Genomic DNA, 72,089 nt, shown 5'->3' on the forward strand with positions numbered 1-72,089 from the left:
CTTTGACACCGTGAAAGACGTAAAACTGACCTCACCAAAGAAGATGAACTTACCTGGTTCTTCTTCTTAGATTATGAGAACTGACAAGGTAATAGCTAAGATGCTCCTCACTTTTCATATTGGGGGCTGGGTGTGTGAAAAAAGTGCCCTTTTTGCGTGATCAGCCATATTTTTCCTACTCTGATGCTCCTGGTGTTTTTACTCTGTGCACTGGGACCCCCTAAATTCTGATAAAATTAACTAACTCCTAATTGGCATACTTAACTTTCCTATAAGGCCAAAAATAGTATATGGGATGGAAAGTTAATTTGACATATTAATAAATCACCCCTAGATAGGCCTTGTAGCTCACAAGGTAGGTATATCCTATTTAAAAGTGGGACATGTAGACATTTAATTTAAACATGTCACTGCTATAACAAGCCTACAAAAATGTTTTCACTGTGGAAGGCTCTGGCCCTTCGGTCAGAAAACTAGAGTACATATTAAAATATTAATTCTGATATCTCGAGTTTGGGACCAGCATGAAAAATATTTTAACCACTATTTTTAACGTTTATCAAAAATCAAATCTAATGATGACATAGGGGGGTTAATAAATATTTAGGAAAAGTAACTTTCAGAAAGTTACCTTTTCCCTGCCTAACGTTCCTGGGGCTAATTAGCATTAGTCTAACAGCTGCTGCTTTTGAAGTGCTTGATCTTAATATTTGTTGAAAACTGTTCCCAGAGCAGAAACTATGGCTTAAGCCTTGTGAAGGGCACAAACGGGGGGTACAAGGCATCCACCCACTATTTTCACAGGGTGGACGCCTTCCACCCTGCATGGAGTGGACCCCACTGAAATATGCTTAACTTGTCCTGCTGTCATTTTCAGACATTCCCCTGCACCTTGTCTGCTTTCGTTTTGAGCAGCAAAAACATGCAGGCGGCAAGGGGGCTTTCATATTTCAGACTCCAGCTTGGCCCATAACAAAGCTGAATTAAAGGGGCTATAAGGCCTCCTTTTGTTCCACTAGCCTGATGGGGAGCTGTCTAAGCCTCACAACTAGATGCAAATCCAAGGACGTGGAAACAAAGGCCCACAGCTTGTTGTCATCACTTCACAAATACATAAGAGATGCTTGCTTTTACACCTTGTTAAACACCACTATTTTGTTTTATTTCTGTTATTTTGCTACTCATCCTAATGCATGTTGTCAGAGTGCTTTACATCACACATACATATGATGCATTGACAATAAATCTAATAAATGTGTAAATCAATGTGCAAGATGTGTTACATAAGACAGTGGGGGTTACAAGGTGTAGGAGTCACATGTCCTTCATAACTTGCTGTGCTATATTACAAGTTTTTCAACTTACGAATTGAGAGCAACAAAAGGATCTCGGTGTTAAAAGCTGTAACCTACTTACCTTTCGACACAAAATAAAAAGATGTCATCTACATGTTAGATGATGTGCAACTCTGATTCAAAACTGGGATGAGAGAAAACACAGGTCTCTCCAGGAAAAGCGTTACCCTCAAAAATTATCTTACCATTATTATTGTTCCTGAGATGTATTGAGCGCACAGAGATCTATGCAGCAGGTGCCTTAACCCCATAAGATATTTTAAAATGCAGACTTTGCAACCAATGAAGCAGATTAGATTTATGTCTACATTTCTCCTTGTTCACAACTTTTTGTGGCAGAGTTTTAAAAACAATTATAATAAATTATGGCTCACATTTTGCGACAGGGTTGCTTCACATTTTTGGCACAACCCAGATGCAAAATCTCACTTGTTAAATCTCATATTGCGCTCAAATGTGCTCATGCTAGACTTACAAAACATGTGTGTGAAGTGTTAAGATCTGATATCACTTCTTGTGATGTCACTTCCTTTGATCTCTGATATCACTTTTTGTGATGTCACTTCCTGTGAGGTCATGGTTTGTGATTTCACTTCCTGCGATGCCGTGATGTTGCACTGTGATGTCACGCACGATGATGTCACTTACATACTGCCTAACTTGGTTAGTCTCCACAGTACTTTTTTTTTTAGGAATTGTGCCCTGGCCTTGTGGCAGAGTGTAGGAATAGAGAGTGTGAGACGGATCAGTCCAGGAAGAGCAGCTCTGGAGATTTTAGGGACTTCATTAACTTGAACGGGAAAGAGATGAAGCCTGCTCTTTCACAGTGTTTTGTAAGAGGAGACCAAAGAAAGGGGAAGCCTTTGTTCTTTAGGCCCAAAGTAGCCAGTTGGGCACCAGCCCAGTGGAAGGGGAAGCTGGTCTCAGGTACAGTTTGGTGTAGTTTAGGAGAATGAATCTGCTAATTTTCCTAAACATATCCCTAACTGGCACACAAGCTCCCTCCAAGAGCAGAAGGGCTGTGCCTTCTTGGATTTCCCTTAGTGCACTCTGGGATATTTGGCAGTAAGACAAACAAGATGTGCTGTAAAAGTGTGTAGGGTTGGCTCTGGGAACGTTTTCACCATTGGTTAGGGAGTGTCCAGGAGTCAACCCCACCCACCAGCTAGTGATATATCCAAAGCTGGCACCTTACCCACAGTTCCTCCAAACACTTTCTGGACCTATGGAATAACAGAGGAGCGCACCTGCTGTTTTAGAACTGTGTGCAACAAGCTGCTATAGGCATTTTCCCTTAAGTTCCCACCTGACCAGTTAAATTTGACCTGTACTGGGGCCTGCTGGTGGCCTACGTTGGACTAAGTTCTGACACATCAGTGATGTCTGCGATGTCCTGGGACCTTTGGCTGTGTCTAGCTGGACTCCTCCAACAATCTCTGAAAAGGTAGGACTTAGAAAAATGTTGGACTTCAAGGCTTCCGGAGGACCAGTGCCTGCCCAAAGCACAACTTCTCTGGGCAAGAAAATTAAATTGGTCCTTCTCTGAGCTTTTTGCTTCTCAAAAAACCTGATCATGGAAACCTCACAGAAAGCCTATCTGACTTCAGCTAGACCCTCCAGGATACAGTCTGCAGCCTTGCTCCGCTGGAGGATTCTGAGGTACAAAAGTGAGACTGTCCGAATGAAGACATTTTGATCGGGAGATGGTGCAAAAGTATTCAGCACTCTCTGGGTGCAAAATTTGAACTTTTCCCAATCAGAAATATTATTTCCAAAATCAGTGGCTTAAGCGGGTCCTTGTGCCACAGTTATGTGGCTTCAAGAGGTCTTCTCGTATACAGTCTGCGGCCTTGCCCTGCTGAAAGAAATGTACTTCCATTACAGAGTCTAAGGGCCTGATATAGAGTTTGGCGGATGAGTTACTCTGTGACAAACGTTATGGATATCCTTTCCACCTTATTACAAGTGCTTTATATTCTATGGCACTTGTAATAAGGCAGACAGGATATCCGTCATATTTGTGATGGAGTGAACTGTCTGCAAATTCTCAATCAGGCCCTAAGTCCGAAGGTAAACTCTTTTACCGGGAAAGACTTGCTTGGCCATGGGCGTCTGCAGAACTTTTTTTAGGGGGAGTATAATTTCAAAACAAAATTCATGATTGCGCAGCCGGTATTATACCGGCAGCGTGATCTTGACATTGTTTTAAAGGGCAAGTGAAAAATCTACGATCCGTGGGTTGGGCAAAAAAAAACCCTTGTCCCCCATGCAAAAGCCTATGTGCTTGGCATATCTGACCCACGCTCCATCATTGATGGCCTGAATGCATGCCAATGTCCCAGGCACCAGCAATCAGTGATTAGTGATTGGTGCTGTGCTTTTTCTTGGGACTTTATTTCTTAAATCTATAAAAACGTCATATTTTTGACTTCCATTATTGGATTTTTGTTGTTTTGGTGTCATTTTCATTATTAATTTCTATGCTATATTTTATAAATTGAAGTGGGATTTTTATTGTATGATGCCCTGACTTTTTTTACTGCTTTTGGTACTACAGAGACTAAGGGCCTGATTTAGAGTTTGAAGGACGAGTTACTCTGTGACAAACATGACAGATATCCTTTCCGCCTTATTACAAGTGCATTATATTCTATGGCACTTGTAATAAGGCAGACAGGATATTCGTCACGTTTGTCATGGAGTGACCCACCTGCCAATTCTCAATCAGGCCCTAAGTCCGAAGGTAAACTCTTTCTCCGGGAAAACCTTGCTTGGCCATGGTCGTCCTCAGATTTTTATTTCGGGGGGGTATAATTAAAATAAAAATGTCAAGATCGCGCAGCTAATACTATACCAGCAGCATGATGTTGACATTTTTTTAAAGGGCAAGTGAAAAATCTGCGATCATGGGTGGGGGGGCAACCAACTACCCCTTGTTCCCCCTTGCGGACGCCTATGTGCTTGGCATATCTGACCAACGCTCCATCGTTATTGGCCTGAATGCATGCCAATGTCCCAGGCACCAGCAATCAGTGATTAGTAATTGGTGCTGTGCTTTTTCTTGGGACTGGGGGCACATGCATCAAGCTATTTTGCGATTGCAAACGTAGCGAATCGCTAAAAAAGGCCGTTTGCGATCCTTAAATAACTTACTCCAATGCATGAAGCCCATTTGCAGAACATCACACAAATTTGCAAAAAATTGTGATTACCTAAATACCGAATATGTAATTGTGAATCAGTATTAAGTAATGCTAATAAGAATTCGCTAATCCTATGCATCAAAGAAATCGTAACAACCGAATCTTAAATAAGAACAAATCCTATTAGGTGATAACCATTTCAAATTGAACAAATCAGGTGCAAATCATCAGTAAACTACTTAAACAGTCCCAGAAGGCCTCAGAATGCTTCACAATGGCAGCGCTCTACGTCATAGCGCGGAGGATGAGGCTAAGAGTAGGAGCACAGAGAAGAAGGAGGATACAGGGGCGCTTTTTCAGAGTGCGCGTTACTTTGCTAGGGCAGAAAGAGGAAGAGATTTATGATAAATATAGGCTGAATGCAGACACAATCTTTGAGCTCATAGCTGAATTGGATCCAATATTGCAGCGTCAGACTCACAGGACACATGTCATCCCCACTCACGTACAGGTCCTATGTTCACTCCACCTCCTAGCTTCAGGGAGCTTCCAGGGAGTAATTGCTGCAGCTGGAGGAATCTCTCAAAGTGCCCTATCGCGATTTTGTAACTCATTCCTTGATGCCATATTGCAGAGGATACACCACCACATCTGGTTCACCACAACACCACAGAAATTGCCTAAAACTAAATTTGATTTTTATCATGTTGCCCATTTCCCACGTCATTGGTTGCATTGATGGGATGCATGTAGCCATTTGCCCCCCTCAGTGAATGAGTATATTTACCGTAACCGAAAATCTTACCATTCATTGAACATTCAAGTAATCTGCAATTCTGAAAACATAATCATAGACATAGTGGCTAGTTACCCTGGCAGTGCACATGACTCCTATATCTTCCGACATAGTGGCATACACAGACGTCAACTTGCGGGGAAATTTGGAGAAGGATATTTGCTTGGTAAATATATGTGATACTCTCTTGCACACCTGTCCGCCATGGAGACACATAGCAGTGACTAATGTATTTTCTTATTACATCCTGTAGGTGATAGTGCATACGCTGTACGTTCTTTCATCATGACTCCATATTTAAATCCTACTACACAAAGTGAGCAGCGATATAATGAGGCACACATCTCCATGCGCAACGTGATTGAGAGGACATTTGGTTTACTAAAATTTAGATTCTGCTACCTCCACAAAACTGGGGCTGCATTACAGTATAGGCCGGAGACTTGCTGCAAAATAGTCGCCACATGTGCCATGTTGCACAACATAGCCACTAATAGAGGCATTCCCCTGGAAGACTCTGACAACGTGCCTGAGGTAGACATCCAGCCAAGACAACCATCACAAGCAGCATGCTGTTCAAATACAGCAGAGGAGAGACGGAGACGTGCAGAAATCACTGATAATTACTTTTAAGATGGACAATCACGAAACAACACAGTATGTGCTCAAAGGTTTAATGTGACAGTATAGTGGTAGTGTTAATGCACACATACCAGGTGCAGAAAAGTATAGTGTGAATACAATTATTTGACATTGCATTGGCACTTAAACATCAGTGGTAACTATGTACATGCTGCTGGTTACCTCACCAGAATTGTCCGTGTCCAGTATTTACTTTTTCCGGCCACGCACTCCCGTAGCCCTCTCAGTATGCTCAGCCACATCCCTTATTGAGCCTCCTGTGCCAGTGTTGCTCCTGGTACTGCGCCTCCTGGGATTTGTGACAGGTACCAGAGGGCTGCTGAGGCTGGAGGCCTCCTCACTACCTCACTATCCCCCCTGCAAGCATGTTGTTGCCCCCAGCTGCAGTAGTCTGGAGTTGTTCCATTGTATTAGTGACCTGGATGAGGCCCCTGGCCATATCCCCGAAGCAGTGGCTCATCTCCACTTGCATGTTGACAGCACAACGGGAAAGCTGAGCTGTTGTCGTGCTCAGCCTATTGATGGCCCTGGTGTAACCTTCCAGGCGCCCCATCAAATTGTGATGCCTCCTACCATGGGAGGCATGGTCACCCTGGAGGACCCTGCACAAGTCCTGCATAGCTGTTACAACACTAGCAAAGTTTTCTGTGTTTGCCCTTTGCCCTTCTACAACAGCAGTGGTGAGCTCTCTGAGGCAGTCACGGATGTCCCCCATGTGTGTTGCCATTGTCCCCAGTTGGCCCTGCATAATCCTCATGTTTCTGCCTTGCAGGCGCTGGACACTGAGCATCTTGCCCTCCGGCCCACTCCAGGCAGCAGCCCCATTGTCCTCAGCAGCTGTCAGGATTACCCTGGGCCTTTGCCGACAGAAATGGACGGACCTGCGCCGCATTGGTACCTCTGTTGGTGGTGGTGGTGTGTGGACAGCCTGCTGTGTGGGAGTTCCTGTTTGCCTCTCTTCATCACTCTCCGATTCAGGCAGTGGTGCGACTAATGTCTTGCGTCGAGTGGGAGCAGGTATGGGTGTGGATGCTGGGACGTCTAGTTCCTCCTCAGGCTGTGCATATGGTTCCTGTGACTCGTGGACATCATCCACGTCACTCTCCTGCGCAGCTGCATCTGTATTTATAAACAGTGCAAGTTCAGTTATTTTACTTTTTGCACATGTCAGTGATATAGCTCATGCCAATGTTAAAAAAACAAAATTTATGGACAAAGTCTCCTTTAGTCACTTCCTTGCTGTACTCTGCTGCGCTAAAGCTGTTTTGGTCCCTCTTTGCATTGCCCTTACATTTGTCTGTATACTAGTCTCATAATGCATTAGGGTGTTGCAAGTAAAATGTGGGCTGGGCTCAGGTGTGCCACACTATGCAGGACCTTCATTAGGGGCTATTTTAGGTACATTTAACATTGGAAGATATTTAGCAGTGGTCTTATCTTGTGAGGTACCAGCCTGTTCAGAGGTGTCAATCTGTGTTATTCCGACAACTGCCTCAGGCTGCAGTGTGGATTCCACCATGTCCTCCAGGGGTGTTTTTGCACGTCCCGCAGATGGTTCCCCTCCTGTGTTTTTGGCATCTGCCAGCTTTGCAGGCACTCTCTCTTTGGCTCAGCTGCACAGGCCGTACCAGCACTTGCGCAGGTCCACGATTGAGCGCTGTGTGACCCCCACAGCATTTACCTTGGCTTGGATGGCCAGCCATATTTTTCTCTTCACAGACTCTGCAACCTGCAGGGACAGTTTTCCAAACAGCTTATCGTAGCTCAACACTACTTCCTCAATGAGGATTTCCAGTTCCTTCTTGCTGAATTTCAGCTTCCTTTTCCTTCCTTCACCTTTGTTGTCCCCTTTTTCTGTGGCCATGCTGTTGTTTCCAAACAGATTCTGCAGCAAAATCAGCTTGTTCCTGCTCAGCTCCACCAGTCTGCCTCCTCCTCTGACTCTCACTGTGAACAGGTGTGTGCATTCCCTGATTCACTTCCTGGTTGTTATGTCATCCCAATGAAGCAATATGGGGAAATCGCTCTTAGCGATTCTGTAATAGCAGATTCGCTATTACCTATTCGGTAAAAGCGGGATCGCAATTTAAATTAGCGAAATTTACCGAATCGCTAAAATATAGCGATTTTTTTGATGCATATGGTTTTGCGAAACCTTGATAGCGATTCCTTAATATTCACTATTAAGGAATCGCAAAACATATTTTTGATGCATCTGCCCCTTTATTTCTTAAATCTATAAAACTTCGTATTTTTGTCTTCCCTTATTGGATTTTTATTGTTTTGGTCTCATTTTTTTAATTAAATTCTACGCTATATTTTATAACTTGTAATGGGATTTTTATTGTATGTGGCCCTGACTTTTCTACTGCTTTTGGTACTACAGAGTCTAAGGACCTGATTAAGAGTTTGAAGGACGAGTTACTCTATGACAAACGTGACTGATATCCTTTCCACATTATTACAAGTGCATTATATTCTATGGCACTTGTAATAAGACAGACATGATACCTGTCACATTTGTGATGGAGTGACCCGTCTGCCAATTCTCAATCAGGCCCTAAGTCCGAAGGTAAACTCTTTTCCAGGAAAAACTTGCTTGGCCATAGGCGTCTGCAGAATTTTTTTTCAGGGGGTGGGGGGTATAATTTTTAAAATATTCAGATCGTGCAGCCGGTATTATACCGGCAGCATGATGTTGACTTTTTTTAAAAGGCAAGTGAAATATCTACGATCTGGGAGGAGGCAACCAGCTCCCCTTGTTCCCCATTGTAGACGCCCATGTGCTTGGAGCATCTGATCCACGCCTCAATTTATGCCAATGTCCCACACACAAGCTGGCAGTGATTAGTGATTGGTGCTGTACTTTTCTTAGGACTTTATTTCTTAATTTTATAAAACTTCATATTAAATTGTACGCTATATTTTATAAATTTAAGTGAGATTTTTATTGTATGTGGCCCTGATGTTTTTACTGCTTTTGGTACTTCAAAATGTTTTTCTCTAAGTTAAACCTGTCTGCTCTGTGCTGTAGCTGCCAGGGATTGAGCTCAGGTGTAAATTATTGAACCTTTTGCCTGTACCTAACAGGTTAGGGAATTTATTACTTGTGGTGGACTACCATCAGCCCAAAATATTAATTGACTTTCATACAACACATTTGTCACTCAAGATCAGTTTGTCGCATCAAAGAAAAGAGGCTCAGGATATGATGCCAAGAATCATTATAGACTAAGGACTGTCGCTATTGGCTGCAGTATTTTGTTCATGATTACTTCCCTACTCATGTAGGCTGCTTGTTAAAGATGGGTTTTTGTGTTCTTTGCTGATGCTGGGTAGTAACGAAAATGGTAGGGGTAATATACTCACTGCTCTGCATTTAATAGTATCCAGATTTTCCGGGGGGGGCGGCGGCCAAGCAGGCTACGTGTCCTTCTGAGGCTCCGCGATCGGGCCAGCACATTGCCCTTTTTCCTGCGTCGTAACGGAGCGCTGAGCCTGCATCCAGGTGTAGGAACGTCCACAACACCCTGTGCTGCCTCATTCCTCCAACAACTGAGCATATTCCCGACGGAACACCAAAATATCGGGACCCCGAGCCTCGGAGGCAAGATGGCGCCCGCCCGCTCCTGATGGCAGACCGGAGGAGATCGAACCGGAGCCACACACTGGAGACGGGTGCCGCAAACCAACCAGCCCAGGACAAAGGTGGCAGCGAGGGTACAGCCCGGCATCGTGGATTCTCGACACTCGCCCCGAGTATGCACACAGAGACGAGCACAGGTGGCGGCGACTAGAGACAGCCCGACATTTTGGACACGACAGCCCTGCTCAGACAGGTCTCCCGAACCAGCACCGCAACCGAGCAGGATTGGAAGGTACCAGCCCACGAGCCCCTGATTCCAGCGACTCGGAGGAGGGGAACTGATTGCCACCTCCCTGCAATTTACGGGATGATCCTCAGCCGGTGTCGCCTGACTTCAAAATGGCGCCCAGAGACCTTGGCAGGCAGCGGGACTAGTGTCGAGCAACTGAGCCATCAGAGCACAAAGCGCCAACAAGACAGAGGTGAGAGGTGACTCCACCTGAATCGGCAGGCAATGTTAAGGCGACCCCCCTCCCATTACTGCAGGAACTGAGCGCACCTGGAATGGATGATGCCTGACCTCAACATGGCGGCTCAATGATCCAGTGATACACGTCGCGCCTGCAACGGCCTACAGGCTCAGCTCAGGGTGGGGCGCGCCCGCGACCCCCGCTAAGACCCCTGCAAAGAACCTTCTCATGCACAACGCACACTATTCTCACCCCTCCTGGCAGTATCCGCCCTCTACCAAAACCGCAAGGGAGCAGGTCTGTTCAGGGAAGGACTGGCACGCAAGTATCTTCCCGCCTAGATCCTTACAGACCTGCTATAACCATCACGCATCACCTGGTAAGCGCAAGTTACCCGTGGGACTATCAAGCCAGGCACCGAGCCATACCAACAGCGCGCTGCATACTCCGTAGCTACTGGCGACGCTCGCTGTGGGTGGGACCCCCCCAATCACCGCAATGGGGAAGCCGAGAGCATCACAACATACCATAGTACCCGAGACTGCACCGGAGAACATGTCAAACACCCGGACATGGGCCAAAACTACAGCGTCTCAAGTTGACTCGTCAATTTTGGACAAACTGGATCAGGTATTGGCAGCCATCGAACTCTCCAGGGTGTCTATGGAGGAACAACTTGGCCCCCTGATGACGGATATCAGTCTCATCCGGGATGACCATCGAAAATTGGCCGACAAAGTGAAGGACGGGGAGAAGACACTAGCCGACCTACAACCCACCGTCAAGGCGCACCAAACGACGCTCCAAGATGTCCTGCACCGTCTGACCACCATGGAGGAGCGGGCGGACGATTTAGAAGGGCGTTCAAGGCGCTGTAACATCTGCGTGCTGGCTCTCCCAGAGGGAATTGAAGGTTCAAACCCACTGGAGTACCTAGAAACATGGGTGAAATCCTTCACTCCCGCAGCTGACCGGACAGCATTCTTCTCCATAGAACATGCCCACAGGGTCCCAGCCCGCAAACCTCCACCAGGATCTGCCCCCAGACCGATGCTGGCGAAATTCTTACACTTCCGAGACCGGGATGCAGTACTTCGAGCCGCCAGACAAGCAGGCCCCTTGCATGTCGACAACAAACAGATAATGATATTCCCCGATTATGCACGAGCAGTGCGGCAACAAAGATCTTCGTTCCTGGAAGTCAAATGTCGCTTGCGGGCGAACACTATACAATATTTCCTGCTCTTTCCTGCCCGCCTCAAAATTATCCATAATGGCGCTACCATCTTTTTCACAAACACCGAAGAGGCGCACGACTGGGCAGACCAACATTGTACTCAACAATCCAGGGCAGAGTTCACACGTGGCCCAAGCTTCAAACCACCACGCACCAGGAGGCGCAACCCGAAACAGCAACACAGCGGAACAAGTAAGACAACTGGGACGCACACCCAAGACTCTCCGGACCTGGAGCAAATCATGAAGGAACGGCGGGAGGTCCTGCGAGCAGTGACTGAGTTACAGAACTCCCCCCTTGTGGAGGTCACGGATCGAGCCCCACACATCTTCTCGTCGGAGGGAGAGGACGACAGCGATGGGACACTGTCTTGAACAGACTCAATTACGCCTCCCTTAGTCACCCCCCAAACAGCGGATGCCTTGCTGGATGGGCAAACGAACACCCTATCGGCATGAGATAATCCAGCAGATGATTGCATAGATTTACATAACCAAGACTCACTCATTGAGCGCACGCAGTGCGGACAAGACTAAGCGCACTCCAGACGACGCCCAATGATCCTACAAATGCCCGATTGACGAATCGCCTCGCACGCGCGCACTGCCACCCCCACAACATATTGTTATACTCTCAGGACTTATGAGAGCCGGTTTGGACGTATCGCAGCCAGCAATAGGTCCTTGGTATTGGGACTGTTTCCTGACCCCAGTTTACAGTTTACAACCCCCGTTCAGAAAATTCCCATCCCCTCATGGAACTTCACACAAAAGGGTATCTGCAGAGCGTGAATGGGCAACATCGCGCATCACATGTGTTCTTCACGCTACGGGGGATCCGCGGGGCGCTAGGCTCCGGCTGACACAGCCCATCCTGGCACATACCAACAGCAGCACATGGCCATGACTGCACAGAACACTGACATCAGCATTCTAACACTCAACACTAGAAGCCTCCACACACCAAGCAAACGGTACGCTGTATACTCATATTCGAAGCAGAAGAACGCTAGGATCGTGTTTTTAAAGGAGACACATCTCACCACTACCGAGATAGGCAAACTACAGTCAAAATGGCGCGGAACCATATGTGCCACGTCATACTCCGCATATGCACGCGGAGCGCCGATTTGGGTACGACCAGGGACCCCATTTCGTGAACTCCGACGGATGGTGGACAAGGAAGGTAGATACGCCTTACTAGAGGGACTCCTAGATGGGCATTCAGTACTCTTGGGCATTATCTACGCCCCGAACATAGAGCAAGACAGGTGCTCGGATCGCCTCACAGGGGTTTTGGCCCAAATTGCTTCCATACCATGGATATTAAGGGGCGACTATAACTGCACACTAAACCTCACCTTAGATCGCTCTTATCCTCCGCCTACACACTCCTCAGCCCATAAACAAACAGAACGGTTCAATGCCTGGGTTACACAATGGGCGCTCACAGACGCATGGAGGATGCGTCATCCTCAGACTCAACTGTACTCGTTTCACTCCATACCACATAACCTACGAGTCCGACTAGACAGATTTTTATCCTCAACAGCAATATTACCCAAAATTCAACACACAGACTACCTGGGTAGGATCATCTCTGACCACGAAGCCCATATTCTGCGATTAAACTGGAGCCCCCACACCCCCTGGTTCCCACCTGGCGACTACCACGGGACTGCCTGACGGACCAAGTATTCAAACACGAACAGGGACAAAGCATACAGGATTACTTCACTAATAACGCAGGGACAACATCCTCAACATTAGTGGAGTGAGACACTTTCAAACTAGTGGCATGGGGAGAATGTATCAAGCAAATAATAGGGGTAAAACAGACGTTAGAACAGGCACTCACAAAAGCCGAAACACAGCTAGCCACCGCTACCAAACGAAATGACTTCACTGGCGAAGTGGCGGCACAGGTGGCCGATGTAGGAAGGTGGATATCTGACTATGGTTACCCCCAACTTTTTGCCTAGTGTCTAGCTGGTTTTTCGACTTAGTTGGCCTGAGATCCTGCCATTCAGGGTCTCAGGCTGTCTGCTCTCTCTTTAAAATGGACTCCATGTACCCTAGGTACATAACCAATTGGTAAGGATCACCTTATTGGACCCTGTACAGTGTACCCTAGGTACCCAGGGCATAGGTGTACCCTAGGCCTCCCAGGGGCTGCAGCATGTATTATGCCACCCCTGGTCTGGCCTTCCAATCAGACACAACTGGCTGATCACTCAGCTGGGGCAAGGTCGTGTAACCACCCCTTGCTTAGATATAGTATACCTATATCTACCTTATATATAGACACATGTGTACCTATCAGCCACTCCTATGGCAGGCCTTAACAATCCTTGAGGCAGAGTGCTTGGTAACATGTGAGATGGTGCTCTAGCATGAGCTGAGCCTGTCTGCAGCTTTCGGAACCATGTCCTTATAGCTGTTCTATGATATAGCCTACCATATACTCTTAAAGTGCCTTATAATCTTAAACGGTTATGGTAACTATGGTTTGGCTTTATCAAAACATGTCGTGTAAGGTGTCTAACACTTTGGAATAATACCCCCATACCATTTCTGGTGATGAGGATATTATTCCTCCCTTCTAGAGGGAGAGACATGTTAAAATCCTACTTTGCTGTTTAACTCTAACCAAAGCCTCAGCATCACAAAATGGATGCTGCTGCCACAGACACAAGTCTGGCCTCCTGCAGCTGGGAGTGATCCCAGCCAGGGAGGCCTGGACAATAGGTTTCCTGCTTGGGGAGGTGCTAGCACCTCCCCAGACAGCCTTTAGTGTATTGGGGCAGGGTGGGCTGAAAGGAATGAGACATGCCTGGGGCACACAAGGTGTTCCTTGCATAGTCCAGTTCAAACCGGCGCTGGGGCACTCCAGCCCCAGCTCTGGCGCGAAACTGGACAAAGGGAAGTGGGTGTAACCACCCCCTCCCAGGTCCCACCCATAAGGCGTGACCTAGCAGGTATCCCAGCCCCCCAGATTAGTATAAGAGTGGGAGTTGGGCCTCAAGACTTTAGATTATCCTGAACCTGCAACTTGAACAGAAACTCTGGACCTTCGACATTCGACGAAAGAAGAAGACTGAAGAATCTCCCTTGTGGCCAAGGAGTGGCCACCCTGTGCAAACAGGCACCATCAAGAGACTACCCTTTGCTTTGCCCACGTTCTACGAGGAACCGACTGCAGAGCCCGACCAGAGCCTTGACTTCCAGACTTCTCCGACCCTGATCCACATCCACAGCAGAGCTGAGATCCGTGGAGGCGACGAGCGACGTGGGACCGGCTACCTGGGAAAAGTGGCTAGTAACTTCAAGCGCAGCTTCTGAGGCACCCTCGAAGTTGTGCACCGGGGATTGAGAAGCCCCCACCCCAAGCACCATCTGCACCGAAGATCAGCCCCCCACACTCCACGAGTCCTGCGTGGGGCCCTTCTGCATTTTCCTGCTTGCCGCGTCTGTCCGGTTGCTTGCCCGCTGGCTAGTGGCCTTTGTGACGACGCACCCTGAAATCTTCTGCGCTGGTTTGGCTCCTCCAGACTGGCTCCCGCTTCTCTGCAAAGAAGAAGCACCCCAGACCTTCCTGGTCTGCACCAGAAGCAAGTCCTCCGTTCTTCGTGGGTTCCGCTTGCCAAGGCTTGGTGAGTCCTAGTCCAACTTCGACGCCGCCGACAGCAAGAGCCTTCGTGGGACAGCTCGCCTCCTGGTCCTGGTTGTCCTCGACGCTTCCTGGTCCTCCTGGCTGCAGCGACAAGCTTCACCTTCACCTGCAATCTTCACGACATCGCCTGGTTCCTTCCTGGTTCCACGTGGTCACTGGCTAGTGACCTTGACTCTGTCCCTTCTGCTTGCAGGTCTCCTCTCTTCTTGATCCCAGCCTTGGGATCCACCGGACACTCTTCACTGACTGCCTGTCAGCATCTTTCTTCAGGCATCCATAGGAGTCGACGACGAAAACCGACGCAACTTCACCCCTATGCACCCGCAGCCTGTGGGCTAGGTAACTTGGGTACTCCGGTGCTCATCAGGATAGTGACTATCCTAGTGTCTAGTTTTCCAGTCTCGACTTCCTAGTTACTCCGGAAGTGTCCTAAATCTATCGGTTTCTAAACTGTACTATTGCTAGTGACTTTTACGCATTACGCGTGAGTGTTTCCACTCTGCACACGAATCCCGTGGGCCTCCCACTTCCTAACTAACGCTAGTGTAGTGTAGCCCCAGCGATTCCCTAGGCCTAGGCCTATTCTATTTCCGTGACAGTGGTCCTTATACCACTTACTTAGTATATGGTTTGCGTGGCCCCTAGGGCTAACTGTATTACTTACCTGTGTGACTTAATGTATGCTTGAATAAGACTGTGTTGTACTTACCTCTAATCTCAAAAAGAGTGCTGAGGGTTTGACTAGAATAAATACACTTTATTTTATATATATACCTGTTGTGGTGTCCTTTCATTTGGTATTCAAGGGATTATATATGGTATCACAGCTGGCTTCACATGCCATTCAGAGTTTAGCCTAAGACTACTCTTGTCCATGCTACCACTAGGATAGCTGGTCTATAAGGTTGACTTTACAACCAATCACCATAAGGGTATTTGGACTGATATAAGGTGTGCACTAGAACTAGTGACATCATACATCAGGCCAACTTCTCACAGCCGAGGCCAAGACAGAGTACTTGGCTGCCTGCATCGACCTCCGTCGGTACAATTTCAGGGCACTCGGATGCACAAGGAGCAAGATAAAACAGGTTCATTATTGGCATGGCTAGCTAAACAAGACACCGAAGTAAAACCTATAACTGAAATGTTTGACCCCCTCTGTAATCTAGTACGATCCCAGGACGAGATTCTCGCGGCCTTCCATCAATACTACTCAGGGGTTTATCATAGCCCAGCGCCGATCGGACAGGACATACTAGATCATTTTCTAGACTCACTGACGATCCCCAGAATCACGAAGGCTGACAGGACAGCATTAGATACTGAGATACAATCTACCGACATTATTCACGCCCTACACGCTCTAGCTCGCAACAAAGGACCGGGGCTAGACGGGTTCCCCCTAGAATACTACGCAACCTTCTCCCCCCTGCTGGTTCCCCGCCTGGTGACGATGTTTGCAACCGTGTTAGAAAAGGGAGATTAGCGAGATCCCTCTGTGAATCGGTTATTGTGACTTTTCTGAAGCCAAACCGTGACCCCCATCAAATGGCCTCCTACCGCCCCATTACGCTTCTATCCGCTGACTGTAAGATCCTGGGAAAGATATTAGCGGACAGATACACACAAATCCTACGACCCCTGGTTCACCCGGATCAGTGCGGTTTCATCCCGGGCAGAAACACATCCCAAAATATACGCCGACTATTCCATATCCAAGATCAAGTGGCTGACAAGTTCCCCAAGGCAGCCTGCCTTATCCTAGAGCTCGAGAAGGCCTTTGATACCCTCACATGGCAGTATCTTTTTTCAGTCCTACGACAAGCAGGACTCGATCCCATCCTTTTAGCGTACACACAACTTCTATATACCAAACTCACTTTGCGTATTTGCATAGGACGATATATATTGCCAGAATTCACGGTCTATAGAGGCACGAGGCAGGGCTGCCCGCTCTCGCCTCTCCTCTTTGTCCTAGTGGTGGAACCCCTAGCTATACGGCTGCGACGAGAAGGAGAACACTGGGGCATCCCCATAGCGGATACCATACACAGCGTCTCCATGTACGCCGATGATCTTCTCCTCTGTATTCGAGACATTACCAAGGACCTCACACCTATTTGGACAACACTGACTGAATTCGCAGAAGCCTCTGAGCTAAGAGTAAACTGGGACAAATCCACAGTTTACCCGCTGCATCTGAATCTCCCCCCTCGTGATATCTGGTTGGGCGACCAGAAAGTGACTTGGAGTGCGGAGGCCCCCCGATACCTCGGGATCCGTCTCTATCACTCTCCGACTAACATATTTGAAGGCAATCACCGCAAAGCACTGTCTGGCATCAGATCAGCGGTGGGATTCTGAAAGAACCTCCCGTTGGCCCCGATCGGCCAAGAAGGTGTCTAGAAATGCACAGTTTAAAAATATACAATTCTATATCCTACACAGGGCATACTTAACACCAGCACGTCTCCAAATATTTTACCCCGACACCCAGTTCCTTTGTCCTAGATGTAACTCACATCTAGCAGATTTTCATCACATGTTTTGGAGCTGCCCCACATTGCAACCATGTTGGCACAATGTTCACAAATCATTCGGAGATCTTACAGGGCTTACACAACTGAACATGTGGGAGGCCTGTGCGCTAGGTATTTTCCGGAAACGAAAGCAACACAAAGTGCCAACCCGATTTGTCTCCCTAGCAATTTTGTTAGCCAAAAGGAGTATAGCCATGCACTGGCAATCCCCCACAGGACCACCGATCATGGCAAGGACGGGAGCAGTACACAAATGGGCAATGGCAGAGGAGGAAACACTAAGGGAGAAGCAGGTGAAGGGGACACGCAAACACCCCATTTCTGTGGAGTGGGCCATGCTGCTACACCAATTCAAACACCCACCTACTCACGACGACCCAGATGGCCACCCGCACAACCCGACGGACACACACCCAAAAGCCTAAATCGCAAACATGCGCACTAGATCTCCTCCTGCAGTACACACGTAGCGTCGCTCGCGATTCTTAACACGCACCACATGACACTCGAAGGCCAGATGCTGGAGCAAGGCCGACCTGATTTTCCCCCCACTCCCAGAGGCATACAGATACACTACCTAGCGAGACACATATCGCCCCGATACCCCACTTAACATTAGTTCCCAGGATCCCATGAATACTCCCCCCAGTTCCGCATCCCATTCCTCCATAGGAATTGTTTGATGCTAGACCTTAATAATGGTAGGATACATGTCCATTTATTGTGTAATTAACAATGTATAATGCTATAAAATGCAAAGAATGCAAGTAATTCAAATGTATCCTAACACGCCATGTTTTTGTACATTACAAATGCCAATAAAAACAAGTTTAAAAAAAAAGAAATCCAGATTTTCCCAAATGTCCCTTAGACGTCTGCCTCAGAAATGTTTGTATCTGTAGCGCATTCTCTGACGTCCTCAGGACCATTTACTATGCCATATATGTAAGCGTTTCTATGTGTATGTGTATGAATGGATATGTCCCTGCTGATGTCATATGGATATTTCTGTGAGAAATAAACATTCAGTCGCGCTGGTGTTTAGAAATATGATTTGCAGACAGGGAGCGCGAAGATCAGCTAGACGATGTCACAGCAGGATGCTGGGTTAACAAATCTGAAAATGGTTGTTTGTGCTCCTGCCTTCTACGTGAGAAACAACAGCAGTGAATGCTGTGTTGTAAAAGGGGGTAATAAGGTGCCATTCGTATAAAGGAGTAAATGCAGTGAAAACAGTCTCTCTGTCTATGTGGCATTTCACGCAAGCACTGTCGAGGTCTTAAAGCTCTGACACACGTGACTCACTCCACAAAACAGAACGCGGCCATCGATTGCTAGGACTCTGTACCGGCCTGACCCTTGCGCAGATAACAACTGCTGTGTTCAGCAATATGATGGTCTGTAGAATCCTGCCGCGCGTACCACAGCCTAACAAATATTTGAACCGGCAGATGGGCTCACCAGTAATTGAGCACAAGGTCCACAGAAACCGTATCACGACGTAATTAAGTCAAAAGCTGGAAGTGCGCAGCTGCTCAAGTCCTCAGTACCAACAAGAATAAGTGCGCTGCCAAAGACGACACAGACGGAAGTGCGGTGCTTCGGTTCTCATACACGTCCCACGCTTCACACGGGTCCTCTGGGCTCACGGCATTTTATAGAGTAGGTCTTGCGGGTGGCCGGGATGACTGTCATCAGGGCTTTAGTGGGATTAAAAAACGCGAGGGGGCTCTCAAAGGGGCGTGGCCTATATAATTAACGGCGTGGCTTAAAAAAATCTAAGCTAATACTCTGTTCATAGCATGGTGCGCCGCCCCACTGGTATTTTGCTGCTTCTGTCATTGTATCCAGATATATATTATACAACAAGGTTACACATACAACAATCCAGGACTTTTGGCTTTGTCAATGGTTGTTAGTTGCATAAGATATATAAGCATGGCTTTAAGTGGGATGAACAAACTGTGGGGGTCTCTCAAAGGGGAGTGGCCAATGTAATTAAGAACGTGGCTTACAACAGGGAAGTTAAACATCCGTGCTTAGCATAGTGTGTCGCCCGACATGTATTTTGCTGTTTTTGTCATTGCATCCAGATATCTGATACAGCAAGTAACATCATACCTACAACAAGTCAGGACTGTTGGCTTTGTCAATGGTTGTTAGTTGCGTAAGATAAATAAACAACTATGACTTGTATATAATATTGAAAAAGCTTCCACTTAAAGCCCTGGTGATATCTCCACAATGTTGCTGCTCCTGAATTTCAAAAAGAGAAGGGAAATCCAGAGGGAAAATTACTCTCTTTAAAGGATTTCCCTTCCCCTACAACGCTCACCTGGCATGACGTCATGCCGTAACTTCTCCACTAGTGAAAAGTGAGCAGTGTGAGCACGCGCACATCGATGTGCCTGCTGTCACTGCAGTCCGGAAAAAACGGACCACCTGTGCCAGGGCACAAAACAGAGCCCAATAGAGACCCGTTTCGAGGCCCCCTTTAAAAAACTCCAGATGCTCAGCACCGGTGAGACCCGGCCCACTTAAAGCCCTGTAAATAAGCAACAACTATGGCGTCGTTTTGTATAATACTGAAAATGCTTCTATTCTGAAATGATGAGACTGCAAAATAACTATAACGAGTCTCTTTGAAGTTAACTCAAAGTCAGTGAAGGGAGCTACTGCAGAGTTAAGATTTATTTTCACCCTGAGGGCAAAAATGGAGAGCCCATAGGGATCCGTGTCAGCACCTGCTTTTTAGAACTGCCGGTGCTGAGCACCAGCAAGACCCATCCCACTTAAAGCCCTGACTGGCATGGTTTATAATCATGGTGCCTTAATTAGTACAGAAACAGGGTGGGCTGGGGCAGAAAAAAGGTAAGGGCACCAGAATGGAAGTGACTCTCATTAGAAAATCAGATAGCTAAAAAAAAGTAGCCCACGTTTGCAAACTGGTTGTTGTGTTGAACTTTTATAGACATGCTATAGGGATGTTTTGTAAGGTATGTGGTACCAAATGTATTTATGCTTTCTGCAGGCAATGTTTGTGGTAATATCAGGGACATCAACAGTAAAAATCGGCCCATAAAACAATAAAACAGACCCACAAACAGCCAAAGAACCGGCCCCCATGCTGACTTTTCAGACCAGCCCACCTGGCACTGCCTGATTGCATTGCCCTAGAGGCCAGTCCGGGCCTGTACAGTAGCTACAGTAACCATCTTAAAGACGATGTACATGCACAGTTTGTTGTTGGGTGGTGTTACATTCACAGCTCTACAGTGTTGGTTTGTTTTTTTAGGGGAAAAAATATAATTTACTGCCTTTTCCTACCTTGCTCCTTATGCCTGGAATCCATCAGATCCGCCTCCTGAGTTCTCAAATCCTGCAAGAAACTGTAGTCCTGGCTCCTCACCAGTGCTGGACTGAGAACACAAACTAGCCCTGGCAATTAAGTCGGACCGGCCCGCATGGGGTGGCGGGTGGTGGGGGGTGCTGATGGGAAACACTGCTGCTGCTTTTGTTACAGGGAGACAAAATTTCAGCACTGCTGCAAAACCAGCCCCCGGCAACAAAACCGGCCCCCACCGTACTGGCCCATTGGGAAAAAGCCGGGGCCCGCTACAGCCAGTCCGGCCCTGTTACTCACCTAACCTAGACACTGTCTCGCCCATTACACCTCCTGCTTCAGCACCAGGATACCATCCCGAGTGAGTTGTGTGCTATACAAATACATATAGCATACAGCAACACAGCAACACGTACACAAGTCTAAAAAAACAGGTAACACCGATGCTAACATAAGCGACCATACTAATTTTACTACAGGAAAGCAACGGCTTAGAGCAAAATACAGCTATAAACAACTCGATGGCAGATTTAGTGCAATAACATCAGAAGCGTAGGATTAGAATTCACAAGTGGTGCTCATCAAGTGCTTTATGTTATTCCTCCAAAGCTGTGCTCAGCTTGGGAAAACTGAGGATTCAAAGACCTCTCAAGTTCCCACATCCTATTGGATCCCTTCAGGGATCAAACTTCTCTCACCGCTGCTTAATCTTCACATGAAGCTCCTGGAGAGCTAAGAAGAGCTATGAATCTGACCATCTACCACTATACAGATGATACAGGTCTGTACGTCACCTGCACCCAAAGGGCCTGATTGACAGAAGGACCCTGCAGGTGGATCTGCAAAAAGTGCAGGCCCTCTGTCTGCACCTCTGGCGACTTAGTTACCCAGCTTAAAGTATTATACATGGTGTTCGGTCTGCCAAGAAGAAATGCTGAATCCACCAAAAGGCTCAGGTGCCACATCTAGAGTGACAGATCCATCACCCTCTTCAGCAGAATTAGCTAGTAAAAGACAACAGTCAACAGTAGAAAGGATGCAAGACGTTCACTGTATCCCTGATGTAGAGTGTCACCCAGCCTCTACAATACAAAGTATCCACCTTTCACTTCGAGGGCGGGGCTGAGTCTAAGGAGATACATAAAGGGGCAGACGGTTGCTTGTGGCCATTGCAGACACTGTAACTGTGTGTGTGTGTGTTTCATGTCGGCATCCTGCTGCGAGGCCTACTTGCATGCCCAGGCCTGCGCCGCCCGCTACACCTAACATGCTGGAACCCCCTCCCCATGGTATATCAGGGAAGCAAGTGACATGGGCACTGACAATGTACCCACATTTGAAGGTTCATTTTTTAGCACCCAGTTTACGTAGCAGAAATTTTACTACGCAGAACAAGCAATGGTGAACTTACTACTGCTCTCCTACTCCACACTCCTAAAGTAGCTGAGCGAATCCTGGGACAGCAGAAATAGTCACTTTTAAGGAGGAAACTGTGCTGCTAAGGCAATCATCTCAAAATGCAGCAGTACTTCCATCACACAGTTTGGAAGAGCATGAAGATGTACCATACCTGTGGGTGGAAATGTTGGCAGCAATCCTCTAACTCAGCCTAAGAGTTCCTGCTTATTACCTCTATACCCTCCATTCTCTCATTCAGAGCTGTATGTCCGGTCCAAGTATGGAATCTCCCCAACTCTGGCCCTCAGTGCTAAATCATTTGTTTCTAATTCTGTGCTGTAACTGGCCCTACATGCTGGACCACTGGAATTAGGAGAATCTGTGGGCGCAGCATTTTCTGCATAATTGTGGATACACTGCACTTGTCATATAAGCCACCATTTGCCGCATAATATGCAGATTTGAACAACATTTTTTACTTTAGCTCAGACAGATCAAAAGTTCCTAAAGAAGGACCACGTGGTATTGCACAATGGCAAACCCTTTGCAAAGGCTAAGTGATCAATATTATTGGCGTTATTTATGTGTTCAACTAATGCTAATGAAGAAAAACATTTCCTCATACAGTATAGATATATTAAAATGACAAAAAAGTGAAATAATACTGTCACAAAATGTGCTGCATTATGCCACATAATGTGACTTTTCTTGCTGCATAACTCAATCAACCCTGCTGCATAATTTTTTCCTTCACAGCCGCATAATTCTGGTGTCTCTGCCTACGTGTCAAAAATGACCGAGTTCACTTCTGGGCTGGCTTGACCGTCTTTATTGCCTCCGTGAGTGAAGCTCAGAACAGTAATTAGCTCCCCTCTGGTGGCTCCCCTGGCCTGGGCCATTTCTACTGTTCATTTCCTGTGTCTTGTGACAGATGTGCCTGAGGTGTCTTGCCGGCATGCTATTGATTGTTTGGAATTCGCCGCCTGTCATACACAGCGCAGGATTTATAATGGTTCCAGCGTAGTAATTTGGATAGGAATCTATACCTCTGTAACATGGTTTGCTGACTTGTGTCTTAAACTGTAAGTCTTTCTGTTTTTTTCTTCCAAAATTACACAACTCTTAAAAAACACGATCTAAATTCTCTCTTTTTGTATGTATGTACTTGCCGTACGTTCTCTCATGATTGTTTTTACATGTTTGTAAAAACAAGCATTTGCAATGCAATAGGTTGTGCATTTACGAGAGTTTGAGCTATTGGCATTGTAAATGACAATGCCTTTTTTTTTTTGTGTTGTCATTTTTTATTAGCATTTCATAAATACGATACAGGAAAAATATAATAAAATAGCAAGTTCTAAAACATTTTGCAATAGAGATATATTGATGAACTTGAATACAATTATAAACAGAAAATCAAATACATCATAATCCATATAATAGCATAGAAGGGGACATTTAGGGGTAAAACATATTATAGCAAGTAAAATTAATACAATCACAATTAAATATTAAATATGGAATACTAAAGTGTTAAGTCAACACATTGTCAAATATTATTAAAAGCTGAGGATAACAAAATATTAATTAGCTGAAACATTGAACTACACATTTCATTAAATAAATCCAGTTGAATTACTTAAAGGTAATGCACTACTGAGAATACAGGATCACTCCAATGATAAGTAGGAGTGTAGTATAAATATATTGACTGACAAAATAAAATCTATTAAAAGTACCAGACAATGAACTACGAGGATACCATAACTAGGCAATGTAATGAGAGAGGAAAAAGAAAAGAAAAGAATTAATTATCAATTAATTGAAATGGCCACAGTAACTTAAGTAGCGAAAGCGGCGGAACACCTTGCGGAAATATATTTAGCCGGCCTCAGGGTTGTAGGCGAGAAGCACTGTATGTCACTGACCTTACACAGTTAAAAATACAATAAAAAAAAAAAAAAAAAACTTAAGTAGTGAAAGTGGTTGCAGAGACATTTTCTACGTGTAGAAAAGGATCCCACACTTGTAAAACAGTTCCGTTTGGTCTTGAATATTATATATAACTCTCTCATGTGAAGCAGTTTGAATCATTGATGCTAACCAATTCTCTTGGGATGGCGGAGATGAGGATTTCCATTGCTTTGATATAAAAATGTTGGCAGTAGCCAATGCGGTATGTAGAAGACGACATTGCTGTTTGGAAAGGGTAGGGGAGTCTCGCAGATCATGCAGCAAAATAGTTGCTGGGGAGAGTGGTAAATGTAAAGGAACGGTATTATGTAAAACATGACCTATGTAGGACCAATAATGTTTAACCATGGGGCAGTTACATATAATGTGAACGATGTCACAACCAGAGGCATTACATCTCCAATAATTAGTATGTGATCATAAGCCTGCTTAATGTAGTTTTACCGGTGACCAATGCCAGTCATGGAGTATTTTAAATAAACAAAATTTTAAACGAGCCTCCCGGGCACCTTTTTCTAAGTTTTCCAACAAAGCCACCCATTGTTCCTCGTCATAGGAAAGCCCTAGGTGTGATTGCCACTTAGAACGAAGATCATGGGATAGAGGATGAGAAAATAATTGTGTTGGGAGTGTTTTATAGAAACCGGAGATAACCCCTTTATGTCTCTCCCAGGTGTAAATGTAAAATACAATTGGTGAGATTTGTAATGTCCAGGGTTTTGGGCCTAGAGCCTTAATAAGGGAGTTATTGAGCTGTAAATAATTATCTGATTGTAGTAAGGGAAGGTTAAACTCATCCACCAATTGTGAGAAAGGTTTGAGGTCTCCATTATGAAGCATCTGATCTAAGGTAAAGATGCCAGCTGCTTTCCATTGGGGCCAGGAGAGAGTTTTCACTTTAATGTGTATTCCAGAGTAATTCCATATTTGTGCTTTTACATGTAAACATGGATTAAAGCCCAAAATACGGTGGGTCCTATGCCATATTTTACGCATTGCAGATAATATAGGATTGCGGGGATCTAGACGGCTTGTCCCTGACCCATATAGGGCTGAGAGACCCAAATCAGTAGACAACAGGAATCTTTCAATATGTGCCCATTGTGGCGTATTAGAGCTATCTTGAAGCATATATGTGAGTTGGGATAATTGTAATGCAAGTGAGTAATGTTCTATCGAGGGAAGACTTAGACCTCCATTAGAGTGATGGGCATGAAGTTTGCTGATATCGAGGCGTGGTTTTATGAAGCCCCATATAAAAGATTTTATCTTAGAGTCTATGAGACGTAATGTGGATAGTGGAATATGAAAAGGAAGCGTTCCAAGGTTATAAAGAAAACGTGGGAGTGTGACCATTTTTACTGCTTGGACTCTACCCCACAGAGACAGACCCAATATTTTCCATTTATCGAAATCACGTTGCATCTGAGTAAGCAGGGGACTTACATTATCTGCGACCATGAGTTCTGTTCCCTTGTTTACAAGAATACCTAAATATTTTAAACGAGAGGGTTGCCAATTGAAGGGATAATCTTGTATCACAGATTTTGAGGTGCCATCTGATATAGGGAGCGCTTCACTCTTATCCCAATTAATGTTATACCCAGAAAAGGAGGAGAAATTCTCTATAATTTGAAGCAGCGATGGTAATGATCGTGATAGGTCAGTAATGGTGAGTAGAATGTCATCTGCATAAAGATAAAGTTTAGATTCACCCACCGGGAAAGGGATACCAACAACAGTGGTTGACTGGCGAATAGCTGCTGACAAAGGTTCAATAGCCAGTAAAAATAAAAGAGGTGACAGGGGCAACCCTGACGAGTTCCTCTGCGGATTGGAAATGCATCAGAGACGAAACTCCCACAGTTAACTAATGCAGTAGGTTGTTCATATAACAATCGTTCTTTATTTATAAACTGATCTCCCAATCCAAATTGTTCTAAAACTTTGAAGAGATATGCCCATTCTACTCTGTCAAATGTCTTCTCGGCATCAAGTGATAATGCAATGGCATCATCCTGCAGGATTTTGGCAGCATGAAGGGTAAGGGCTAAGGAACGCAAATGGTTTCTAGAAGAACGCCCAGGTATAAATCCCACTTGGGTATGATGAATTAGGAATGAGAGGCAAGAAAACTTGCTAGGATTTTTATGGCACAATTGAGGAGCAAAATAGGGCGATAACTGCTACAGAGCAGTGGATCTTTCCCCGGTTTAGTTAGGACTGCTATTACTGCTTTATTAGAAAGACTTCCTAAAGAAGATGCATGTCCAGCCTCTTGGAATGCAGCATATAAACAATCTATTATGCTGTCACCTGACCAACGATAAAATTCCACAGGGAATCCATCCTCCCCTGGGGCTTTATGATATGGAAGTTTTGCTATAGCTTGTGATATCTCCTCTTTACTAATTTCTTTATTTAAAAGTGCTCTGTCTTCTGCAGAAAGGAGAGGCAGATCAATTCCTGCAAGGAAAGATGACATTTTAGCATGATCTATGTGGGTTCCTGGGGTATATAGAGATTTCTAGTAAGTAGCAAATTTGTTAACTATATCCTGAGGACGAGTCAACATGCTACCTCCAGATGATTTCATGGCTGGAGTATCCATGGCAACTTCTCTTTGTTTCAATTGTGCAGCTAAACTTCTACCCGCCTTTTCTCTCTGTTTATAATGCCTCCCTTTCATTTTTTGTAGAGCGTATTTTGCTTTGGAGGTGAAGAGATTAATCAGTGCAATACGGGCTTGTTCTAAGGAATTACGATTTTGTAAAGTGGGTTTTTTAGTGTATAAGCGGGTGAAATATGCAATATTCTAATTCCTTCTGTTGAGTAGCATTTTTTCCTATTGGCCTGAGCAGCATCCCGCCTAAGTTGTCCCCGAATTGTAGCCTTAGCAATAGCCCACATAATCCGACCAAAGGCCACAGAGCCCTGATTTGAGGAAAGGTAGTTGTGAAGATGATCCTGTAATTGTGCTTTACCCTTAGGTGTTTTGTGACGTTGAATATTCCTCCTCCAAGGTTTGTGGCATGGTCTGGTCATCCCTGTTTGTAAATGTAATAAAACCGGAGAGTGGTCAGACAATGATGCTTCCAGAATATGAGATTCCTGAACTGATTGGACTATACTTTGAGAGATTAAAAGGTAATCCAACCGAGAAAAAGTTCCATGAGTGGGGGATGTAAAGGTGTATGCAGTATCATCTGGGTGTGAAAGACGCTAATGATCTACAAGGCCATTGTCCTCAATTATATCATTCATGAGTGCTCTGTCTGCAGCATTATGTTTATTGAGAGGATCTGTCCTATCCAGAACCGGATCTCGCACCAAATTCCAATCACCTCCTATAAGGTATTGCGAAGCATCAATCTCTGACAACAAGCGATTCAAATGCAAGAGGAAGGATTTTTTAGGGCCTGTCGGGGCGTAGACTGATCCCACACAGATATGAGTATTTCCAATACGTAACTTAGCAAAAACATAGCAACCGTTCGGATCTTCCCATGTTTTGGATACCATAAATTGAAGGGTTTTTCTAATGAGGATTGCCACACCACATTTCCGAGTAGGGCCTGTGTCCAGGGGACTGTCGTCATGTATACTGCTGTGAAAAAACCTTTCCCACCCAATCCCTACACAATGTTTTTGATTCAGGTTCGTCAAGATGTGTCTCCTGAAGAAGAGCCACATCCACTTTTTTGGATTGGAGATAAGAGAGTACTTTTTTCCTCTTAATGTAATGTGTTAAACCATGAACATTCCATGATATTGCACATAGGGCATGAGGAACAACCATGTCTGTACTAGGGGTTTTTGTTTTATTTTTTTTTTAAAAGGTAATGGAGAGTGGTATCCAAAATAGAAGGAAGTTAGGAATAAATATTCCAATGGTCAATATAAAATATGTTAACCTACTGACCAGTGAAAAGAGATGTAGTGTGTAGAAAAAATAGAAATATATTTTCAAAGTACAATAAAATGGTATAGAGAATATTACAATATTAAGCCTTTGACTGCGGGTCTGGGCTCACAAGAGCACCGCTCTGGGCAGGACCCCCACTGGGAGATAAATCAAAGGTGAGGACCCTTTATAAGAAGTATGAGAATCTGGGGAATCCAATTATGATTAGTGGTGATCTATGAAGGGGAAGACCAAATACTATAAAACATATAAACAGCCATGTCTAGGGTATACAGGAAAGAAATCTAAAGAACATTCTAAAGGGACACACATGTCAATAGTCTAGATAAATGAGAACATTTCATTTTAAATATAGCATAAAAGATCTAATATATAATAGATTACATTCACAACTATAAATATCAGTTAATAAACATATTTGTAAAAAGATTACAAGTAAAATAAATACATTTCGGATGGCAATGAATCTAGCAATTGAATAAATATGAGGAGACGAGCAAAAAAGAAAGTATTCTCTAATAAATAACCACAACAATGAATAAATAAGTGGTTAATGCAATATACATTCATCTTAAATAGAAAAGCTAATAATATATGTATAAAAGAGATTGAAAATGTGGTTACAATCAAATTTATAACTAAGAATTTTATCTGTATAAAACCTGTTGTAACCCGTAGGAAATGTTAAATGATCTCCAGAGATTCAATAGACTAGGAAAGTGTGTCCACACAAAACTGTTGAAATGTCATTCATGAGAAATTATGAATCATGACAGTAAATATTACATAGAAAATATATCTCTATAATAATTAACATATTAAGTAAATTTCAGATCGTAAGGCGAATATAAATAAATATATGAACTTTTTATTTTAAACTTGGCAACCATAATAAGGAAGTAAATAGAGAAATAGTGTGTGAATAATACTCATCTGATGCATATTGAGGGATTATCTCCCTGTGAAACACGAAGACGCAAGACGTAAACTAGAATTGTTATTAATCATAAAAGAAATATAGCACTAAGAACTACTCCTCCTCTAAAAGCCAATAATAGGTATGCATAAAAGTTAGTTACAAGCAAATTGATAACTAAAGGACGTAGCTTTACAAAACCTACTTCTAGCTTTGAGAGATGTTAAATGATTTTGAGAATTATAAAAGACTAAAGAAATTTTGTTCAGATGCAGCTTTTGAAAATAACGGTATAAACATCTTAAGTAAGTTTCACATCAAAGGACACATACAAATAGATATTTAAAACTGATGATAATAATGAGTAAATAGATATAGAAATAATGCAAAAAATACTCATCTGAAGTAAGCAAGGTGCTTGTCTCCCTGTAAATCATGAACATGGAAATCACAAGCTAAAATTTTAATTAACAATAGGAGAAACATGGCATTAAGAACTACTCTCCATCTGAAGCGGATTTTAAAGGAGAACGAGATTTGTCTATATGTTGATCCTGGGTGAAATTAGATACTGTCTGCAAAGCTGAGATTTTATCTTCCTGGGTACGATTTGACCTCTCAGACTCTCTGCCACGTTGACGAGCTTCATCCGGGATTCAATGTCTGCTATCTGTGAGGTGGTGAGTAGGTTGAGGACTTTGAGAATTCTGAAGCATAGACGTATGCTGTATGTCCATATCCTGCATCTTCATGTCATCCAAGAAGCGTTGTAGCTCTTCTGAGTTGTAAAAGTCCTTTGAGTCACCATTTTTGGTGACACAGAAACGGGCAGGATCGAACAAACCATTTTTGATGTCCATTTTACGTAGTTGAGGCCTCATAGATAAAAATGCTTTTTGCCGTTCATTAGTTTCTCGAGAAAAATCAGCTGTCATTCGGATTTCATGACCTTTATAGCTGTAGGAGCCTTGTGTGCGTGCCACTGTCTAGCCTGATCATGTCTCAGAAAGCAAGCGATGAGGGGTCTTGGACGAGTATCTAGGCCTTTAAGCAGAGGACCAAGACGGTGTGCACGTTGAATTTCAAGCATTGGATCAAAATTAATACCAACCAGTTTGGGGAGAATATCACACAAAAAAGCTCTAGTATTCTGGCCTACAATTTTCTCTAAAAAAACCAAAGAAACGAATATTATCTCTCCTGCTGCGATGTTCCAAATCAACCAGCTTGCTACGGAGAAACAATAGTTCTTGATCTCTGCTTTGTACTGAATCGAGTTTATTTTCAACCACTGTCATGAGATGTTCCAGTCCCTCTGTTTTAGTATGAAATTGCACTATATCTGCTCTTATTGGTTTAGCCTCTGATGCAAGGGAAGAAATGTTAATGTCCATTTCTGTCAAACGGCAACTAATAGTTGAAATTTCTTGAAAAAGACGGTCCATAGCATCTCCTATTAATGCAGTTGAAGTGGTACAGGGCTGATTAGATGACGGTGAGGCAGAGCTCTTCGCAGACATGGTATTTGGTTGCTTAAGTACATCAACAAAAAGTTATTAGGCATTACCTCAAATATTTGAAGAAATAAAGAGCAATAGTAGTTAAAACTTGCCAGTAGAAATGAAGTACTTTGTAGTTACTTAATGATCTTTGACGGAATGTCAAGCATATAAAATTTTGTTGGCTCTTGTCGGATTTGAACAACTCAGTATATGATCCTTGCCAATTGTTATTGTGAGGTAACAGGGTCAGATTGAGAAGCAGTAATTCTGCGTTGCTGAAGTAAGCGGTAGCAGAATTTTTAGCTGAAGAACTTCATTTTCCAGAGATAGACAGCTGAGGAAATATCATTTACTCAATAGTCATGAATTCATTATGCAAATATCATGACAGAGGCTCAGTCTATAATTGGCAAGTCGCGCAAGATCCAGGGTAGTTAGTGCACAAAATAGCATAGTAGTGCTTTTGTTCCACAGTAAATAAAAGGTACTAACTAAAAAGATGTTATGAAGGCTGTCAACTACTGAGTCTCTGTATACAAGTAACCACTGTAATTTGAGGAAAACCGTGATAAACTGACACTTGTCAAGCGTGAAATATAGCTCAAAATAGATGCCTTTTGCCCTTTTTTACATTCAAAGGCAATTTATATATAAAGTTCAGCAACCTGCATATTATAGAAATGGAAATGTCAGTTCTTATTTTAGTGACCCAAAAGACGTGTTGACAGGAACCAGCGCAAGTTTCACTCAAGAATCAATCACAGAAATAATTGACTGTCGGAGGAGTTAACGAATATCTGGAAATAAGTTGTTGCAATACAAAGGAGCTGAATGCAGTCCCATTTATTTATCTTTATTTTAGAAGCGCTTCACTTCAATAATAGCTTAAAAGGGATGAAAAAATACCTCGTGACTGGAGATCGTTCTGTTTACTCTGTGAATGGCTTTCTTGACAGAGACATTTAGCTGTAACATCCGAACAGCCACTGGTCACGGAGAAGGTGTTTCCACATGTTGAAGGTGAAAACGGGTCAACCGCCTGCCTCACAAATCTCCACACGCCAATTCCAGGAGCTCATCAGAGAGGCAGGCGCGAAGACTACGTGAGGCCCGGGGCTTCAAATACGTCACAAGGCCCGACCGGCGCTCATCTCCTCAGACGTTCCTTGGCGTGAAAAAGCCCCAAAAAGAGGTCGCCGGTCAACAAAAACACACACCATTCATGGCCACGATAATTAGCCTGCTCAGGTGCGTCTCATTAACCCCTTCTGTGCCACGCCCTTTCCCCCTCCTGTGCCGGGCGTTTTATTAGCGGGTGGGGTTCATGACGAGATAGTCTCGTCATGGGCACAGCGCGACCGTGCTCCATGACGAGACTATCTCGTCATGGGCACTGAAGAGGTTAATAGTCCTGAACGCACTGTAAACAACGCTGCCTCGATATGGGTGCCATCCCGGAGCGGAGTTCCTCGTTTAGGCGGCTATCTTCCTTCGTGGCCAGACCACGCCCCTATGCCTTTTATTTATGTGTTGTTTTTAAAACAGATAAATGAAAGGCATTGTCATTTACAATGCCAATAGCTTAAACTCTCGCAAATGTGAGACCTATTGCATTACAAATGCATTTGGTGCCCGTGCTATAAAACATTAAAAAAAGCGTTAGGTTAGAACTTGTCCTGCCTGCAACGGCAGGCAGGACAAAGCTATTTGAGAAAACAGTGCTCGGAGGCTGTAATAAAAGCCTATAGAGCAACAACACACATAACAGGGGGTGTGGCCATGGGAGGTTACAAAATGAGACAAGGCGGTACTAAGGAGGGACTGCTAAGCCTATTGACCAATCAACATCCACAGTTTACAGTGGACAATGACACAAGTCAATAAAAAATATGGGCTGAGAATGGGCGAAGCTTCAAGTCCCTACCTGAATACAGCATGCCTCACAAAGCAGCACATGCGCTGCCCAGGTTCAACCTAAAAAAGACAAAGAAATAATGATCTGTTTTCAAGTTTTCAAGCAGGCACTTTGACAAACTCAAAGTCCTAAATCATGCAGAGCTGTTTAAGGCATGAGCAAAGTAGGCAATTTTCCACCCCTGGTAAAGTAAGTGGGACAGTCAGAAATTCATCTACAACAATAATAATGGGGTGCATAAACCCTTCCCTTGTTTAATTTCAGTGCTGGCTACAAATACCCATACAGAAACCAAGAGGTGTAATTTGAAATTTGTAAATTGTCCATATGCAGAGAATTGAGAAACCACATGCCTAATGAACATTAACCCCTTAACTACTGAGGCTTCCCTCCACCTCCCCTAGCTGAGTTCTTTTTTTCTATTTGGGCTTAGGCCTGCATAACTGTTTTTCCACAAAAAGAATCCACACCAAATTTGCAAACATTTTTTTCAAAATCCTGGGGATTCTAAAGGTGCAGAGGGTTTGTGGATTCCTCTGGAGGAGACCGAGGAAATAGGCAAAATATAGCTATATTTCGAGTTTTCTGTAAAAATAGGAAAAAAGTGATCTGCAAAAAATTGTCTGTTTTTCCCCCTAAAAATAGCAAAAACAAAAGGTCTGTTATGTTAAAGTTACCATCTTCCGAGCTTTCAGGAACACGCAGATATGAATTTAAAAAGCTATTTTTTTAACCATAGTTTTGGCAGTTTTTAAAGACTTAGCCCACGTTTCCTGTTTTTTGTACTTTCAACCTTCCAGTTTGTGGTGGAAACTAGTGTGAAACCCGTTGATGATCCAGGAGATCTACAGTTTTCCAAAAAGTAGAACACGTCTGCATTTAGCAAGGGGTCATATGTGTGGATGCCTCAAAGTTTTCCCAAAGAAACTAACTGTTGAAATAAAGAAATATTGAAAATGAGTAGGAAAAAACTGCAATTTGTGACAACTATTTCATCTGTATATTTTTGTCACAATGGGCACTTTACAAAAGCATTATACCATCACGCCACTAGGCCCTTCTGGTTGCGGGGATATATAGCATTTGTAGGTTGGCCAAAAACCTGAAGCACCCAGAGCCAACAACTGTGCTGCACTTTATAATGGTTTTTCATTGTGTATCGAGTGTAGACCAGTTCATGTGGTAAAATATGTAGCGTGAAAAATGCATATCAAGGAAACTTATTTATTTCTGAAATGGGCACCAGATATGGAGTTTAGGAGCAGTGGTTATTTCTACGTCTTTGAATTTGTGGATACCAATCCTAGCATGTTATTCAGAGGGCCTTTTTTTTAAATGTCTTCTTTCTTACACACAGTCTTACATTTGGAAGGCACAAAAGCAGAGAAATTTAATTGGTAATAACAAATGTTATACTGGGGGGCGTGGCTAGCCAACACCCAAGATGGCTGCATTGAAATAAAGCTCCGATCGCTGTCTAAATAATCTTCCCCCATATCTGCAACAAATATCCATATTGCCCTTCATAATCTGAGGAGCTGAGGCTCCTAAAGTCCTGGAATCGTCCGATCCCTGAATGAAAGAAATCTGACTTCTTAATCCGAGGAAATCAGCTCTGGAGCTGCCGACAGCGACCAGTGGAAGACCCAGCCGTGACATCGCATGGCTCCCTGCTACGCAAGACCGACGCTCCACATGTGGGCCCGCCGATCCTGGAAGGTGACCCCACAGCGAGCACCTATCCTCTGCCGACTTTTGCACTGTCCTTGCTTTGAGTGGAGGCCCGGGCGAGCATAGGCAGAACATAAATGGGAGCCCCCGGCCGTGCACAACTGGGCCGACGTGTCTTGTGGGCTTCGGTGCGTGCGGCCGGTCTTGGAGCTCCTCCCGCGGCCTCAACCCAGTCACAGTGCCGGAGGTGAGAGACAAACGATGTGTCGGATTTCTTCTCCCCCCCCCCGTGGTGCTTCTGAACTTTTATGCGCCTGACGCCAGGGGGAGGGCCATTCAACCACCCTTCACAGCACCCCCCCATGAACAACAGTAGGCCAGAGTTAGGCCTTTGACTTTACTCACCACGGGGGATGACAAACGGTTTAGAGTCCTCCTGAGCCTTGCACATTCCAGGAGGAGGTGAACATATCTTCGACTCTGGAGCTCTTTTGAAGATCAAGGTACCGCACCACAGCTGTGTGCTTGGCTTGACTTTGGGCACTGACACTTTGAGACGCGAGGCTCGGGAGGTGGTTGCTGGGGCGCACAATTGTAGGGAACACGGCACCATCATATAATTCAAATCCCTGAGGCCCTGATTTAATTTACGCACTCTTGGTGTCTGAAGAGGAGATACGACATGGTTCAATTCGGCTGCGCAGTTGCTCGTCTTTGACATCTGGGGCCCCGCTGCCCCCCGTGGCCGGGCCTACCACTCAGTCTCCATACAGGCCGCAATGGCTGCCGCAAAGGGCTCCAGGCAGGCTCACTTGCTAAAGTTGGCGAAATTCGCTCACTCTAAATCTGATGCTGCAGATGGGAAACAGGACGAACTTGAGGCTAAGCAACAAACTGAAGAAGGGACTCCAACACTGGTGGAGTCCACGCGGCATTGCAACGTAAGATTGATACAGTGTCCATAGATGTAAATCTTATATGTACCGACCTGACAAATATTGGAGAAAGGGTCAAGGTGGCCGAGGATTCAGTAGCAACTCTTCAACAGTCCACGACAAAGCTCGAAACGAGGGTCAAACAACTGCAGGCCCAAACATTGGATCTTGAAACAAAACTGGAAAATTACGAAGTTCGGGCGTGCAGCAACAACGTGTGCATCCTGGGAGTCCCCGAACGGGCAGAGGGGCAGGCCGCGGACCTCTTTGTCGAGGACCTAATTCAAAATCAGCTACAGCCCTGCACCCTCTCAAAATATTTTTCAGTTGAACGTGCTCATCAGGTGCCTGGAGGCCCCCCGAAGCCGGGCGCTCCGCCACGTCCCCTCCTGGCGAGGATCTTTAATTTTCGAGATAGGGACATAATCCTCCAAACTACGAGAACCGCCCCACAGCTTAAGTTTGAGAACTCGACGATTACCTTTTTTCCAGACTTCACTTATAAGGTGCAACAGAAACGTAGGTCCTTCCTGGAGGTGAAACGGGCGCTCCGGGGCTACAACTTGAAATATGCAGATCTGGGGTTGCTGGGTGGTGGCAGTCGTGGGACATAAGAACGAAAAACTAAAACAGCTGGATGATATAGAAAGGGAGGTGGCCATCCTTGATGGCAAGTTAGTGGCATCCGCAACACCAGACACCTCATACAAAATAGCCCTAAAACAAAAAAAAATATAGAGAAATCGCGGAAGATGCAGCCAAGACCCAATATCAAGCCACTCAACACCGCATGTATGATATTGGTGATAAGGCCACTAAGTTGTTGGCATGGCTTGATAGGCGAGATATGGCCGATAGGTGGGTGGCTGAAATCGTGGATCGGGGTGGCGTGAAGTTACAGGACAGAGCTGGGATTGCAGTGGCATTTGCCACCTACTTTGAATGAATGTATGCCCCCTCGCCCACATCGACATACGACGCGGCCACAGAGTTGCTTTCCACCCTGCTTCTGCCCGTGTTAGATCCCCAAGATGTGACAGATCTTGACGCCACCTTGAAGGCTGAAGAAGTGTCTAAAGCAGTGGCCTCCCTATTGAACTTTACAAAATTAACACCTCGACGATTGCCCCCTTCCTCGTGCGAATATATGAGGGGAGTGTGGCTCTGGGTACTCTGCCTGATACGCAGCGACTGGCGAACATCGTATTTATACATAAAAAGGGAAAAAAACCCGAGCAGTGTAGCTTATATAGACCTATTTCCCTCCTAGACCCGGAGGTTAAAGTACTTGCCAACATTCTTGTGTTGCACCTCACACCATATCTCCATAAATTGATACACCCGGACCAGTCTAGTTTTATGCCCGCTAGGAATACCGCGCTGAATCTCCGTCATCTATTTGGAGTCCTGGGCAGCGCCTCTACCATACAGGAAGACTCAGTGATTATGTCGCTAGATGCTAAGATGGCTTTCGATATAATAGAATGGCCCTTCTTATTCGTCGCACTTGAACGGTATGCTTTTGGTGATCGGTTTCTATCCTGGGTGCATCTGCTTTATTCCAAACCCTTGGCCCGGATCACGGTCAATGGAGGCCGGTCAGCGATCTTTGAGCTGGGAAACAGAGACGGGGTGCCCCCTGTCACCTCTGTTATTTGCTTTGGCACTTGAACCTCTGGCGCTCTGGATTAGGGGTGACCCCATGATTAGGGGGCTCAATTGGTCGTCGGAGTGGATGGATAAAATTTCCCTCTACTCCGATGACATTTTACTTTATTTAGCCAGACCCCGGTTTTTGATCAACGAGGTATTACGTGTCTTTGCCCTCTTTCAAAAATATTCTGGGTACACCATCAACTGGGACAAATCACTGATCTACGTTAGGAGTGGGGACCGCCCTGCTCTTCCCATCGGCTGTGAGGCAAGGGTAGTTACAGACAGATTCCAATATCTCGGTATCTATATCACAAGGGACCCTGCGAATTTCCATGAACGGAATCTTATTCCCCCTTTACAACGCCTCCGAGCTGACGTGCAGCATTGGAAAACACTACCTCTTACACTACTGGGTAGAGCCGCCCTTTCCAAAATGATGGCACTCCCCCGCTTCCTTTATGCATTACAGAATATGCCACATTTGGTCCCACCTCACTATTTATGTTCCATTGACTCAGAGGTACGCGCTCTGCTATGGAATAATGGTACACCCCGCATCGCCCTCGCCAAGCTCACTAAAAGCTGGTACGATGGTGGCATCGCCTTGCCCGATACTAGATCCTACTTTTGGGCCTCACAATTAGTGGTCCTTAATCATTGGACGCACCGGACCTTTACTGAACCAGCCTATAGGATTGACCGGCATAACATGCTTCCAGGGAACTACTTGAGGGCGCTATACGGCGGGGCAAAACATGCACCCAGACACACACCGACCTCTACCATGATTTCCCTATGGCATACGGTAACAGCAACTCTGGGCTGGAAGGGAAAAATCACACTGGTTACTCCGCTGCTTGAATCCTGTCAACCGGGTATGCTAGCAAAACAGCCCGGGTTCGACAAATGGAATTTAATTGGCCTTTCCAAAGTCGGGGACCTGTGGGCAGAGGGCAGGATCGTCCCATTCTGTTATCTGCAACTACAATACCAATTGCACGAGGGGGAAACCTTTCGATACCTTCAAGCACGCAGTGCATTACACAAGGCAATACCCAGAGGCACAGACTTGCCAGTATCCTCACCCTTAGAGGATATGTTATTAGATGACTACCTCACAGACAAAGCCATCTCCTTGACTTATCGCAAAATCCTCAATAACACACCTGACAACCTTGACAAAATACACGCAAAATGGACAGATGAGATTGGGGACATGACTGATGAGGACTGAAGGGAGGCCCTGGCCTCGCCCCGGGAGTTGGCGATCCGTTCCCGGTTCAAACTCATACAACTTAAACTACTTCACAGAGTCTACTACATCAGTTCAGCACTGGTTAAAATGGGAATACTTGACTCTTCGGCTTGTCCCCGGGGATGTGGCCTCACTGGCACCTATCTACATCAATGGTGGGAATGCCCTATCTTCCAGAAGTATTGGGGACGAGTTGTGGCAACCATGTCTCGGATCTGCCATATACCTGTCGAAGTCTCCCCACGGCTTTGCCTTCTGAATATCTGGGACGCTACAGACCTCTCTAGAACTGACACAATATGGGTCTCGTTGGGCTGCACGGTGGCAAAACCCAATATTGCCAGAACATGGAAAGGAGGGATTAAGCTACGTTACATTGATTGAGAGTCCGACATAAACTGGTGTATGCAGGCAGAGAGGGTTATCTATGAAAGTAGGGGTTGCCCGCGCAAATGGACAAAAATATGGGACCCATGGAATGAGAGTAGAGGCTTGCTATGTACCCCCTTTACCGATCCCCCCCACTAGACTTGGACAATGCAATGCTGTAAACTCTTAATAGAGTAATTGGGACCACGCAGCTTCTGAATATGTTACAAACTCAATGTAATGCTTTAACTTTTATTGTACACTTGTCTACCGGCTTGGCAGCCTCGATGACAGCAGTTCACTGCACTTGTTTTTGTTTGTACCTTTTTTTGTTGTCTTCTCCCAAACAAAAAGATTTTAAAAATAAAAAAGACCTACTTTTCTATGTTTCCTGATATAAAATGGTACCTCACTAGTTTTGGTAGGCCTGGTGCCTAAGCCAGGAAAGGGCACAAAACACAACATAGACACCACATTGTTCCACTGAAAAATTACCCTTTTTTTGCAATGTCTGTAGCTGTAGATTTTGTGCCCTAAATCAGCTGGCTCCTAGGGAAACCTAGCAAACTTGTATGTTTTTTAAACTAGATACCTAGGGAAATCCAGGGTGGGGTGACTTTGTGCCTCTCACCAGGTTTCCTTAACCATAAGCCTTTTACAAACCTCAAATTCTGCCTAAAAGAGCACTTTTTCCTCATATGTCTGTGAGGAATACTTCTGGAATATGTGGGGAGCCACACATTTCCTACCACCCTGCATTTCTGCAAGTCTCTCAATAAAATGGTACCTCACTTGTGTGGGACAGGAAAGGGCCTAATGTACAACATGGATACATCACATTTTTCCACTGAAACTGTCCCTTTTGTTACAATGTCCGTAGCTGTGGATTTTGGGCCCTGGCTTAGACGGCACATAGGGAAACCTAGAAAACATGCAATTTCTGAAAACTGGATACAGAGGGGATTCCAGGGTGGGGTGAATTGCGTGATTCTAACCAGATTTTCTTAACCAGAAGCCCTTGCAAACCTCAAACCTAGGGGGAAAAAACACACATTTTCCTTACATATGTGTGACCTAAAGTTCTGAAATCCTTGGAGCCATAAACGTCACGCCATCTAGCATGCCCCAAGCCTCCCCGTAAAAAAATGGTACGTCACTTGCTTTGGTAGGCCTAGTGCCTGCAACAGGAAAGGGCCCAAAACGAAACATGGACACATCAATTTTTCCACTGAAAACTGACCCTTTTTTGCAAAGTCCATAGCTGTGATTCTTTGGCTCTGGGTTAGTCGGCACCTACGGAAACCTGGCAAACCTCTACATTTTTTAGAACTAGGAACCTAGGGTATTCCAGGTTGGGCTGACTTGCGTGTCTCTCGCCAGGTTTCCTTACCCCTAAGCCTTTACAGACGTCAAACTTTGGATAAAGCAACACATTTTCCCATATTTCTGTGAGTAATACTTCTGGAATCTATGGGGAGCTACAAATTTGTTACCACCCAGCATTCCTGCAAGTCTCTCAATAAAAGGGGCTCCTCACTTGTGTGCACAAGCCTAGTGCCTGTGACGAAACAGCCCAAAACGCAACATGGACACATCACGTTTTTCCACTGAAAACTGACCCTTTACTACAATGCCGGTAGTTGTGGATTTGGGCCGTAGATCAACCGGCACCTAGAGAAACCTAGCAAATCTGCACATTTTTGAAAACTAGACACCTAGGGGATTCCAGGGTGTTGTGACTTGCATGTCTCTCACCAGGTTTTCTTATCCAGAAGCCCATACAAATCTCAAACTTTGACTAAAACACACATTCTACTCACATATCTGTGCAGGAAAGTTCTGGAACCTGTGCGGATCAACAAATATCGTACCAACTTCTCATATGTCTACCGATAGCCACTGGACCCCACTTGTGTGGGTGGGCCGAGGGACCGCTATACAGAAGGCCCTAAAGTGCTACTTGGAGAGATCAGCCATAGGGTGGATGTGGTATTTGGACCTGTGCTGGGCCAACACCTATGGAAACCTACCAACCACAGACGGTTGTGAAAACTAGACACCCAGAGAATTCCACAGTGGTGTGCTTTGCATGAATCCTTAGAGGTTTTCTTACCCACAATGATCAACCATCAGGTAAAATCCTTACATTTCTGTGATGGAAACTTCTGGAATCAGGAGGAATCTACAAAACTCCTACCACCCAGCATTTCCCCCAGCTGTCCCAATGAAAATTGTTCCCCATTTGTGAAGCCAAGGTCAATGGGAGTTGCACTGTTAGACTCCCTTTGACCCTGGTTTGATCTATTCCTGTTGAGGTCATTTGCCCCAGCCACACAAGCAGGGTAGCGTTTTAATCAGGAAAAGTGTGGTAACAACAGGTGGTAGGATTTTTCTGGATTCCTGTGGATTCTGGAAGATTATGTCACCTAAATGCAAGGAAAATGTGTGATTTCATGCAAAATTTGGGCTTTGAAGGGCATTGTGGATAATGAAACATCCTGGGATCCACATTCACCATGGCAAGTGGGACGATATTAGGCTTTAGCCCCACTCTCTCGGCCCATATGTAAAAACAACACCCAAAAGAATCAAATGTCCTCTCACTTGCCATTTGGATGGGATGTTTCAGTCCACAGGGAGCAAAAAGACTGTTGAGGCTTTAGAGGTAATAGTTGAGCCTGATGTCAGGATGGGAAGACCCACCTCATTATTTGACAAAAAAAGTATTCCTACCATCCAGTCAGCTTTCTGCTGGTTTGTCCTGTTTGGGTTAGACTAATTGCCTAATTTCAGAAAGCGACACCCACACTTCTTTCTTTAGCCCCTCATGCAAATTCCCTGGCATATGTTCGTCTTTCTACTAGCATGGGGGCAGATTTGGGAAACCTCTCCAATTGGGACAGGCTTCCTATCTGCCCCCTATGAGGGCAGAAAGGCACAATTGCCAATTCACAATGGCTCGATGCCAGGTTAGGGTGCGCTCTCCTTTTGTTTGTTTTGCCGCTATTTTGAAATCCCTGTTGTCTAGTGGGCTTTCTGCACCCAGGTAGGGGATGAATACCTCTATCCACCCCCAAAGGGGTCAGAAAGCCTATTTGCGCCCGAAGTGGAGGAGAGAATAGGCCCATGCCCGGGGGGGGCTGCTTCTCCTCAATAATATTGCATAAACAATTCCTGGGCTTTCTGCCCGCTGAGGGGCAGATTGGGGTAATTGCCAAAATTCACCCCCGGGGGTCATAAAGACTGTCTGTGCCCCTTTGGGGTGGGGGCATGGCCATACCCATGGCGAGTCCATGGAGGGAGGCCCTCACACCTATGGTTCAGTTTTGATTTTTTTCTCTGCTGTTTTGTGGGCTTTCTGTCCTCCTACGAGCAGATTGGGGGTAATAACCCCCACCCACCCTCCAGTGGAGTCAGATTGGGAGTAATAACCCCAGTCCACCACCAGGGGAGGCAGAAAGACTATCTGTGCCCTTTTGTAATGAGGCCTGGTCATGCCCACCATATGTTTTTTCCCTGGTGTCTAGTGGGTTTACTGCTCCCCCGGGGGAAAATTGCGCGAATTAGCCCATCTGCATCCCGAGGGGCAGAAAGACTGTCTATGCCATTTTGGGGCAGGGCATGGCAATGCCCATGGTGGCCCCCCACCCCTATGTTTTTTTTGTTTTAAATGTACTATTATCTAGTAAGCTTTCTGCTCCAATAGGGAGGGCAGATTGGGGGTAATCTCCCCATCCATAACCAAGGGCGGCAAAAAGACTACTTCTTGAGGAGGTGGAGAGAGCACAAGTCCTTGCTGAAGGGGCCGCTCACTCAAAATCCCTGGTGTTTAGTGAGTAGATCCCTGCCTGGAGAACGCCAAGCAGGCATCCACTGGGCAAAGATACAAAGATACCATTAGAAAGGGGAGATTCTCCCCTTTCCAACAATACCTCTCCAAAGACAATAAGTGCTCAGGGGCTAAGATATGCCCCCCCCCCCCCCACCCAGCACTGATGGAGTGAAAGTAAAACAAGCCATACGGCTTGTTTTACTTTCACTTTTCATGTAATGACATCAGCGCAGCCTGCGCGCTGACTGTCATTACAAAACAAAACAAGCATTGGCATAGCCAATAGGTCTCGCCTGTGGGACCTTATAAGTGTTTAGCCATGCAACAGTTGCATAACTAAACACTTATAAGGTCCCAAAAGCGAGACCTATTGGCTATGCCAATGCTTGCTTTAACTGTTGCAATCTATTGAAGCCTCACGGAGAACATCAAAGCGGCCGTGCGGCCGCGAAAGTGATCGCGATCAAACATCAAAGTGACCGCGCGGCTGCGCGGCCGCGAATGTGAAAGTAATCGCGGTAAAGCGCGACTCGCGCGCCCACGCACATGCACTGTAGCTCTAGGCTGGTCTGGTAGCACTTTTTGGAGCCCTCTCAAAATGTCTCGCCAGACCAGCACATGCGCTGGGTCAGGCGAGACCTAAAAATCGAACTCAGGCTACTTCCGAGCAGAATGAGCTAGAATTTTTCAAACAGGAACCCCTCTGGTTCAAAGTACCAGAGGGTCCTTTGTACCCCTCCGCACTGAGGAGGGACTGCAGCTGTCAGCTATTGGCCGCATTTAAGGGGTTAATAAGGCTGGTTGTTATTTGAAAACCCCCTAATTGGCTGTGAATGCAGAGACAGTGACCTGCAAGGGACAATAGACCCGTGGCCTTCCATATGCATTCCCAATGAACACAATTTTTTAAGCAGTCCATATCCATTAAAGATACTGGGGTTGCTTTAAAAAATGTTTGCTATTTGGAAAGACATCTGAAGGGGCAGAATGCCTCTCTAACTTAGATTTCTAGCACTACCTAATTTCTCTCTACCTCAAATCTATTTCTCGCACATTACCTAACTTCAATTTACCTCACCATTCGTTCATTACCTTATGTCTTTACCTTCGCTCTCTCTTTCTGCCTCTCTTTCCTTCACCTCACTTCTCTCACTATCTTACTTCTTTTTCAGTGGTTCCTTCTAATTTTCTACTACTCTTCCTCTAGTACGACCTCTTCTCTCTCTCTTCTCTCTCTGCCCTCCTTCTCTATTGCAACTCTCCTTCAAGACCTCACCTCTCTATCTGTACCTTTCTACTGTACAACTCTCTCTCTACCTTACTGCGATGATGTTAATGTACTAGGACTCTGCTGAGGTATGGAATGCAATGACATCTGGAACTGTATGAGGCATTAGTGTTCTATACCTGGAACTGACTTTCCGTGCCACCTATTTACAGGGCGCATCTCTGTGTCTCCACAATAAATACTATTACATTCAAACAATCAAAGACCGTGATGAGCATCTTTACACTTACCCTGTCTCTCTTTGTGGCTCTGTCAACCGTATCTCTTTTTTGCTACCTCACTACCTCCACTCTGCCTCTCTACTTCCCCTGTTTTCTCTCCACACTTCATCTTCTACATAACCCCTCTTACTTCTCATGACTCTTTATCTCTTTGTCTTCCCCTGTGTCCCACTCCTCCCATTTCTCTTACTGTCACTGCTGCTGTAATACGCAAGCTGTGTTGCTGACGCTGCCATGACTCTGGCACGTGTGTTAATGCACGGGAGGTGGTGCAGTCTTTGCCCACATCCAGTGCGTCAACTCGCCGCGTTACAAAGCCGCACACGTGGTGGTTATGATTCTCGATGACTAGACTTTAAAATGTGTGTCTAAATAACCGGCTTTTACTTGCTATTGAAACAAGCATTTGCAATGCAATAGGTCTCGCATTTAGGCTCGTTTGAGCTATTGACATTGCAAATAACAATGCCTTTTATTTTTGTTTTCGTTTTTAATACATAAATAACAGGCATTGTCATTTACAATGCCAATAGCTTAAACTCGCATAAATGCGAGACCTATTGCATTGCAAATGCTTGTTACACTTCTACTTCCTTCTTGCTTCCCAGTGGCTGCCATCTGTCACTGGTGATACTGCAGTGGTAGATTATGCAAGTTGTGGTCATAGAAGAGGGCCGATTTTAGCCTCATCCAGGAAGGAGAGGAGTTAAGGAAAAGAAAGAAAGAAAAACAGTGTGGAAACAATGTTCAGGGTTTATTCTTATGTGTGAGTTAGCAACATGCGTTTCTCCAGGAGTTGGTTACCTGCAGAAAAGGTGATGAGAGGAATACTTGCAAATAGTCGAAACCACTGCCAATCGCTCTGAGTAGCTTTCCAACCTTACTGAAGAGACCCATATAGGCCAAAAAAGGTATAGGGTGGTTTGTGCTGTTCAGGGGTTACCTACTCTGGCAGTTTGGGCTGCACTGTTTCTTTTGGAGCAGTAACAAAGTTGATTGGGGTACGGTCTGTGTGTGGTGGCATACTGGGCAAAAACTGATGGATCGGAAGCGGCCTGAGTAATTACAAAGTGGCTGTGATTAATTCAAGCATTCCACTAATCAATTGTTTAGTTTTCTTCAAAATAACCCGTCAGATTCACTGAAGCACACACCAGCATGCAGGATTGTGTACAGCTTCACTTGCTTACTTTCCAGTGCTGCAAAAGTCCATAGCAAAACAAAAGGGGATGATGGACGGAGTGTTGATCATTGCAAGCACCATTGCAGCACTCACCCTCAGTCAACTGATCTGGGTTTAATCCATTATCATTCTTTAGCTCACTCTGCCACCCCAGTTCAGACATGGCCATATGCAAATCAGTCTGATCCTGTGTCTCATGGGAACAGTCCAGCCCGAACTGCCAAGCCATGTCTTCCCTGGACCGGAAACAAGCTTCCTAGGACCGGTTTCCGGCTAATCAGCCGTCATCAGCCAGGCTAGCTTGAATCCAGTGGCAAAGTGAGCAAGGGACCCACGTCTGGGCATACCCTGCCAACTTAGGGCGAACAAAGCAAAGTTGGCAGGGTATCCCAGACGTGGGTTCCTTGCTCACTTTGCCACTGGATTCAAGATAGCCTGGCTGATGAGGGTTAAGAACCTGAAACCGGTCCCAGGATGCATGTTTCCGGTCCAGGGAAGACATGGCTTGGCAGTTCGGGCTGGACTGTTCCCATGAGGCACAGGGTCAGACTGATTTGCATATGGCTATGTCTTAACTGGGGTGGTGGAGTGAGCTAAAGAATGATGATGGATTAAACCCAGATCAGTCGACTGGGGGTGAGTGTTTGATTTGCTCAAACGCTCCGTCCATCATCCCCTTTGGTATCGCAAAAGGCCATAGGACACCCCTATAACACCAAACCACCACTAAAGCCAAAACTAAAAAAAAAAAAGGTTTGAACGTGCAGGCTTTCAGCATTATGGCATCAAGTTCCTATAGTCAATCAATCAGGGGTTACTCCCCCCTCCCCCCCAGCACCATGAGACCCTCACGGGTGAGTAGCATGCTCTACCAACCCCTGATTGATTGATTGATTGATTGATTGACCATGTTCTGTAATGAGTCACTTTCGCTACATAAGATTCAGTGAAGAGTCCATACATAACACTGTGCAGATTAAGAAAATACCCTTTAAGACAACGAAAAGCTAACGCTCAGTTTCAGCATAAACACAAAACCATGCACAAAATAAACATAAACTCATATACTTACAGATATGCAAGCTAACGCGGCAGCAGCAAAAGGTTGAAGACAGTAGTGTGACCCGGTGACTGGTAGAGAGAATGGGCAGGATGCAAACCTGCAATTGCAGTTAAGGGCGGACGTTGCACGCTGTGGTCACTGACGGGCAGAACTCTGGTGATGGCTGCGAATGGACGAACAACAACCTTATTTATTAATTGCGACCAATCTGTCTGTCATGGCAGCATTCCAGGGCGTTTATCATTAGCCCTGAAAACAATTCCTAGGCACATTTTGCCCGGTGGCTGGAAACACGTGTGTCTGGGACTCATTTTCAAAACTGTATATAACCATTAGAAGAAATGTGCATTGTATGCGTGTGCACCCCTTTCTTCGCTTTGCTCCCTATCCTGGCACACCAAGAGTTGCTCAGGGGACATTTGAACTGCATTTGCGTCACAAATCACAAGCGCGTTACACACATTAACAGTGACTTCTGTGAGAGAGATTCCAATCTCCCTGTATGTGCCCGGCTGTGTGTCTGGCTAAATGTCCTTCTGCACTTTCCTTGTGATGCGGCTACTTTAGAATGTTAGGTGGCTGTTAGATCCTGCACATTAAATACCCCCGCTTCTGGGCATCGAACATGCTTTTGGCGTCGGTTGCACGGTTCGCGATGGCTCCGTAGGCGTTGGAATAAACTGGTGAAGAGGATACAGCCGTAGAGGGATTGATATAAACAGCACGCCGCTTTAAGATAATCGGGAGCACAGTCGACTCCTACCAGGAGGAGTAAGGATTTAAACGTGCTTGTGAGACATCCTTTTTCCTGACAAGGATCCTGTAGGACTTATGTTCCACATTTAAAGCCTGGGTTGCGTACTTTCAAGTTGTAGAGAGTGTTGGTCCTGATGAGAATCCCCGGTGAAGGGATTCGAAACGCGTAGACCTATCTTCGCCTTTGGCCAATCATCTGCTAAACAACTAAAAATAAGCTATTAGAAGTACTGCAAGTGTTATTTGCTGATGGCCTTATGTATTTTGTACATACAAATGTAAATCGTTTGGTTTATGGTGTATAGTTAGTATGTTTGTGAACTTTGAGTGTTGTTGTCCGAGTGATTGAGGTACGCTAGTGGTGGTGTCATTTATATGTGTTAATGTAATGTAAATATTAACGTTGTATTGTTTGATTATTTGTGAAATGCTTTAATCACTTCAATGAAACCGTGCAAAATAATAAGAGAATTTATTGCATTAAAATAATTTTGATTAAAATCAACCAAAAAGTGGTCAAAAGTGAACTTGTTTAATTCAGTTCATGGTTAAAACTCTTTTGTAAGTATAGTGCAGCACTGGCACTCTCTCTGTTTTGTTTAGTTTACATGACTTGGCCTTGCTGCCATTGAGTCAAAACCAAAGCTTGTTTTGCTATTTGGCCATGAAAGGCACACTGAAGACGTGAGCTTGGAAAGACTTCCCGAAGAGATCGTATGAGCAAATAAAATGATCAACAAATCAAACTTGCAAGCGGGAAAAAGCTCCATGATGCACACTTGTGAGCAAGGGGGCTGTCTAAAGCGGATATGTGAACAGGGAAAGTCTCCTTAAAGTGGACCTATGTGTAGTGAAGGCTCCCTTAGTGCGTGCGGGTGATGAAAGCTTTCTACAACAGATATTTGCATAGACCAACTAGGAAAAAATATATAGTGCTCGCGGTCCCGAAAATTAAAGCGGACCGCGCATGTAACTTACAAAAAATAATAAATATAGTGCTTACCGAGTAATTGAAGGAGGCCGTGTTCCTCTGCAAGTAAATGATCCAATCCCGGTGGGCGGGGCCAAAAGCGGACAGGGTGGCAACCCTCAGCGTAATGATTGCCTCCGGTGCAATCATTACACTGTGTTTCGCATAATCCATGATGCAAAACGACATGCACCAATCAAAATTGCAGGCGGAGCAGCGACATGACTTCAGGAACTGTATTGATTCCAAGAAGCCCTCGCATGGCGAGAGCAGAGCATGTGCGATTGGGAAGATACATCATCGCACGGGCATTTGCACATTGGTCTCGAACAGTCGTTTAATACAGGGAAACTCGTTGTTCTGTGTATTATGCCTAGTCTGAAATGGGTTAACATCACCTGTGACAATCCTTCTGTATGGTTGCATATAAAAAGTAGTTAAAATAAGATGATGGGTCTGTACAGTTGTTTTTATCATTTCAGTGCTAATTCTCTTTTCATCCATCCAGCGTAAGCAGCTGTTTTTTAGATCTTTTCTATTGATCGCCCTCATCGTTTTCAGATCGTTATAGTACTCTGGATGGCCAAAATTATGAGTAAAAGTTTTTACATACTTTAACCAGGCACTGGCAAGCATATTACAACTTTCCTCATTGCTAGCGGTCTCATGGAGGTTCTTCCTCCGTGAAACTGCTGACAGAGTGGGAAGAAAGGGGGCCCTACAAGGCCCCCTCTTGCCCCTGTGCACTGGGGTGCATGTTGTGTCCCCTGTAGTTTTGCACCCCAGTTCCTGCATGTGTAGGAATGCATGACATAGTGCCTTCTTTCCCGTGCAGGAACGTGCACTGACGGTCCCGCGGCGGTGCAGTTTAAGGCTCTGTATGAGCCTTAAAACTGCATGGCCGCACTATCGACACGCCGCCCGCCAGACCCCAAAAATACTTGTAATGTGGCAGGCGGGTGGCGTTGAGTTTTGACAGTGCAGGAGAGTGGTGGTGCAGTGCTGCCCACTCCCGCACCACCAAAACTCGTGATCAGGCCCTTAAGTCTCTCTGAGTGCATCATTTTTTTTGGGTAAGCCACACATGGCCATCTGGATGACTCCTAAGTCACTATAAATTTCTTGGCGTATGGGAGTGCCCAAAGGAGTGCCTGAAGTTGCAAAGCATTGGGCATAACAGATTATCATGAAGTCAAAACTTTGCTTGGCTAGAGGCCAACAGAGAGCCATCAGTGCAAGGTGGATAAGATTCATGCATTTCAGGCCCAGGATGAGGAGCACTAGGTATTTGGACAAAATATTGATTTAGAAATATCGAGCTACAGAAATTTTGAAATATTGTGACATAAATATCCTGCTGCCTATGCCTTTGTTTCTTAGCTGAACACCAGTGATACTGTAATCCAGGTGATACGAAAGGGAAAGTTTTCTGATGCGTCAAACAGTCCACTACCTCAAGGCAGCATTAAAAATAATAATTACCCATCATTTACCGTGGACCACCGCTAGGGTGAACATCTGGCCCGTTTTATGCCGACATGAGTGGTATTTTCTGCTGGTACAAGAATAAAAAAGAAATTGCCTAAAGTCTATAATATTTCCTCCTTATTAGTAGTAAGAAAAAAATGTATTTTACAGTTGTTCTAGTGATCTCTGACTAATAATTGAGGTAAAGAAAGACTGAAAGGCCATGTTTAAAATGTATAAACGATTTTATGTAAGGTTATACTTAGGAATCATGTCTTGGCCTTTGCAGGTGGCAAACCAAACCTCCTTTCTGATGAAATTGAAGTAAAATGAGACGCAGAAATGGATGAAGAAAGCACTACTTCACTCAACATGAATAAAGCAAAATTAACTGTTTGGAAAACCAACTTTTCTTTCTTTCACCCATTTCCTGTCTAGCCTCTCCCAAAAGGAGTATATACATTTGAAACAAGAGCTCCTATGTGAGCATTTTGATGCTCATTATATAAGGTGAAAAGCATCATTTACATTTGAAGGTCTTGTCTGCAGTTGGTGATGACAGAGCCATCAATCTGAAAGACTGTTATCCGTGCCATTTGTTTTCCCCTGCCCTCATGCTAGGCCTCAGGAGGGTTGGGATAGGCTAGTCTGAGGAACACTTAAAAGAGAAAAACACGATTTAACTAAATTAGATTTGTGTGCACACTCAATAAATTGAAACGGGCCGCACTTGAACAGGAGCTGCGCGGCCACCCAGGCACGCACTTTAGAGGGAACTTAGCACATATCCTTTAGGGCTACTTGTGAAATAAAATAAATCACAATAAATCAGTTTTGCTTGTGTGAGCATATTTGTCTTCACTGGGGAAGGTGTAAGCTTTTTATCCCAACTATTTGCATTCAACAAGAAAGACATGTCAGCTTATAATAAAATGAAATCGGGTCTGAAGGGACATGACCAGAAAAATAAGGGAACTTCTTTAAATATATTTTAGTACTACCCACAGGTGGTGTCAGGCAGTGTTCCCACTGTGCATAATTAAAAACAGCATGTGGAGTACTTGCTCTGTGTAAATAGTAAAGTGCATAATGATGGTACAAAAACATTTCACCATAGTTTGTAGAATTCAAATACAAATCATCATTTTCATATACTGTGTATGATTCTAATTCAGATATCATATTGAAAACAGTCAGAATATCCCCTTCATTAGAAATTGTACCTGGGGTAATAACATTATCCATAGAAATTTTATAAAAATACAAAATTTGCAGTGTTTTCTTAGGACCAAAAATGTTATAGTGGACTTTATCCCAAACAAGACCATCATAGACAGGGAATACAGCAATGTTCACAAGGGCCAAGTCTCTTCGGACCATGTGTGAAGAAGAATGGGGCGTAAGCAACACAGCTATTACTTCTGGAGAAGAGCAATCTTAGAGATAGTGTCCATTCAACAGCAGAAAGAAAACTGTACCAAATCCAATCTGGAGGAAGAGAAAAAATAACAAAGAAAAACAGTAGGACCATGGAGGAATCAGGTAAGTCTGTTTCAGTCAAAAGAACAGTGAAGGTGAACCATGCAAGGAGGTATGTGAAGAGTCAAAAGAAAAATCATCAATGTTGACAAAATAACCAGAGGAGAGTAAAAACAGGGACCTCATCATGCAAAGGAGAGCGGGTAGGCACCTCCAAAGGTGGTTGATAATATATAATTTCTTTGCAAGGTGCAGCAGTAGAAAATGTCACACCCACGTCCAAAACACATCCTGTCTTTTCATCATTAACTGGTATGAGTTCAGCATCTTAAGTCCCCAGCTAGGGAGTAGAAAGACTAGGACTACTTAGTGCATGTAGAGGGATTTCGTGCAGGGTAGGGAGAGGTATTAAGGAACTGTCTAGAACCCCCTGTGGCCTACTATGGAGAACTGGCCACATGGTGTAACCTGATCAAATCAATGGAAGCTTGTTGTTTCTGCTTACAACAAGCAAACGGTGGCAAAATCACAGTTCAAGTACTTTGGACCACAAGGACAGGTACCAGTGCATGGTGGGACAAGCCAAACACTTTTTATGTGCAGTCTTCTCTCAGACTAGATCCTCAACTTTAGGAATCTAGGCAGAAACCACTGGTTGCTCCTTCACTTCATCAGTGGCAGAATGTTTAGAATTTAAATTTGAGGTGTTCATATTGGAAGTCTTGTATTCCTTTAAGACAGTGAAATGTTCATTGATGTCAAAGTGCACATCTGCCGCCACCGTGCCAGAGTTATCAAGATCTGGAACAAACCTTTGTACCCCAAACAGTACCTCATAGGGCGTCTGACCACTCAACAACCATCATAGCAGATTATTTAACACTCTCTGAACTCCATACAGGTGATGGATCCAATTACGAACGGAACCTAGTACTCTTGCTGTTAAAGACTGCTTTAAGTCCTGGTTCTACCGTTCTACTATCAAATTTCACTCAGGATGATAAGGGGTGGTATAATGCACAGCAACCTTAAGTTTGCCCACAGAATCCCAAAAAGTCTTAGAGGCAAAAGCCAGTAGCTGGTCCAAGTGGAATGCTGCCACTGCATCTGTATGGATAAAGACTTGCAAATCTTTAATACAAGTTCAAACGTCAGCTGAACGCTGTGGCCACACCCATAGAATTTGAGAACAAGAAAAACAGCCACTAAAACAAATTTAAAGGCACCATCCGAACGGAGTGGTGCGCAGTGATCTCAATAGATACATTGTAATGGCTTATTTGAAATTAAAAGTGGTGTCTGCAGTGGGTGTGCAACGATGAAACTTTTAATTTGTTGACAAACTTCGCCACAAAGGTCACATTTTTTAGTCTGTTTATAAAGATCCTGCCACCAGTAGCATCTCTGTAATAAAGGAACTGTAGCCGCCACACCAGCTTGGGCAGAAGACAATCCCTCTGAGAGCAGCTATTAATAACTTCAAATTGCTGTCCCGTTTGGGGATCACCCGATCGCCGATGCGGGCAAAGGGAATATTTTGAGGACTAAATAAATTAGAGTTTTTTGCTGGATAGCCTTTATGTAGGGGCTCGCCACTAGCTATGTTGTCATCATCTATCCTTGCATGGGAACAAGTAATCACAGCTACTGAAACTGTCTGAAAAGCAGCCTTGGCGGCTTCATCAGCCAACGAATTCCCTGTAACGTGTACACCAACACGTTGATGACTCAACGGGTGAATTACAGGAGCCCGTGCTAAAGCATCTTTCAGTGTCACCACCTTCCTCCAAAGACGTTTATGCTTAATAGTGTTACCTTTAGAATCTCTGAATCCATTCAAGTGCTAATAAGGTAAATTATCATTAAAGGACTGGACGCAGTAATCAGAATCACACACTACAAGTGTGGGAAATTCTGAATACATATTCTGCAATGCCAGAACAAAAGCTTTTGATTCAGCCAGCTGAGCAGGATAGTAACCGAAAGTTTCTGTATATGTTTTTTGTGCCTGAAATACACCATCATTCATGACACCTTTTACAGCAGCACATGCAGCGGAGTACTTGTACTTAGTACCAACCACCGGCTGGGCAGTACCATCAGTAAAATTATGAGAGCATACTGATCTAGAAGCAACATTTCACTAGACTGGGGTATTCTATTTCATACCGGAGGTATTCCTGTATTTGCTAAGTAGGGACAAAAGCACAATCTACATTAATAGCTGTCAAGGAAGTGACCCTCTGGATCCAATTTGGATGTAAGGCTTTCACGTTAGGAACGCTGGCCTTGGTGACAGCCTTTAAGGCAAGAACAGTGATTCTACAGTTATGCGTTTACCTAAGGCCAATGGATGTTGCTTCAGGACTGCTGTTTGAGCTACGGTCAAAAGAATTTCTGTCTATGCAAAACACATTTCCGCATTGGAATATAAATGCAATTTATAAGCAATCAGCATTTTATCTCCTTCATTGAATAAAACATATGTGTAACCACTGGACCCTCAATTATTATGATCACTAAATTGGTAGTGTTAACACAGTATGGGTTCAGGAAAGGCAGGGGTATGACAGATCAGTGTCTAAATTGACATTTGATAGTGGGGAAGTATATTACCGCTCAGAGGGTGACACTACATCTGGCCTTTATGGATCTGTCCTCTGCTTTTGACCGAGTAAACAGTTCAAAATTATGGGTATTATTGACGAACATAGGAAAATTGTTAACTTTCTGTCTGACCTGCAAGGGGACCTTTCTGCCACGGTGAGAAATGACCAAAGGAGCAATTGTGCACAGTATATTTGTATAACAAGAGGAGTTAGACAGGGATGTATTTAAGCTCCCCTATTGTTTACGTTATACATTAACAATCTAGACTCGTCCCTGTCTACAGCCTGTAAAGATATTCCCAGTGCTTTTATACACGAATGACGCTGTATTACTAGCACGGACAGCGATTGGGCTTCAGTGTCTCCTAGACTATTTTTCTGATTTCATGAGATCGCTAGACCTAAGTGTCAATTTCTCTAAATCACATTCAATGGTTATGGGCTCAAGATCAAAAAGAGCTCAAACTGATTTCTGTGAAGGAAATGAAATCACAAGGGTAACCACTTTTTCTTATCTAGGGGTACTGTTCAATGAAAGGGGTACTTGGGCACCGCAAAAAAAGCAAAAATAAATGCCATGTTGAGAGCGATAGTAGCAGTCCACGATTTTGCACGTATGCTAGGTGCCAAACCCAGTCAAGCGATGTTAAACATATATAGAGCCAAGTGTGCCGCTATTGTTAAATAAGGGTCTGATTTTGGGGCTATAAGGAGGCTGAAGAACTCCAAATAGTGGAGAACAAGTTTTTTAGATTCCCACAATCAACACCTTTTTATATCATTCATCTGGAATTGGGTGTTGGTTTTGTATCAGATCTGAAGGTATGGTCCCACTTTAGCAGTGGATTACGATATGGACCAATCCAGAACTGGAGCTGAATCGTAATATCGCTCAGGATTGCTTATCTTTAGATAAAGCAAGTAGCATCCCCTGGCTAGGTTATATTAAGCGCTTGACTGTGAAATTAGGGCGATCTGCATTATTTGACTCAGTGACAGGTTAGGCTTTATGCAGGCCAAGCCTGCATTAATATATTTACAGATGCTAAATAACCCATGGGAATGTTTTAATATTGCCAGCTTTTTAGTTGCTGCGGCTAGGAAAAGGAAAAAAAGGTGTTTCTGAAGTGGTTTTGAGTTGGTTCATATACAGTAATGATGGCTAATGATTTTATTTTTTAGGTTTTTGGTATATAGGATCATGTTGTAAAAGAAATATGTAGACACACGACCCTTTGTAATGATGGTAGATTATTTTTATTCTGATGTTCTTGGGCCTTAATATTATGTTCCTAATGAAATATGTATATGTTTTTAATGGTTCTCCTACGTTTTTATGAAGTATACTTTTATGGTTTTAAAATTAACTGAATAAAGTGATTTTGACTTACTGACCGATTGACCCACTGAATCCAATTTGGATGTAAGGCTTTCACGTTAGGAACGCTAGCCTTGGTAACAGCCTTTAAAGCAAGAACAGGAGACACCACAGTTATGCGTTTCCCTAAGGCCAATGGATATTTCTTCAAAATAGCTGTTTGAACTACAGTCAAAAGAATTTCTGTTGCTGCAAAATGCATTTCCACATTGGAATATAAATGCAATTTATATGCAATCAGCACTTTTTCCCCTTCATTGAGTAAAACATATGTGTAACCACTGGATCCGCAATTATTAGGATCACTAAATTGATAGTGTTAACACAAGTATGTAAATGTTTAGACTCAAGCATATCTGTTTGTAAGTTTCTGAGTATAGTAGTATGTTCAGCAGTCCAATGTTTATTAGAAAAATCCTGGCAAGTTAAACCTCATAACGGTTTATCCCGTTGTTCATAATCTTGTATGTATGTTCTACCAAAGTTGAGAAATCCTAAAAATGATTATTAAAGTTTTTTCAAAGTGTTTGGTGTTTAAAAAAAGAGCACAGAACTCTAAGAAATGTGGTGCTAAGCTTTTACCTTCATTTGTTAATTTGTATCCCAAAAACAAGACACTGAGAAAGGTAATTTTATATTTTGGACAATTTAATTTATAGCCATGGTCAGTGAATACCAAACTAGTACTGTCCACTCTGGCAAAATGTGTGTTTAAGTCATCATCTGTAAGGTATATGTCATCAATGGAAGACAACATTTCTGAATACATTTCTTGAAAAGTTGATGTCACTCGGGAAGAAACAGACTTGAACTGCCCTTGTGGGAGCCTACAAAATCATTGTTTTCTCCAAGCACTGAGAATGCAGTCAAATTGCAGCTTTCAGATGTTATATATTTTGACAGAAAAAGCCATTGGAAATGTCAATGTAGGTTTGTATTTTTCACGAACAATATTATTTATTAAGCCAGTGTCGTGTGAAATTTGTGCAGCAAAAGCGCAAGTGTGAGTTTTCAATTGGCGATAGTCTAAGACTGTATGATAGGAATGATCAGGTTTAAGCAAAGGGAATAATGGATCATTCATGGGGGAGACACAAGACTCAATAACACCTTTATATTGTAATTGTGATATAATCTCCCTAACTGGGTGTTGTAAGGGGTAGTATAATGTGGTGATGCTGCTTAGGCTTCACCGTGCAATGCTCTCAAAAACCCCACAGATGGTCCTTGGATTCACAATAATAAATCCTTAGATCAGTCCTGCTACGGTGGCAAAGAGCAGTCAGGCTTCACTAGAGGAACATGTGTTAAGCATTTCAGAGTACCAGCATGGATGATAAGTAATTGACATGTCTCAAAAGAAATCGGACACCAAGTTATAAAAATAAAGCAGATTTATATATTAATGTAGACACCAAAACATACGTGGTCAGATACATGTAACTAGAGTTATGGAATCTGGAAGAAAACATAAGTCAAAGCAATTCAATACTGCAGAACTTTAGCATTGCGGTCAATAGGAAAAATTGATAGTGACAATCGGCGACTTGCAGGTCGAGTTGCGTGGAACCCAAGGATAAAGGTGATGCAGGTACTAGGGCCATGCCATGACATTCAGTTCAATTTTACCTGGCCCATAGAGCCTGGGTGCAGAGTTGTCCTGGCTGTCCTTGGTGCTGAAGCCGGAGCTGCGGCAAAGCTGCTTTCACCACTTACACATTGCTGCAGAAGAACAGGGTTCAAAATCTCAATAACGTGGTCACTGCTGACATTGGACGAAAGTTGTATGGAGTTCTCTCTAGATGCAACATCAAGTGAAAGGGTCAGTTGCTGGACTGGCGACCAACAAGCCCTGGCAGCAGTAAGCACAGCAGATGGTTACTTCAACAGTGAACACGGTAGCTGCCTGATACTTCGTGGAGGACAGAAGACTACAGTTCCCAAAATGCTCTAGACCATCTGGATTTGAGCAATCCCTCGGAGGGCACGATGGCCAGTGATTCCTCGGATCTGGTGCGTTGCTTTATCTGCAGTTTGCAGGGGACTCGTGCTGCTAGTCCAGGGGAGTCCGAGGTTGCTTCTGGCTCTCAAAGGGTTCTCTCTGTCTGCGGAATTGGAGCTTTAACCTAGCACAAGTCTTAGTCATGTATTTCCAGGAATGTTGTCACAGGTGAAGAGTATTCCTCTTTTGGTTTGAGCAAGTCTTGTTGTTGGGCCTCCTCTCTGTCATCTTTAATGCAAGTTGGTTCAGAAATGAGGAACTGGTGTATGGGATAGCCCTTAAATCCTAGATTTAGGAGCGTTAGGGATGTGGGTGCAAGTGATCGGTCAGGCTGCCCCTTTATTTCTGAGAGGACCTAGTCTTACATTCTGAGGTGTATGTGGGAGGTCGACTTGGATCCAATTATGATGTTCTTGATAAGGCAATGGTATTTCTAAATATTCATATTCATAAGGTCTATATCCAGCAGAACTGCAGCCTCAGTGCATGTGTGAAATGTGTGTGAATTGCCATCACCAGAAGGATAATCAACCAAGGAATTAAAGAACTTCACATTTATAAGCTCTGTGTGCCTCAAACATGAAGGTAACTTCTCCACCGCCATTGGTGAGCCCATATTTAATGAATGAAATTCAAAGAAAAGAAACGCTATAGGGGGCTATACGTTTGAAAAGATCAAGCTTTATCAACCTACAGATAATAAATAGGTGCTTCCTATTAAGCTGAGAAGGATAAATCCTTACCAACACAGACGTCTTCATATAAGGGTGACAAAGGAGCCTTGGGCACACGCAAGAAAAGTACTTAGGAGACCCATTAAATAGGTACCACACCTAGAACGTTAGTGGTGTTGCAGGGATTCTGCTTATGCACAGAACTATGCACAGGAAACCAGGACCTCAGTGAATTATGGTGTACCAAAAACTCACCTCAGAACCCAGAACCTCTTATCCGACCAGCATCAGTGTCCCATTCGTTTATCCGAGTTTCATCTCGGCGGCCCCAATGTATAGACAACCCAGAACAAGCGACTTAGGGTATTCTCAGGAATGATGGGAATCAGAAATACCTGTTCGTAATTATTCTCATATCAGTCCACAACAGAATAAACAGAGACACGGTATAGTTTAAAGCGTTTATTTTATAAACCTCGTGTCCTAAGATGCAGTACTTTTTTATTAAGATCAAAACCATCAGCATAGTTACAATACCATAGAAAATGAAAGGAGTAATCATAATAAAATGACAGTGGATGTCAGCCACCTTCCTTTCGCTAGTAAACTAATATTATTATTATTAGACTAATAAAAGGTCTCTAGGCTTGAATGGGGAACCCCATACCGTAAAGATCAGCTTAGTGGGATCACATCACAGGATCAGCTAGACTCTGCTCCTGGGAAAGCTCTTCTTCCGAATGTGTTGAAAAACATGCAACACTGCAATATTAAAAGCACCCGACTTTCAGGTATTTGCAGCTGCGTGCGTGTTTTGGCTAAATAGTGGGCCGATTAACCTGAACCCAACAACATGCACCGTCTAGCGACCCAGACTGTTTCTTTACACAATGTTAAGACCAAGGTCGCTGCTCACTGTTTGGGATGTGAACAACAGACAGTTCTCATGTGAAGCAAAGTCGAGCAAGCATTTCTCAATTAATAACATGTAACTACAGTGTCGTGTGCAAAAGCAGCAAAAGCGGCAAGATGGCTTTCTAACATCTAACGCGGTTGTGCTAACTTAGCATTGTACGTATATAGATAGCAATCATCACTACAGTGGCATCATGTTATATGGTTTTTACAAATTTAGTAGGACTGTGCATTAGGACAACAAAACTTCACAATATAAAGACTGAGTCTACTAATACTATCATTAAATGTTGTTGTTTTTTGGGGGGGCGTGACCAAGATGGCGACCGGAGTAATGCAGCTTAAGGAGCTCCGTGATCAACCCGTCTAATTCTCCTGCAATTCTCCTACCCACTTATTGTCATGGATACGGTCGGTGCGGCTGCAGTTGTATGGTCTACTTCCTTGTGGGCAATCTGTGGGGTTACCAGTCTAGCTTCCTTAAACAGGAAGTAGACCTAGAGGTCACCACCAGGGGCACTTCCGGGTGAGACCGCATAAGGACCAGTGGTGCTCAACCCGGGTTGCTTCTGATCCTGAATCTGACCTCGGAGGGAGTCAGAGTCATCTGAACCTCCACCAGGATCCTGCTCGATGAAAAAGACACAGGTATTCCCCTGTCTGCAACAGCGCAGGAGCGCTAGTGCAGAGCTTCTTGGCGTGGCTAGTACAGGAGCGCGTAGCAACGAGACCAGCGTCTCTGTCATGGTAGAAGCGCTGAAGCCCTTTCAGACCTAGTTCTGTGGAGGCACGCTCAGGAGCGTGTTACCTTTCTTTTTTCATTTAACGTTATCAGACCTTGTGTGGAGGCACGCGCAGGAGCACGTTGCCTTTCTATTTCATAAACGTTTTCAGACCTTGTTGTGTGGAGGCATGTGCAGGAGCGCATTGCCTTTCTACTTCATTTAACGCTTTCAGTAATTGTGGTATAACAGCACATGCTGGAGCACGTTGCCTTTCGACACATCAGCTTTTCAAGAAGCGCAGAAACGCTTTCAGTCATCGCTGTGTGACAACAAGTGCAGGAGTACGTTGCCTGTCAGCACCTTTTTGCTCATAGCCCAGGAGCGCTTATTGTTTGCTAAGGAGGACATGCACATGGGTGCTTCTTCACTTGTTTATTCTTTGTTCCAGCGCAGGAGTGCTTATTGTTACATTTCGTCGAAGTGGAATCCACACACTGGATACTTCCTTCTTACGCGCAGGTGCGCCTACATTTCTGTTCTGTTTTCCTTTTGGTGTGTGAGGTCATACACCACAACTAATCAGAGTGCCATATCCCAGTTGACTATAGATGTTTCCCCTGACTGTGTTTTCTTCAGAACCCAGAACCTCTTATCCGACCAGCATCAGTGTCCCATTCGTTTATCCGAGTTTCATCTCGGCGGCCCCAATGTATAGACAACCCAGAACAAGCGACTTAGGGTATTCTCAGGAATGATGGGAATCAGAAATACCTGTTCGTAATTATTCTCATATCAGTCCACAACAGAATAAACAGAGACACGGTATAGTTTAAAGCGTTTATTTTATAAACCTCGTGTCCTAAGATGCAGTACTTTTTTATTAAGATCAAAACCATCAGCATAGTTACAATACCATAGAAAATGAAAGGAGTAATCATAATAAAATGACAGTGGATGTCAGCCACCTTCCTTTCGCTAGTAAACTAATATTATTATTATTAGACTAATAAAAGGTCTCTAGGCTTGAATGGGGAACCCCATACCGTAAAGATCAGCTTAGTGGGATCACATCACAGGATCAGCTAGACTCTGCTCCTGGGAAAGCTCTTCTTCCGAATGTGTTGAAAAACATGCAACACTGCAATATTAAAAGCACCCGACTTTCAGGTATTTGCAGCTGCGTGCGTGTTTTGGCTAAATAGTGGGCCGATTAACCTGAACCCAACAACATGCACCGTCTAGCGACCCAGACTGTTTCTTTACACAATGTTAAGACCAAGGTCGCTGCTCACTGTTTGGGATGTGAACAACAGACAGTTCTCATGTGAAGCAAAGTCGAGCAAGCATTTCTCAATTAATAACATGTAACTACAGTGTCGTGTGCAAAAGCAGCAAAAGCGGCAAGATGGCTTTCTAACATCTAACGCGGTTGTGCTAACTTAGCATTGTACGTATATAGATAGCAATCATCACTACAGTGGCATCATGTTATATGGTTTTTACAAATTTAGTAGGACTGTGCATTAGGACAACAAAACTTCACAATATAAAGACTGAGTCTACTAATACTATCATTAAATGTTGTTGTTTTTTGGGGGGGCGTGACCAAGATGGCGACCGGAGTAATGCAGCTTAAGGAGCTCCGTGATCCACCCGTCTAATTCTCCTGCAATTCTCCTACCCACTTATTGTCATGGATACGGTCGGTGCGGCTGCAGTTGTATGGTCTACTTCCTTGTGGGCAATCTGTGGGGTTACCAGTCTAGCTTCCTTAAACAGGAAGTAGACCTAGAGGTCACCACCAGGGGCACTTCCGGGTGAGACCGCATAAGGACCAGTGGTGCTCAACCCGGGTTGCTTCTGATCCTGAATCTGACCTCGGAGGGAGTCAGAGTCATCTGAACCTCCACCAGGATCCTGCTCGATGAAAAAGACACAGGTATTCCCCTGTCTGCAACAGCGCAGGAGCGCTAGTGCAGAGCTTCTTGGCGTGGCTAGTACAGGAGCGCGTAGCAACGAGACCAGCGTCTCTGTCATGGTAGAAGCGCTGAAGCCCTTTCAGACCTAGTTCTGTGGAGGCACGCTCAGGAGCGTGTTACCTTTCTTTTTTCATTTAACGTTATCAGACCTTGTGTGGAGGCACGCGCAGGAGCACGTTGCCTTTCTATTTCATAAACGTTTTCAGACCTTGTTGTGTGGAGGCATGTGCAGGAGCGCATTGCCTTTCTACTTCATTTAACGCTTTCAGTAATTGTGGTATAACAGCACATGCTGGAGCACGTTGCCTTTCGACACATCAGCTTTTCAAGAAGCGCAGAAACGCTTTCAGTCATCGCTGTGTGACAACAAGTGCAGGAGTACGTTGCCTGTCAGCACCTTTTTGCTCATAGCCCAGGAGCGCTTATTGTTTGCTAAGGAGGACATGCACATGGGTGCTTCTTCACTTGTTTATTCTTTGTTCCAGCGCAGGAGTGCTTATTGTTACATTTCGTCGAAGTGGAATCCACACACTGGATACTTCCTTCTTACGCGCAGGTGCGCCTACATTTCTGTTCTGTTTTCCTTTTGGTGTGTGAGGTCATACACCACAACTAATCAGAGTGCCATATCCCAGTTGACTATAGATGTTTCCCCTGACTGTGTTTTCTAATGGTGTAAATGTATGTGCACTTGTGGTACAGGGGGCAGTATTGATTACCTTATTTTTATTTATAAATCAGTTTATTGAGGTTTTGAAAAGGTGTACATCCCATTATGAAACAGAATAATGTGCAGCAACATTTCAATCATGGCTATGTACTCAGACGGGCATACAATGGACTGTGAGGAATGGGTGTATCTCCTGGTCTCCTGCCACAGTGAAAGCCCTCTCAACAGTGGCACCAACTATAGAGCCGTTTTTTGTCTTGAAGTCCTACCACATAAGGGGCGACCCCAAAGCGAGAGTTTTAATACTTCACCCATTCTCTCCTAGGGTTTCTCCATAAACAAATAGCAAATTTTAAAAAATAACAGGGACCAAACAGCTAAACAGCTAACGCCCCATCAGAACAACAACAGCGGCAACAGCAGCAAAGTCCGGCTATTGTCCAAATATTCCTCACCCAATGTCCCGTAAGTCGTCCTAGTATTGTATTGATTACCTTATGGTTTGTTTGTACAGGCGTTAGTCCCTAGAAGGGTTCGTTGGTTTCCATTGGGCGTACCCAACCTGGTCTGCACACTAAAAGGACAAACCACCACATATTAGGATTCCTTACCCCGGTCTTCACCATCACCCCGGTCAGTATATATGCTGCGACAGGGGGAGGTGGGAGACGGTGGAGGTTGTTCATGTCATCCCTGCGAGAACACTCTACAAGCAGAAGGTAAGACTTGTGGGGCCCTGATAAAATCAGAAGCCCAAGTTGCATATCTCGCCCGGGCGACATGAGCAACCCTGATATCACCTTGCAGAACATAGCAGCTATGTTGATCTGCATACAAGCAGAGAACCAGAGTTTACGGCAAGATGTAACTGCCTTTCAGACGGGGGCTTGGGGTCAGACACCTACGGTTAGGGTCAAACCGAAAGAGATACTATGGCCACCCTTGTTCAACCCCGGGGGTTCCTTGCCACCTTCTCAGGAATCTACCCCTCCCATACAGGTGATAGCCCCTCGCTCAGTCCAATTAGCCACCCGGAACGCTTTTATGGCGACAGCTCTACGTATAGTATATTCCTCGACCAATATCATCTTCATTTCATGGCGCGTGCTTTGGCCTTACCGGATGATGCATCCAAGGTCGCTTTCATCCTTTCCTATCTGGGTGGGGAGGCTGCAAAGTGCTATATATCATCGGTTGAAAAAAACAGGGTAACGCTGATATATTGCATTACATCACCACCTTTAACAGATTAGTGATAGAAGCAAAATTGCTTGAGTCAAAAAAGGTGTCTGTGTTTTACAGAGGGTTACGTGAGGATATGAAGGATCTTATCTTCCAGATGTCAGATCCTCCAGAGGAGATCGGAACGTTCATTTACTTGGTAGTCAAATTGAGCTATAGGGTGCAAGAACAAAGAACGGAGAAAACCAAGGGTATTGATCTAAAGTTCCTCGCATTCAGAGAGAAACCTAGAAATGAGGTAGCCAAAACACAGGATGCCCCCGAACCCATGCAAATAGGTGGAATCCGTGGTCCTTTGTCCAAGGGATAGAAAGAAAAAAGACGAAGATAGAACCAATGCTTATACTGTGGCAAGATTGGACACTATGTCAAGGAATGCCCTGTGAAACCAAGCAAACCATATGCCCTTCCGGTAACCCGAGGTGATCGGGCGGAAAACGATACAACTCAGTAGAAAGAGGGGTCAGTCTGCTGGGTTCTTCATCTACTAAGACCCCGTCCTTAGCCCTTTACGATAGCAACCAACATGTGGGTATAACTGTAACATAAGGGTCACAATCAGGCCAGTCGTGGCTTGTCACAGCTCTCATTGACTTGGGCGCTACTGGGAATTTATTCAATACCCAGTATATGGAAGGCCCTGCAATACCTGTCATCACCAAGGAGAAACCAGAAATGGTAAAAGCAGTGGACGGCACAGATTTGACCTTCGTACTAATCCGTTAACAGACAGACGCCATGATGATGATGTGTGAGAACGCACAAGCGGAGACCATTGCCTTTGATGTCATAAATGCACCTCAGTTCAAACTCATTTTGGGCCTCCCAAGGCTTGTAACCCACAGCCCACACATCGATTGGGTGTCCATGGTTATGACATTGGACTCAGTCCACTGCAACCTCTCCTGCTATCCACAGAAAGGAACCTCTGGTGAATGGGCGATACATGCCCATGCTCTTCCGCTGACTGGAGTGGGTACGGTTATCCAGGGGGCGGTACCGGATGCATACACCGATTTGGCTGCAGTGTTCGATGAACAAAGAGCCAACACGCTGCCTCCCCATCATTGTTTTAATTGCAGGATAGACCTGTTCCCTGGATCCAAGCTACCATGTAGCCATGTCTACTCCCTCACTGAGAAGGAAAACAATCACCTACGCATCTATTTGGACGAAAACCTAAAGAACGGGTTCATTCGTCATTCCAAATCACCTGTCTATTCTTCCCTCTTCTTTGTGGCTAACAAAGAGGGGGACCTAAGAACGTGTATCGATTACAGAGCCATAAGCACCATCACCGTTAAAAATCAATATCCCTTGCCCCTGATTTCCAAACTTTTGGATCAGGTGAGGACGCAGCAGTCTATACCAAACTGGATCTGCTTGGGGCCTACAATCTCGTTAGAGTACGGGAGGGAGATGAGTGGAAGATCGCGTTCTGAACAAAATATGGTCTGTTCGAGTACCAGGTCATACCTTTTGGACTTTGTAACGCGCCTGCTGCCTTACAATTACTTCATCGAGTAAGTGTTAAGAGAATACATCGATCAGTACTGTGTCGTCTAAATCGATGATATTTTGATATATTCCAAGAACATCCCAGAACATATCAGACACATTCGTACCATCCTCCAGCAACTACTACAGCATGGCCTGTAGGTCAAGCTAGAGAAAAGAGTGTTCCAAACTACTGAGGTAGAGTTCCTGGGCCACATCTTGACCCCTACAGGGGTAAAAATAGATATGAAAAAGGTCAAATCAGTGTTGCAATGGCCCTCCCTGTGTTCTCTGAAACAAGTCCAGCGGTTCATGGGATTTGCGAATTACTACAGACACTTTATCTCAGGGTTTTCGAACATCATCACTCCCATGACTTGTTTATTATGTAAAGGCGTGAAGTTTGTGTGGGATTCCAGAGCTGAAAAGGCCTTTCAGGGGCTGAAAACCAGGTTCATTCTGATACACCCCAACCCCTAACAGCCGTTCATTGTGGTGGCCGATGGCTCAGAAAATGCTCTGGTGGGAGTACTATTCCAAAGAGACACCCGGATGGGCCTGTTGCATCCCGTAGCCTACTATTCCCGGAAACTACAGCCAGCAGAACGCAACTACATGATATCTGACCGAGAACTCCTAGCCATTAAAGCAGCATTCGAGGAATGGCGTCATTAACTAAAAGATGCTTGGCACCCAGTAACCATCTACACGTTTCATCGGAACCTGCAATTTCTCCGCTCCCAGGGCCCTTACTTCCAGACAGCTAAGATGGACCTATTCTTCAATTAATACGACTTCTTGATCACATATCAACCCGGAAGGGAAAATGCCAAAGCAGATGCCCTATCCAGAATAGAAGAAACCGAAGAGGAGACAACCAACACAGTGTTGTGTGCAGATTTAGATTCCGTATATAGGTTTCCCGATTTATGCCGTTATATAGGTTCAATTCACAATGCCCTTATTTGGACATAGAAATCCGGCCCTTATTTAGACATTGTCCGTACAAACCAAATACAGGCATGGCCACCTACATCCGTCCATCCACGTCGCAACGAATTCTTGGAAAACTAGACCCTTAAGCCTTTAGGAATTTCCCTCTGCTTGAATATTGATTTCTCCAAGCACTCATTAAGTATGCATGAACATCTATTCCTTAGTGGTTCATTCGTGACGTTCCTCTGCCCGACTTTTACGTCAATACTGGCATTCCTAGACACCTTCAAGGTATAAATATGCTGGCACTTGCCCTGGCAAATTGCGGTTCCCGGAAGATTCGATCTAACCCAGACTACGCGGTTCGCCATGGCAAGTTCGGAAGGAGATCGAGTTCCAGCCTGATGCACTGGCCTGACGCTGCCATCCTCCTTGCAGAGAATTCAGCTCCAGTGCTCTCTGACTTCCCTTGCGGGGGGTTAGACTATCAAGTCCAGAAAAGAGATTCCAACCCCTCTCGTTCTAAGGTATGGAGCTGACTAGAACTTAGAGAAACTTTTGGCAACTCTTGGCTAAACTAAAATATAGCTAGCTATACTTTAAAAATGGCACCTACTTCAAACCTCGTACTGCACTTAGGTTAGGTACACTGGGGTAGAACAATTTAGAAGCATCAGATGAGTATCACATTTTAGCTTATGCTATTTATGTATGTATGATTAATATATGTCATAACTACAAACCATGCTATTGCAGTATTATTTTATCTTACTGCTAACCTCGTACATATTGTACTTCGCAGTCTGTCTTACGATTGTAGCAATTCATATCTCTTGCATGAGAAATAAGACTGTTCAATAAACCCTTTTATTGAAACACCCGTCTCTCTATTTCTGTGCAACTCTGTAGAAACAAAGCATGCACGATTGACTGAGTGAAACTGTTATCTATTGTTTCCACGATTCTGAGACTGTTCCGATTCTAAAAGGAAACAAAGTCGTCATGTTTATGTGGTTGTCAGAGACTAATCCCTTCTTGTATATTCGAGAAGTTTCTAGTGACCTCTGAGTTAGCGGGCACACACAAGTAATTAAGTTAAATATACTTGATAGAGACATGCTAACCTTAGTCCTATGTCAAATCTATAGTGTATGTTATTCCAATGCGTAGAGCCTATCAGAGATATAGGAACTACACTACAACAGAACCAGTATCCATCCTTCCTGACCGCTGTTTTCAAGATGTAGTCCTTTCATCTTCCTTCTTGTCCCAGTTACACGATGACATCGAACCAAAGGAACCGGAGAAATGGATTGGAGACCTCAAGAGAGTTACATCACGAGACGGTTCTTGTACTAAGAAGTAAAAATACTTCTTTCCCTTGGTAGAACATCAGCAACAAGCCCTGTTTATGTGCCACGACCACCTCTTGTCTATGCACCCTTGATACCACAAAACCATGGATCTGTTACGTAGTCACTTCTGGTGGCCATCCATGGATACCAACGTACATAGCCCGTTCTTCCATCTGTGCACAAGAAAGGTCCTGTCCCGACCCACAGTGGGTTTACTGAATCCTATCCCAGTTCTTCCATATCAGTGGCACACCATATCAATGGATTTTGTCGTCGACCTACCCATGACCAGGACAGGATGTACCACAATTCTCACCATTGTGGACCATCTAACTAAAATGGTACACTTCGTGTCATGAAACAGGGTGGGTAGCGCCTTCCTGATCGTTGGCGGCCAGAACTACATCTCCCAGGAGGCCTTGGGCCAAAGGAGAGGCTGCATGTACTGTTCGCCGCGCGCTCACAGGCGTGTACAGTTTTGTTCCGGCATCCGCTCTCTCGGCTGAGAGAGTCCGGCGGCTGCTAGCAGGCAGCTCTGGGAATCGGCTTAGTTCGTCGCACAGAGGGAAGCACAAGTGTTCCAGTGGAATAGGAGGACTCCTGCTTGACGTCCGGAGATGGGGTGAGATCCATTCAATCTGTTGGGCCTTTTGCTAGCTGCATGTTCTGCTGATAACGTTATCAGCGGGTAGACCACGGCGAAGTTTCCTGTGGTTATTCAGAGATACTGGGGCTTTTCTGTGGCGCTTGTTTAGCAGATACATAGCTGTGGAAATACAGAGCGGAATGCGGTGGTGAGCATTAAACCACGCATTGCCGTTCAGTACTGCAGGAGCAGTGCTTTCTTTTGTTTTGTCTTTCTCTGTTCTGCTTCTCAGTGTGGGCCTTATGATTCATTCAGCAATTGCTCCATGGCTATGAAGTAATAGTGCTCAGCTGGAGTTCTTCTTTTCTAATTGTGGTGGAAACTAAAGCAAAACGCCTTTTCTTGATTCTGCTTATAAACCATATTTTTTTAAACAGATTCTTGAGGAATTGAATCTACCCTTTGTTGGATTAAGACTCTGTTCATAGTACTATTAATATTTTTTCCTTTTTGTTGGACATCTTCTCATTGATCATTTGTATGCTCAGAACCAGGTATGTAAGAGTTTGGCATGCATTGGTAATGTCTGGTGAAAGAGGTTTTTTTTATGTTGGTTTAATCTGTTGCTTCATACCTTATAGAAACATGTTGATGACGGAAGAGAGAATTTCTGTTGAGTGAAGAAATATAGAAACTCCCGTCTATGATCAAGGTAGAACAGATTATATAGCGAGACCTTATGAGAGTAGTCCTCAAGTGTTTATGTATTCATGGTGTTGCTCTTTGTTTTACATGTTCTTTTCCCCATTGTTCCTAACCAACCCTTCCCTCACCAGATCGCCCTAACACTCTGTGGTTATATTGAGATTGGGGATGTCAGGAGGTGGACCCATTATTGCAGCACCTGGATTCTGCGGAGTACATATTTCTTAGGAAAGAGATTTCTGACAGAATTACTCACCCACGATAATATACTCCTCCCGATGCAGGTGTGGCAATAATATGGCGTCCATGGAAAATGTTCTTCAGGCCTTAGTATTAGTTCAACCAGAATTGGCCTCTTCCAGATTTGAAACCGCAGCGTTAAGAGAGAAGGTAGACAAATTAACCAGGAACCCTTTTGATGTCACAGCCTCTACCTCACAAATACAGGTCACAGTCCCACCTCCTATACCATTAGCAAACCCAGAGAGGTACGCAGGGGACCCTCAGAAGATACAGGTGTTCCTGACTCAGATAATGCTGCACTTTTCATGCAAACCTGCATCCTTTCCAAACAACCCCTCTAGGGTAGCATTTGCGATTTCATATATGGAAGGTGATGCTGCTAATTGGGCCGTCCCGTTGGTTAGGAATAACGATCCGGTGTTGTCAGGCTGGGTTGCTTCCCGAGCTGAATTTGAAAGAGTGTTCGATAGAAGAGTGACCACTTTCAGCGCGGATCGCGAGTTGTTAGACCTAAAACAAAGGAGAAATGACTTCATAACATACCTTACATCCTTCAATCGGCGAGTGGCAGAAGCCGCATAGCCAGAGGAAAAGAGGATGTCTCTCTTTTATCAGGGTTTGCGTGAGGAAATGAAAGATGTGTTGGCACAAATCGACCCACGGTCTGTCAACTGTACGGATTTGATTAATTTGACATTAAGACTGGATGGGCGGGAATATGACACTTTACAACGCACGCGTTACAACGCGTGTCATTACAACAAATCTTTTACATCGCAAAATCCATTACAACGCATGTCATTATAACGCATAATCCATTACAATGCAATTACTATTCTAACTCCGCCGGGGCGTTACTTTGGAGAATGTGTTGTAATGGATTATGCGATGTAATGACATGCGTTGTAATGGATTTCGTGTTGTAAAACATTTGTTATAATGACACGCATTGTAACGTGTGCGTTGTAAACAATGTTTCCCGAAGGGTGGATATCTGAAAGAGAGGGAGAGAGGAAAAAAGGGGATAGAGCCTTTTATAGGTCTGACAAAAATCCCCGTAGGGCTATGTTAAGCAATGAGGTGTGGGCAAAGCCGATGGAAATTGGAGCTATAAGAGCCCTGTTAACGAAAGAGGAAAGGGAAACTTATGCCCATGCTTACCCTGTACCAACAATGGCAGCACATCAGCCTGGACTTTATCAGATGCTACCCATGGATCAGGGTTATTCAGCCATCCTGGTAGTTATTAATAGCCTCACCAAAATGGGATACTTCATTCCCTGCAAGAACTTGCCTACTGCAGGACAGACCGCACAGTTGTTGCTGAGCAAAGTTATATGAATCCATGGTTTGCCGAAGGTGATCGTGTCTGACAGAGGACCCCCAATTCATTGCTTGGTTCTGGAAAAATGTGGTGCAAGGCGTTACAGATTGATTCCACATTGTCAACAAGTTTCCATCCACAAACAGATGGCCAGACGGAAAGGCTAAACCAGACTCTGAAGATGTATCTTCCGTGCTATGCTAAAGAGGCTCAGGACTCATGGGTGTCACTGCTGTGGATGGCTGAATTGGCTTATAATAATGCCTGGCATTGCTCAACTGGGGTATCTCCTTTTCTGGCTAACTTTGGTTACAATGCAAGAACGCTGCCCATCTGCATTCCTGATGACATAGCGAACCAGCCTACAGTGCGGGAACACATGAAGAAGCTGAAAGCTGTGCACCAGAAAGCAAGGGGGCATCTGTTACACACCAAGCAGGTTTATAAGAAGTGGGAAGACCATCAGAGAACAGAAAGCCCTCAGTACCAGGTGGGTGACCGTGTATGGTTATCCACGAAGAACATCCAGTTCAAACTGCGCAGCGTGTTTCACCCCAGATACATCAGTCCGTACACCATTGTCAAACAGATCAATCCAGTGACCTACAGGTGAAGTTGCTTGGCAGTCTCCAAATACACCCGGTATTTCACTGCAACCTCCTGAAACCGGCGACAACGGCTAGAAGGCGTGCCCCCCCTACCGGTGTCCTGTGATTGGGGTCTGGAATACGTGGTCAGAAGCATTCGAGATTCCAAGTATAGGAGGGGTCGACTATGGTATCTCATCTCTTGGAAAGGGTACTCTGCAGAGAACGACTCTTGGGATCCTTGCCAGAATGTGCATGCTCCCGCTGCTGTCCGCTCATTCCATCGGAGGAATCCCACCAAACCTGGTCCTAGGAGGCGCATGGCAGGGGGGCCTTCTGTCAGGAAACAGGGTGGGTAGTGCCTTCCTGATCGTTAGCGGCCAGATCTACATCTCAACAGGAGGCCTTGGGCCAAAGGAGGGACTACATGTACTGTTTGTCGCACGCTCACAGGCATGCGTAATTTTGTTCAGGCATTCGCTCTCTCGGCTGAGAGAGTCTGGCGGCTGCTAGGAGGCAGCTCTGGGAATCAGCTTTGTTCGTCACGCAGAGGGAAGCGCGGGTATTCCAGTGGAGTAGGAGGACTCCTGCTTGACGTCCGGAGATGGGGTGAGATCCATTCGATCTGTGGGGCCTTCTGCTATCTGCATGTTCTGCCGATAACGTTATCGGCGAGTAGACCACGGCGAAGTTTCCTGTGGTTACTCGGAGATACTGGGGTTTTTCTGTGGCGCTTGTTTAGCGGAATCATAACTGTAGGATTACAGAGCAGAATGCGGTGGTGAGCACTAAACCACGCATTGCCGTTCAGTACTGCAGGAGCAGTGCTTCCTTTTGTTTTCTCTTTCTCTGTTCTGCTTCTCAGTGTGGGCCCTACGATTCATTCAGCAATTGCTCCATCGCTATAGAAATAATAGCGTTCAGCTGGAGTTCTTTTCTAATTGTGGTGGAAACTAAAGCAAAACGACTTTTCTGGATTTTGCTTACAAACCATATTTTTTGGTACAGATTCTTAAGGAATTGAATCTACCCATTGTTGGATTAAGACTCTGTTCCTAGTACTATTAATATTTTTTCCTTTTTGTTGGATGTCTTCTCATTGATCATTTGTATGCTCAGAACTGGGTATGGTAGAGTTTGGCATGCATTGGCAATGTCTGGTGAAACAGGGTATTTTTTGATATTGGTTTAATCTGTTGCTTTATACCTTATAGAAAGATGGTCATGACGGAAGAGAGAATTTCTGTTGAGTGAAGAAATATAGGAACTCCCGTCTATGATCCAGGTAGAACAGATTATGTGGCGAGACCTTATGAGAGTAGTCCTCAACTGTTTATGTATTTTACAGGTTCTTTTCCCCGCTGTTCCTTTCCTTCCCTTCCCTCACCTGATCGTGTGAGATGGACTAAGCCACGCCCTATTTACAACACTAAGTTAGCATAACCGAGATCATAGTTAACAAGCAAGCTTGTTGTTTCTGCTGCGCTGCACACAACACTGTTGTTATGTGTTATTCATTTTGTAAAATGCTGACTCGTCTTTGCCCTACAGAATAACAAACGGTTGTTATACATTCTTAACCGTGAAATGTGCCCTTGGTCTGTACATCATGCAAAGAATGCGTCTGGGTCACTAGAAGGTACAGAGTGTTGTGTTTAGATTGATCGTAGACACTTGTTAGACATATCATGCATACAGCTGCCAATGTTTGAAGGACAAGCGTCTTTAATATTGCAGAACAGTTTGGTTTTACATTCATTCGAACAAGAAGAGCTGGTGTATGCTGTGAGAGCTGATCCTTTGATGTGATTCTACTAAGCTGATCTATACGGTATGGGGTCCCCCCTGTTAGCCTAAGAGACCTTCTAATAGTCTAATAATAATAATGTATTAGATTATAGTAAAAGGAGTGTGGCCGTATACCACTGTCATTAATAGTATGATTGCTCCTTTCATTATATATGGTATTGTAATAATGCTCATGATTCTGATCTGTATTGTTAGTCTGCTAGTGTTAGCCAAAGTACTGCATCTTAGGACGCGAGGTTTATAAAATAAACTCTTTAAACTTTACCGTGTCTGTATTATTCAGTTGTGGAC

This window comes from Triturus cristatus, chromosome 3_1 (assembly GCF_964204655.1).
Source record: "Triturus cristatus chromosome 3_1, aTriCri1.1, whole genome shotgun sequence".
NCBI classification, from domain to species: domain Eukaryota; kingdom Metazoa; phylum Chordata; class Amphibia; order Caudata; family Salamandridae; genus Triturus; species Triturus cristatus.